The 72,089-nt window shown below is 33.4% G+C and overlaps 3 protein-coding genes and 2 pseudogenes across 3 annotated transcripts; 2 read left to right on the top strand and 3 right to left on the bottom strand.

Annotated features, from left to right (window-relative positions):
• Positions 1 to 8,124, bottom strand: part of LOC120154496 — a 14,263-nt pseudogene extending 6,139 nt beyond the window's left edge.
• Positions 8,125 to 37,041: 28,917 nt separating this feature from the next.
• Positions 37,042 to 59,390, top strand: LOC120154495 (translation initiation factor eIF-2B subunit beta-like). The gene is given in 10 exon segments (XM_039166227.1): positions 37,042 to 37,076; positions 43,739 to 43,743; positions 49,751 to 49,758; positions 56,632 to 56,735; positions 56,864 to 56,940; positions 56,943 to 56,965; positions 57,043 to 57,168; positions 58,514 to 58,707; positions 59,044 to 59,163; positions 59,349 to 59,390. Coding segments are annotated over 9 exon segments (669 nt in total). The 3' UTR covers positions 59,141 to 59,163; positions 59,349 to 59,390.
• On the bottom strand, positions 51,775 to 53,541 carry LOC120154547 (E3 ubiquitin-protein ligase DIS1). The gene is made up of 3 exons (XM_039166254.1): positions 53,334 to 53,541; positions 52,786 to 53,172; positions 51,775 to 52,231 (listed from the first exon to the last, which is right to left on the bottom strand). Exons 1-3 carry the CDS (start codon positions 53,460 to 53,462, stop codon positions 51,911 to 51,913), a joined length of 837 nt encoding a protein of 278 aa, XP_039022185.1. The 5' UTR covers positions 53,463 to 53,541; the 3' UTR covers positions 51,775 to 51,910.
• A 2,430-nt stretch (positions 59,391 to 61,820) lies between the features above and the next one.
• On the top strand, positions 61,821 to 63,656 carry LOC120154494 (probable mediator of RNA polymerase II transcription subunit 26b). Its single transcript, XM_039166226.1, has 4 exons — positions 61,821 to 61,919; positions 62,073 to 62,169; positions 62,275 to 62,436; positions 63,508 to 63,656. The coding sequence occupies exons 1-4, from the start codon at positions 61,821 to 61,823 to the stop codon at positions 63,654 to 63,656; spliced, it is 507 nt and encodes a 168-aa protein (XP_039022157.1).
• An 872-nt stretch (positions 63,657 to 64,528) lies between these two features.
• LOC120154449 lies at positions 64,529 to 69,510 on the bottom strand (annotated as a pseudogene).
• Between the last annotated feature and the right edge of the window lie 2,579 nt (positions 69,511 to 72,089).

Raw genomic sequence — 72,089 nt, 5'->3', positions numbered from 1 at the left:
TCTGCTAAACTGTGTATTCTTTAACACTGTGAAATAGTATTTGTCTTTGTTTTGTCTTTTGGTTGAAAGTAAATTTGTTCGGTTGCTGCCAATTCTGCTAAACTGTGTATTCTTTAACACTGTGAAATATATTTGTCTTTGTTTTGTCTTTTGGTTGAAAGTAAATTTGTTCGGTTGCTGCCAATTCTGCTAAACTGTGTATTCTTTAACACTGTGAAATAGTATTGTCTTTGTTTTGTCTTTTGGTTGAAAGTAAATTTATCCATTCAAGTTTCAATTTGCAGAAGAAGAAATAGTTTACTTTCGCAACACGAAACTTAAAATCGCAACGCGAAACCAAAATCGCAACGCGAAATGAAATCGCAACGACAGAATCGCAACGCGAAACCAAAATCGCAACGACAAGATCGCAACGCGAAACCAAAATCGCATTGCAATTTTCATTTCGCGTTGCGATTCTTTCGTTGCGATTTTCATTTCGCATTGCGATTCTGTCGTTGCGATTTTCATTTCGCGTTGCGATTTTGGTTTCGCGTTGCGATTTTAAGTTTCGTGTTGCGAAAGTAAACTATTTCTTCTTCTGCAAATTGAAACTTGAATGGATTGCATTACTTCAACCAATAGACAAAACAAAGACAAATACTAACTTCAGGGTATTAGTTTGAAACATATTTTTCTTTGTTATCTGATGCATTTTGTGAACTATGATAGAATAATGACTTGGGTGAATACAATGCAAGTTTGAAACATATTTGTCTTTGTTTTCACTGTTTAAATATCATGTCTGTTTATTTACTGATTTTTGTATTTAATTATTTAGCGGCCCGATAGAGTGGATGCTTTACGTCGGGTTATGCTTGCACGACGGAGTTCACGCATCAGACAGCGTGCACGTGCTATAAGTCTCCGTACACCCCAATAGTGCGAAGACACCGCAAGAAGAAGCCCGACTCGCCTGTCATCCCTCAAGAGTCCACTCCTATCGTTGAAGAGGCCCCCCATATCATTCCTCGAGAGTCCCCTCCCACCGTTCAAGAGGCCACTGTCATCATTGAAGAGGTCCCTCCCACCATTCAAGAGCCCGATTCACATGGCGTCATATGTAGGCTTCTTGAGAAACCCTCTGTCGTGCCGGACATGATGGATTCAAGTTGGCTCTCGTATGAGTTACCGGCCAGTACCATACCGGTATCTGAAGAGGAGAGGGAACAACTACCGGACACAATTTTGGATAACACCCTTTGGGCTAAGACCGCAGTTGATTTTTATCTACATGAGCGGAGCAAGGGGTGTTTCACTGACATATGCAAGCTCACCGATGATATCTTTTTGTTGCTTGAACGGCCTTGGTGGGGCGTATTATTAGGGTCGAAGACAATGGCTATTTCGATGGGGGGTAAGTCTTATATTTTTCTTATATTTCAATTTGATTAATTTTTTTTTAAATTTATGTAAGTCACTAATATATGTCTTTTTTTGTAAAACAGCATATCGATGCGTGGGTGACACGTCTTCTAATAATAAGAAAACTTAAGAAAATAAAAATATACGATATACAATAATGCCGACGTCTTTTCACGCCGTTCACTTGAAGAATGCACGAGATGAATCATTTGATTTGGGCAATGGACAAGCTAAACTTTATCCTGCATGGTGGGAGGTCGATAAGGTTAGTATTTATTTTAGATTGAGTTTAAAGGTTTTATGAAATAAGTGCGCAAATGAATGAATTATTACTTATGATTGCAGGTGTTTATCCCTGTTTGGAACGTAAACATTGGATTCTCGTCGAGCTTCAGCTCCCATCCCTTAAGACAATAGTGTATGACAGCATGATAATTACATATCATTGGCTGATTTAAGAGATGTTATTAAGGGATGGAGCTCTCATTTGGCTAAATTCTTGGATGCGATCAATTATTGGACTCGTTCTGGAAACAAGAAGCCAAAGAAGCTCAATATTACAGTTATTAGAGACGAGACCGCGCCACAACAAACGAGCGGAGCCAGAGGAGATTGTGGTCCTCTCGTATGCTTGGCGTTGGAGCGTTTGACGACGGGAAGCATCAAGTATCTACCTCCCACCGATAGAGATAAAGCTGCAGTAGGCTTGTGGTTTCGGCATTATATGGCTAAATCGATATATACGAGACGCTGCCTACCTGCATCCGCGTTATAAAAATGTCCATAAACAATTGGTAAGTTTATATACTTATAAATGAAAATGTTTGGTTAATTAACTAGAATTCAATAATTTGCGTAGAAAGTGTTGTTTGAACAAATGTTTGGTTTCTGCAGGTTAATCTCAGAAGTGAACTGCGTGAAAATGATGTCGAGCTGCAAAAGTTGATTCAATAGTTTAATTGATTGTTTTTTGATTGTTTAATTGATTTGTAAAAGTTGATTCAATAGTAGATGATCGGAAATAAGAATTATTGCTTATTTTTTGATTGTTTAATTGATTTGTAAAAGATGATTTGTAAAAGTTGATTTGTGTAATTGATGCGAACATAATTCTTATTTGTGCTTGTTTAATTGATTGAAATGTAATGGTTGATTTTGTTGATTTCAATCTGCATTATGTTGAAGGCAAAAATGACTATCGCAATGCGAAATGAAAATCGCAATGCGAAATGAAAATCGCAACGAGAGAATCGCAATGCGAAATGAAAATCGCAATGCGGAAATGAAAATCGCAATGCGTTTATAATTTCGCATTGCGATTATCTCGTTGCGATTTTCATTTCGCATTGCGATTTTCATTTCGCATTGCGATTCTTTCGTTGCGATTTTCATTTCGCATTGCGATTTTCATTTCGCATTGCGATTTTCATTTCGCATTGCGATTTTCATTTCGCATTGCGATTTTAATTTCGCATTGCGATTCTGTCGTTGCGATTTTCATTTCGCATTGCGATTTTCATTTCGCATTGCGATTCTCTCGTTGCGATTTTCATTTCCGCATTGCGATTTTCATGTTGGGATTTTCATTTCGCGTTGCGATTGTATTTTCCGTGTTGCGATAGTCAAATGCATGCCTAATAGTGATAACAACTGAATAACAAGAGTTGGTTAAGTCAAAATGGTTGGCCTGAGTCATTAATTCAACTGAAAATGTTAAAAGTTCACACATAAATCCACATAATACAACGTTTGCATTTAAAAATCACCTAAGTTAACAGTCTCAAAAGGTGAAGCCAATCGTGATTGGGATTTTAAAGATGATTGCCTTTTGCTTGACACCATATGAGCTTTGGATTTTGATGAGGATCCATATTTTGGTAGAGGAAAAGATGATTTTGATGGCACTGGTGATCCACATGTCAACCTTGTATGACCACTTTCCTTGCACCGACTACATGTCGATCTCTTCTTCTCTTCACCCTTAGACGGTATACGATCGTGACTTTTTGGTCGGCCAGGTAGCCTTCTGTCCATGGCTGGTGGCAAAACTGTTTGTAAGTCATCTGGTATGTCCCACTCAGAAGGATGTGGAATAGGGTAGACAATCTCGGCATAAGTCTGTCGATAAACTTCTGTAGTGTAGCAATCCATAGCGTATGCGCTTGAATCATCTTGGTTTAAATGAAGAGCAACTTTTATAACATGGCCACACGGATAACCAGATGTTTGCCATTTCATACAACTACACGTCTTTGCATTTAGATCGACTAGCCCATTTAAGTTATTATCCAGTACTTGAAACAAAGTGTTTGAACATGGTTCAACTCTCCATGACGTTGACTTCACAACACGTTTCGTTATCTTTTTTCAGTCCATGGTGTAACACGATGTTCCAATGTTCCTGTAAATTTAAATAAACAATACTTAGTAAATATATAATATGATAAGTTACGAATTCAAAGAAATAATACCTGCATGGTTTCTTTTCTTGTAGTACCACTGTTGAATAGAGGCTCGAAAAACTCCATTAACATAGTAATGGGTAATTTCCGGGAATGACGACTTAGAGCGTTGATTGATTCTGCACTATTAGACGTCATGAAACCATATCTTGCTCCAAGTTGATGTACTCTTGACCATCTTTCAAACCCGACATCTTCTAGTGTTTGAGCACACTGAGGCAAAACACGTCTTAAACAATTTATATGCTTATTGAAATCCACTTCCCGATAAGCTTTTACAGCCTTCCAGTATGTCCATTTGTGCTTTTTTATACCAGCAGACCTTGATTTTAGATTTCTATACAAATGAACACCACAAAGTCCATGAAAAGCATCTGGGAAACACCTTCTAACAGCGTTGTCAATTGAGTTTGCCCTATCGGATATGATTGTCAGATTGCTAATAGGACCTATGCAATCCCTAAGATGCCCCATAAACCATGTCCATGAATCAGAGGTTTCAGATTTGCCAACCCGTAAGCTATTGGCAATATCCCATTGTTAGCATCCATGGCTACTGCTAATAAGTTTACTCCAAGGTATCGACCTTTCAAATGTGCTCCGTCAACTATAATAACTGGGCGCATGCAAGTAATAAACGAACGAATCTACAAAATAATATACACAAGAAATATAATCATTTAAATGTGAAATGCATGTAACTAACAAAAATGAGTCAACAAAATTATATTGATTTACTAACCGTAGCACCAATGGCGATAAACAGCAACTCAAAGCGTCCATCTCTATCTGTTTTGATATGAGTTACCGACCCAGGATTTTTCAGCTTTAAATTGTGACAATAAGCCGGCAGTTGGGCAAACGATGCTTCTGGCGACCCCCTCAACAATTCCAAGGCATAACATTTGGCTCTCCAAGCTTGAGAATATGATATACTAATCTTGAACCGAGCATTCATGTCAGTCATAATTTCATGTCCCCGATATACCCTGCCATTCAAAAACATTAACTCAGCCAGAAAACCACCCAACACCTTTTTGTTTGCCTATCTATGGTGAGGAAAAACTTGGGTTCTTGAACATGTATGTTTATCAATAAAAGTCCTAACTTGAAACATTTTGCAATCTTTTATTCTCTTTGCAATCATACGCCACGTACAGTTTTTGTCAATCATACACCTTGTTTCGAAACGATCTTTGCTTGATTTGTTAACTTTTAGTTGATAGCCATCTTCCACACATTTCGTATATAAAGCTATCTTCAAGTCTTCCTTTGTATCAAAACAATCATCTTTCTTGATACGAATAACTTTTGTGTAACAATCAACTGCTTTCTTTATCAACTCTTCTTCCGGTATCTGAAGTAATTCTGGCATATTCCAGTTATACGCCCGTGGCATTTTCTTTTCTTCGGGGACTTTTTCTTCTTCTTTTCTTCTTCAGGATTATATGAATTACAGAATGGATGTTCAACATGTTCATTCACAGTCGTAACTTCCTCCTCATTATCATCAACATTACATTCTTCGGCAACGGCTGTTTCATCATCAAAATTCGGGTATTGACCAATATCAATATCATTACACGCATGGTCTGTTTCTTCTTCTGAAACATCATCAAAATCCGTGTATTGACCAATATCAAAGTCCGGATATTGACCAAGACCAAATTTCGAATACTGACTAGTACTCACAATTTTTTCTGTTGGCTCATCATCGTCTAACTGGTCAATACGAAAACCGGAATTTGGTGCTGAAAGTTGATTGGGATTTGGATTAGAGAAAGGTTGTGGGTTTTGAGAAAAACTTAGTTGATTACTACCCGCTACTGACCCAACAATACTACTTCTAGGTTCAACAACATACAATGTAACATCATCTTGTGAAACACTAATGTAAGCAATGAATCGTTCAACATCTTCATTGTCGGTTAACAAATAAACTTTACCATTTCTCTGATAAGATAGCCTAAATCCACTTAGGGCTCTAAATTCAATTTATTTGAAACACGTAGCATTAGAGTTTCATAAGTTAACTTTTGTAAAGACAATTTTAGTTGAAGATTCATGGGTAAAGGCATATATTGTAAAACACCATGAACATTATCCCATGACCCTCCAAAACACAAATCTATCCAAACATGATCAACATTAGATGATTTCATGGTTGTAAATTAATTTACTAAACAGACGAGCTGCGAAACTAAAACCTGTTGCCGGATTGGGAAGGATGTCGTTGGATATAGGAACGGATGTCGCCGGAGAGAGTGATAGATGGAGATGGAATGAGTTGCGATTTAGGGATTTAGTTTATGATTTCAGTGTTATATACCCAAATTTAAGTGTTGTGATTTACAGATTCTCGTTGCGATTTACGGATTATCGTTGCGATTTACAGATTCTCGTTGCGATTTACGGATTATCGTTGCGATTTACGGATACGCGTTGCGATTTACGGATTATCGTTGCGATTTACGGATACGCGTTGCGATTTACGGATACGCATTGCGATTTACGGATACGCGTTGCGATTTACGGATACACGTTGCAGTTTACGGATACGCGTTGCGATTTACGGATACGCGTTGCGATATACGGATACGCATTGCGATTTACCCATACGCGTTGCGATTTACGGATACACGTTGCGATTTACGGATACGCGTTGCGATTTATGTGTTCGCGTTGCGATTTTCATATTCGCGTTGCGATTATGGAAAATCGCAATGCGAATTTGTACTATCGCATCGCGATTTTCAAGAATCGCGTTGCGATTTTGGAAACTGATTTGCGATTCTGGGGATCGCGTTGCGATTTTTATTTCGCGTTGCGATTTTGTTGGTCATTTTGACAAATCCAAAAAAAGTTGGTTAAAATCGTATATTATAACTTTTTTTTGGTCACTGAGGCGATTCTCTCTAAAAAAAAAAGGCAATGCTAACTTAACATACTGATGAATAGAGCACCAAAAGAAAGGAAAAACTGTCGAAAACAGGGGAGAATTTTATCCTATACATTAAACAATATCTTCTCCTTTTTTTTCTCTCTTGACATGGAGAAATAGATATATCTCTATGCTATTTGGATTCGAATCAGTATCGGTTATGGATGCATGCATGGAGAAGAAATTTTAAGTGTCATATCGCCGTACACAAGTCAAGCACGAGTGAAAGCAGGCAAAAAATTATTTTCTTTGCATTGAATGAACGGGTTATTTGGACTAAAAAGGACTATATGTTTTCAGGATTTATGCACCTTTTTGAATGAATGGTTTTTTTTTGCATATATATGGGATATGATCCTCAAACGATCATTTAAATGCATGGGAAAATCTATATTTGGCTCTTCTATTTTTCTTGAAGTACTCGTATGCGTACCGGAAACATGATTCTTCAAGGACCTTCCATAGATGAAAAAACTTTAAAAACTTGAACACACCTATGTTAAACACATCTTCAAATCCAAATAACATAACCCAGAAACAAGAAAATTGAAAAAAGAATACATTCTAAGTCAAAAGCATGAGATACTTGCACCCATTTTGGATCTGGGGATCCACAATCTGCACAAACACGATTCCCAGACTCTTCCAACATTCTCTCCAGCCTTGCTCGTGCACCTGTTAATGAATCATGCAATGCAAAAATGAACTTTGGTCAAAGCTTTGATGTCTTATGATATTCGTACTTGACATTTATACTCAAATCCGAATAACATAGTTGTAGCATGTTAGGTGGGATAACGATATTTAGAAACACATCATTTGACTTAAAGGGATAATACCAAAGGATCTCCATTCTTTTCTGACAAACCATGCACTCTCTGAATCACTTGGTCGTTCCCAAGTTGGTGTGTCTGAAAATAAGAGATCGTATAAGCAAGAAGACCCTGATCCTACAAATCCAACATAATCAAATTAACCAAACATATATTCTTATAAAAACATTTCTGTTTTCAGAAACATGCCTGTTTAACACCATGAATAATTATTCTTCATTACAAAAACAGTTTTGTCAAAAATTGCATGCAGCCATTCCATCAAGAGAAAGGGGGAAAACATCATTGCCAACAATCCAGAATGTCAGCAAAATTTTCATTGCTTTCATATCCTTCTTGTGTATGTCATAATCATTTATGGAAGACAATATTAAATAAAAATATATATACAAAAAGACAGCCATTTGATCCATAATTTGTTTCGTATAAATGAAACATTACCAGGAGGAGGTTTGGGGTCAGATGTTTCATACTGCGTAGACATCTGCAACTTCCAAATTCAATAACCTAATCATCAATCACTGTTCATATATACGTCCAATTATCAGTTCCTTAATCTGCATTAAAATTACATAAACACACATTAAACAAATAAAAGAACAAAGCAAACTAATAATTTGAATTCAGGAAACAATTCTTTCATTCTAAATATTTTGGGTTTTCAATTCAAAATGAGATCATCTAAATGAAGAATAAACCTTCGATCAAACATAACCTGCATAGAGATTATATAAACAAACATTCATTAATGAATAAATAAACCCAATGATTAGAATTCTGAAAACAACCTTACATTCTAAATATTTGGGTTTTCAATTAAAAATGAGATAAATTGTATGAAGAATATTGAACCTTAGATCAAATTTTCCTCTGCGTCCAGTATAGTATTGAACAGTGAAAGGATTCTAAAGAAAATCAAATATTCACATTAAAATTGATAAAAAGAATACCACTGGTAGAAACAAGAATTTGAAAGGTTGTTCTACATTGTTGGTGGGGAAATGGAACAAATTATACTGTCAATGAAAATTTGGCACTTCCATTAGAGCAAAGCTGGGGGGAAACAAGAAGAAAACAGTAAGATTATTGTTTTCTATGTAAAATAAAAACAAATCAAAGAATCAGAGTTGTAGGAATTTTTAATTTTTTCGATCTTTTATTAAAAAATATTAAAATTTTAATAATCGATGGTGAAGAATAATAGCCTCCAGACGCCGCCAATTCTGGGAGGTAATTAGCGGTTATCGGCATGGTTTTCACAATCGGACCGGTTAGCGAACCGATCATGCTATCGGTTCACTAGTTCAACCGGTTCAATCGGTCGAAAAAATCGGACGACGTCACAATTATTTAAAAAATTAAATAAAAATACCAAAAATATTTAATAAAAAATAATTTTTTATATCACAAGTCATATTCAAAGGAAGTCATAACATATATAAATTAAAAACTATAAAATCAAGTGAAACAAAATGATTCAAATTAACTACAACATAATATTTAAGGTAAAACATATTAAATAATAAATATAATTATATAACTATAATTAAAAAATAAATTTGGGGCTAAAAAAATCATAACAAAATGATATTGTTTGGTTTAATTTTTTTAAAAACAATCTCACATGGCTAAGAAACATAGAAGAGCATCCCAAAAGTCTAAAGAGTAAAAATATGAGAACAAAACAATCTCACATTGCTAAGAAACATAGAAGAGCATCACAATTAACTTCTATAAATAATAGAGGTAATTTGACATTTTAAATTATGGAGCCTTTTGGTGAGCATTGAGTGAACTATTCTTTCACTTCAATCAAGCTCGAATTTTAGGCTTCAATTGAGCTTCTAATTTTTTTTTAGTTCAAGCCTTTTTGAGTTCAAGTTTCAATATTATATTTCGAGTTCGAGTTGAACTTTATAATTTTTAACTTGTGAGTTTGAGTGGAGTTGAGCTTACTTTTAAAGTTTTCAAGTTCGAGTCGAGCTCAGCAATACTCAAGTTCGACTTGGCTCGTTTAACAAATGACGTTTGGTTTAATTTTTTTTTAAAAAACAAAATTTCTGGTTTTTTTTTATTTTTCCGGTTTTCAGCTGGTCCGGTTCGAACGGTTTAACGGGTTCTGACCGATTCACTAGTAGCGATTCAACCGATTTAGATTGAACCGAATTAAGCAACGATTCCTAATTGAACTGGCCGACCCGATCCGATTTTGAAAACAATGGTTATCGGTTTCTTGCTTGACACCACAAATGCTACAGAACTCATATTTCAACGGGCATCCTTAGCGCGTGAATACACTCTGTCCCTTATATATATATATATATATTTTTAAGTACTTTTGAATTCTGGTAACAGAATTATAGAGTAATTATTTTTTTTATTTTTTTTATTTTTTTATTAATATGGTGTTAGTATAAAATATTATATATTCATAGATAATTTTCCATCATTTGATATTGAACGTTTACACTTTTAATATTTTTATTGTTTAAACTCAAAAATTCAAAAAATAATAACTCTATCACCGAAATTATTTGGTTCATGCGATTATTTTGTATAATTAGCTGCTCATATAGTGCTTTGGGATCTTTAATTTCTGTTGGAGTAGACATTGTGTCTTCATCTCTAGACAATATTTAATTCACCAACTACACTGCTTTAGAATTTCCTGAGGATGTAAAGTAATAAATCATCACAATGATATTTGCAGTTTCATGTTTTAGACGACAACTTATAACGCCGTCAAAAAATTTCCCTTTGTTATTGAATAAAACAACTGATTTGACAATAACAAAGATGAACTAATTTCTCAAGTTTTCTTGATGAATATGTTTGTACCATGTACATGGCATGGATTTTGAGCTTTCGAGCAACAACTCCTGCATGAACCTGCACAAATAGTTCCAGAAAGAAGAGTGATTCGATTGTTTTAAACTCTTCAAATAAATAAATGATCAAACAGCCAGTTCAAGTAATTATGTCAATAAGTTGATTGCATATAATTCAGTGGACGGGTATAAACTATATAGACTCAATTGTGGAGCTTACAAATTTTACCAAGATTTATAAGGTAACAATAAAGTACGCCCAAACGCACGAGTATTGAAACGAAAGCAACACAGCACCGGTACAGTACTAGTTACTTTGAACTTCTTGTTTCAGTTGATGATAATTGTTACTAGAGTTATACGTTCTTTTGGAGGAAATACTAAATTCAAATTACATTAAAATGTAAACCAAAATAATCAAATTTTTGGAGAAAAAGAAAACTTCGTTTACCTGAGCGAGCAACATTGCCACACTGAATACATTTGGGCTTATTAAGACCACGCTGTGTCTTAGGCGGAGTATCCATACGCAAGAACGACGGAGGAGGAAGAGGCATCGTCGCTACCGCTGCAGCATTTGCAGTTGTAATCCTCGACTTGGTATTATGACTCGAAGAAGAAGAAGAGGAGGGTTCAGAAAAGAAGAAATAAAAATTCAGGCATTTTATTTCTTGTTGGCTGATATTGTCACACCCCAATTTAGGGGTCATATTATAAGTTTTAGAAACTTATAGTCAGTTTCTGAAAGTTGCAGAAAATTTTAGGACCTAGCCCTAAATTTGCCCATTTTTCCTAGGCAGTGAAAATTAAACCCCTCCCCTGGTGAAAATTCCTAAATTTCCTCCCAAATATCAAACCTAAATCCCTAACTGCCCGGTCGATTCCCCGAATTCCACCCCACCTAAGATCGGTGATGTCGTACACCGCCACTACCAAATGATCGATGAAATGTCGCGACCCAAACACCTCTAGTCCATTCTTGTGGACCATCATCGTTTGCTACAAATCTCTGATTGATCACTCGTCGGTTAACCTTGCCATCGACGTTGAAATTTTTTTATTTCCGGCCGATTCAAACAATGTTATGTTATGTTTCGCCGCCTCCACAACTTTGTTCTCTGGTCCGTTTCAATCGAAACCTGGGTGGTCACTCGCCTTGACTTACCGTAAAACGTCGTGAAGAGCCCTCGAAAAGCTTCGACGGAGAATCCTAGCCACCATCGTTGTTTTTCCTTTTCACTCTGACCACCGTAGACGCTCGTTTACCACACCGCCATCACCTTTGGACTCCTCACCTAGTCCCGGTCAAAACTTGACCAGTGGCTCACCTCATCATCACCGTTTATGACATCGTCGATGTTGGTAAGCATGCAATTCCTTTTTCAAGTTGTTTCAGTTTGTTTCGGTTTAATTTCTGACCTGATATTGATTGTTTTTAGCGAGTGATCAAACGAGGGGAATTCGAAAGCCGTGGGGATTCACTTCACACGCCGCACACGCCTTCGTCACACGTGGGGTTTCCCCTCCAGCCGTGGCACCTTCTAGAAATGGCTCAGACCGCCCCGAACTGGTCTGAACTGGGTCTGTAGACCCGACCGAGTCAACCTAGTTTGAGTCAACTCGTTCGAGTCAACCAGTTGATTTTGACCCAAAAAGTCAACTTTTTTGAAAAGGTTCTATTTTATGTTTTTCAACGTCCTGAATCCGAATCCGAAGTCCATTTTTCCAAATTCGCACCCGTTAAGCTATTTTTCAGTGATTTATCTTCGGAATCAAAATTTGTTTTCCAATTAAGTTCAGTTTCTGACGTAAAATTGTTTTCTATGTATCCGAGGAATTATTGGACATTGAATTAAAGTTTGAGGACGATTGAATGAAGTTTAAATGGTCGATCAATATGTCACTAAAATCGAGGTAATACTCTACTAACTTTTGTATGCTCTTAAGAACTCATTGATAGATGGTAAATGCATGAATGAAGATGATTGGTCCATTAGATGTATTTAACTATCATTGGACTCAGAAGTATATTGGATTAAAGACAGAACACTATATAAGACTCACACGGCTCGAAAAATGGAAACTGGAAGATCAATCGGAAATAATTATAAGTTCAGTGATTAAATAATAATTGAATTTGTTTCAAAATTCATAAATTTTGATAAATCTCTTTAAAGGTTAAATACCGAGATTAATTGGATAAGAAATTACTAAAAAAAACACTATGGTAAAATTACAAAAATGCCATTGTACTGAAAAAGGACCAAGACTTTCCTAGTGGTGAAAATAACCCCTAGTGACCAATTGAGCAAAGTACCCTGAACTCTAAAGGAACTAGAATAATTTCAAGCCTAAGTTATCAGAAGTAATGCCACTGACAAAATTGAATGAAATGATGATAATACCCTTAAAGAGTAAAAAGGACTATGGATGAATATAATAATAGAGATGACTTGAGTACTTAAATTATAATTCACTTGAATCTTGGAATCACCGATTAAATTTCTAATTTAGTTGGAATGCCCCTAAAGTGTAATATGATTCGAAGCACGTCCAAGCTCTGGAATAACTAAATACACTCAACTCTGAAATGAACAAATAACCTCGTATAACAATATGACTATATATATGACCAAGTTAAACATAATGGAAGTATTATATGTATTCGAATTTCGGAAAGATAGAATTACTCTGGAAACTCCGAAGTGACCGGGATATAGTTGACTCTAAATGAACTAAGTAACCTCAATGACTTAGGATTGAGTAAGTGACTTGGATAAGTCTGGAAACGCTGATGAACTTATATGATGTACTGTCCCTAAGGGTTATGAACCACAAATCAAGCACGCCAACATTTCCTGATATTGTTGCAATGTAGAAATGAAATAAAGATCACTGGAATATTTGTTCATCTCCCTAAGACCCATTCAACGATGATTCTGAAGATGATAAATGGATAAGAGTTGTCTGTATTAAATAGTGAATACCCTTGAAGTGCAACAATTTGACCGGTTGACAGGTATTATTGTTGGAACTTGTACAGCTTGATTTAACTCGATATTATGATAGATCGAAACAAATTGTAAATGCTCTGAATCTTCGTGTCTCCCTTATCAGCTAAAATCACTAAGAATTCTCCAAGAACCTAGTGCCCAAAATGTATTTGATTCTTTGAATAAGGGAAACACTCATGTCATACATGAAAACACAAGTAACTCTGTTGCATAGGATTCTAAATACCTTTATAATTCATAGTGCATCCGAAAAATATCCGAATAGTTTATGATCATGATAATTCACGTTCTGAATAACTGATGAATTTGTCAACTATCAAACCCTATTGTGGGAATCTAATTTATGAATTTAATCAGTTTACAGAAGTTTTATAACTTCCTATCTGATAAATATTAATCACCTCCGAATAATATATGGAACCTCTAGAGTGTTCCCTGATCACACATATATTTTCTTTAATTTCTGTTCTGATCTCTGATCTCTACTCTGATTTCTGATATCTCTGTTTACTGATTGAAATTATGTTTATACGAGGTACTCTGGGACTCTGCTATGACTGAAGACTCTGGCAGGTTCATTCGTTGCTGGTAATTTCTTATATAGGTTCAACACTGACTGATAATTCCTTATGGACCTAAGGCGACCCTTGGGTAGACTCTGGGGACCCGAGATCTTTTTTGGGTAGGCCCTGCGGCCTTGAGATTTTTCTTGGGCAGGCCCCATGGCCCCGAGAACTTTCATGGGTAGGCTTTCAGGCCGAAATGTGCTCCCTTAGGTTATGCAGTTATGGGGAACTGCATACGACATTCAGTTGGAGGGTTTCACTATGGTTTTAAAAGCATATTTTAAATTGATACTGTTTTAAAAAGATTTGTACTTTTCACTGGTTTTGTGGGAACACACTAGACACCCTATTCTGATCTCTTGAACCTAATCCTCTGAACGTTTACTCTGAACGGAAAGCTTCCTGACTTTTACTTGATGAAATACCAGTGGAGCCACGGTTCATTTTGAAAACATGTATACGTCTGAATCGACAAAAAAATGTTATAGCTTTCCATTTATCTGCATGTTCTTCAACATCATTTGGTAGTTTTGTATTACTGAGCTTTCCAAAGCTCACTCTCTGACTCCCATTTCAGGTTAAAAGGATCAAACTAATGCAGCTATCGACTTCAGTAAGGAGCTCCACCGGCATTGCTTGTGGAGTAGGGTGCATGTGATTAGGGGGCATGTAACTTGTATTTTGTTTTTATATCTGAGTCTGGAATCTATTTTATTTTTTAATATTGTTAAATTTTGCTTTTTTGTTTATAAATTGTTTTATGATTTTGCACGTTTTAACAGAAGTTTAATTTTATGAGATTTTTACAGTAGGTCGTTCCAGTGGCCCTAATGTGGCAACTCAAATTGGATCGGGTCTCCCGTATCGATATGTGGGTGTTATAGATATGATACAAGAATAATGCCTCTTTCCATGTTTTCATACAAAGATACTAACCCCTAACCCTTTTACTTGTACAGGTGGCCTCCTAACTGGGTAATAATAAGAGCCATTATTTATGCATGACCAAATAACACTACCCAATAGCCCAACTTCCCAACCAGATGACTCATCCCGTTTAATCTTTTTCTCCAGATGAAGTGACGTCTTTTAGTTTACCCACTTTACACAAATCACTTTGTATCCCCATATATTACCTTTGCTCGATCATTTCCTCAATCGATAAATTCTCAATTCGTTTTTGTTTTCTATAAAACCCTGAAATAGCATCCCAATCATAACATTACCCCCTGCCGCAGATGAACCTTATCCCTATGTTTGAAGTCATGAAATTATGATTTCAATACAGAATAATCCTCCCAAGTGGTATTCTCGACTCCTATATTCGACTACTGTATCAGAAATTGTGTTACTGCCCGGTTATCTCGCTTGACGATTCGCTTATCCAGAACAATGGAAGGGTACACATGCAACTGGCCATTAGTTCCCAAATCAAGAGGATTCATATAGGTAACTGTATTCGAATATATCTTATTTTTTTAAAAGACTAACATGGAATACGAGGTGAAACCTTGAAATATGAGGTAACCCCAAGCAATACACTACTGACCCTACTCTTTCAATGACCTTATAGGGACCATAAAATCGTGCTGATAGTTTCAAATTCTTTCTTAAGGTGACCAACGTTTGACGGTGAGATTGCAGCTTGAGGTAAACATCATCCTCGACTTAAAACTCACTTTCAATTCTTTTTTGTCAACATTTTGTTTCATACAACGTTGTGCTTGTTGAAGACCTTCTTGTAAGACCTTATTTAATTGTTCTCATCCTCGCATTATTTGCCGAACACTGTAAACTTGTGTATCTCCTGTCCCTGAAATAATCAGTGCTGTATAGCCATAAAGCACCTCAGAAGGTGTCATGCCTAGTGGAATGTGGTAATTGGTATTGCACCATCACAATTCCTGGGACAACTATTTAGCCAAATCTGTTATTTTTGGAAACAAAAATTACAAAAATATTGTTCTAAACATTAGTTCAAACACTCGGTTTGACCATCCGTGTAACACCCCCTAAAACTAATCTAGTAATTTCTCGACTTCTGATGATCGAAAATTAATTTTTTTAGTAATTGGAATTAAGCTTTCGAATTGTTAAGTTTAAGTTTAAAATTAATTCTAACTCTATTAGTTTATTCTTGAAGATTTCATGAAAAGAGGACTGAAATATAATATTTATGGAATTTATAATTTTGAATGTAAGTAAAGTTGGACGACTCATTCCAGAGCAAGTTTTATTTAAAGAACCAAGGCCTTAATTTTATTAAATCTAAAAGATGGTGATTCATCTCCTTAAGTGTCATTTGATGCCATTTTTAGCCCATTTATTTTTTAGGTTCACGTCAAAAGGCTTGGAGAGAAAAAAAATCAATCATTTGTCATCTCCTACCTTTATCTTTTCACCATTCTTAAAACTTCTCCAAGCATCCATAGCCTTCCAAGCCTTCCTACTTATAATCTAACCATTAGAATTTAATTCTAATGCTATATTTGAATCGATTGAAGAAACCATCCAACAAAAGGAATATCAAAAGCCTCAAGTAGTGAAATGGCGATTCAAGACACTCTGTGAATTCAGGGTAAATCAATGAGTAGTTCATGTGTATGGGTGATTCAGAGTCACACTAATTGAATTCTGGAACTTAATTTATTATGCAAATACATTTATAAAATCAGCTCACATAAAGCTTTAGTGGCAAAGGTAAGTGATAACATATGTATGGTAAGTTCATATGTTCAATTTCATGTTTTGGTGATACCATATTGTGAGACAAGTGATTTAACCCAAGTGTTAAACATGCACGAATCAATCTTTGTATCAAGCTAAAGTGAAACAATAAGCTCATCCATGACTTGGTAAGTGAATGTATAATCTAATATGTAAAAGTTATGATAAATATTGTCGTTGGATGATAAGTTTAGTTTGGATACAATTGACATGCCATAGAGTCCATCTGAACTAATGTTAGGGTTGGATTATGATCCTTATATGGAGAATGTAGGAGGGATGTTGTGGTTATTGATCATTGGCGACAGTTTGAAGGGATATGCAAATCTCTGATATTTGGTGACAGTTTGGTTGAGGATTCGTGTATCTATAACTACTTAGATTTCAATAGGCTAAATTATTTTTTTGATAGGAATAGAAGGCCTCAATAAAACCCCCTTCGTGATTAACGAAACTTAAAAATAGCTCCTTAATCCGCACAAGGAGGAAATGAGTGCCATAGGATTTCATTAAACTCAAATATAACAAAAGTAATACAAACTAATCTCCCTCAAGAGATACAAAACTAGAAAGAAATAGCCCTTAACAGAACATAATTCAACTAATACCAGCCTTAGCTAGGGACATCTGCCTCTATATTGGTTGTCCTACTAACCCAACTAATAAAACCTTCATAAACACTAAGCTTTTGAATAATGTTTGAACATAAACACCAGGACAAGAGACCACATCCTTAACCCAGCCAACTGTCACCTTACTATCACTCTCAATAATCAATCTATCTTTAAACCTATGACAAATAGATTCATAAAAATCTAAACCCTTTAGGATAGCCTTCAATTCCATTAAAGTTGGGGGCCCCGGACCAGCAGGCTCTTTGAAGGAGCCAAGAATCGAACCAGACATGTCTTTCAAAATACCACCTAAACCGCTCCTCTTCCAATCACTCGAAGTAGCCGCATCCACATTAAGTTTAATAAAACCTTTTGGAGGAGGGGACCAAGGAAACATAGTTGAAATCCGATTAGAATGGGACGAGTATGAATCCACTAAGGAAGGGTCAGCAATAAGATCATCCTTGGAAATAGTAATATGAGTTTCCTTAGCTAGAAACCATGAAGCAAGCCTGCACCTTGCTAGAAAGAAAATCTCTGCTCGATCAAGCTTCCCTCCTTCAAACACTATAAAATTCCTGGTCTTCCAAATTGTCCATAAAACAGCTCCAGGGATAAATGACCAGATAAGAGAGTTGGTCTTCAAGTCATTCCAAGCCAATAGGAATCTTTTAGCATCTGCATGAAAAATAGACTGAAAATTCCAATAGCCCAAGAATTTCATCCAAATTGGCCAAACAACCGAACAGGAAAAAAATAAATGCGATGAAGACTCTTCTTCTAGATTACAAAAATAACACAAAGTATCATTTATGCCCTGAATACCTCTCTTAACCAGAGTTGTCTTCATTGCCAACTTCTTTAAGATAACTTGCCAAAGAAAGGTCTCTACTCTTGGAGGCAACAGACCCCTCCAAACAGTAGACTTCCAAAATTTAGCTTCCTCCGAATTGGGAGAACCCGAATAAGATAGATTGACACATGATTTCACAGTGAAAACCCCTTCTCCATTCCCCTTCCAAAACAGTCCATCAGCGGCATCAGCAGAAATAGAAAAATCAGAGATAACATCCATCAAATTCGCCCATTGCTCAAATTCCCAGTCATTCAACTCTCTCCTCAGCTGAACGTTCCAAATCCAACCCCCTGAACTGAACTCCCCAAACTGAAATAATCTTCCTGCTTTATTCACTGCAATAGAAAATAGTCCAGGGAACAATACCATCAAAGGATGATCCATTGCCCAATTGTCTTGCCAAAACCGAATGTTCCTCCCATTGCCAATTTTATAGCTATATTTACCTCTGATACTACAGCCCAACGAATCAGCTCTATAATGATTACTCACCACATCTCTCCACATCCAAGAAAATTTAGGAGAAACTTTACTGTCGAACTGCATTAAGGAAGGGTCCAATTTATATTTGATGCAGAGCATTTCCCTCTAAACCGCCTCCCTCTCAATAGCAAACCTCCAAGCCTACTTTTCCAAAAGTGCCCTATTCACCACATTTAAATTAGGAACCCCCAAGCCTCCTTCAATTTTTGGTTTACAAACGTCGGACTAGCTTACCCAATGTATCTTCTTTTTCCTTTTCCCATCTCCACCACCCTATAAAAAATTTGACATAATAGAATTTAGAGTCTTGTAAATTGAATATGGAACCTTGAACATTGACAAAAAGTATATAGGGAGTGAGCTTAGAACTGATTTAATTAGAACTAGCATGCCTGCCAGTGACAGAGAGGAGCCTTTCCAGCCCGTTAACCTCTTATTAAAGCTTTGAACCACTGGATCCCATAGAATGTTGGAGTTCCTATGTGGACCTAGAGGGAGTCCCAAATATTCTGAGGGAAAAGAGCCCACTGAACATCCAATCATAGCTGCCCAATCCTTAATTTCCTCTTCCTTTAAGTTCACCCCAAATAATTTACACTTCTTTAAATTCAATTGAAGACCAGAAATAATCTCAAACACCCGAAGCACCCTCTTTACATTCAAGATCTGTTTTTTCGACGCCCCACAGAACATAATAAGGTCTTCAGCAAATTGCAAATGGGTTAAATTAAAATTCCTCTCCTCTTTTCTAATGACCAAACCCGAAAAAAGCCCTCATGAAACAGCCTTCAGTATTAATAGATTCAAGAGTTCCCCAACTATATTGAACAACAATGGAGACAAGGAACAGCCCTGCCGAAGACCCCTCGCCATTGGAATTTCCTCGGTAGGAACCCTGCTCACCAAAACTGAAACAGTTGCTGATGTGATACATTTCGAAATCCAACCTATCCATCTAGAACCAAAGCCCATTTCCTTCATTATTTTGAACAAAATAGGCCAGTCAAGAGTATTATATGCCTTCTTGAAATCAGCCTTAAAAATACAACCTTTTAAACCATTCTTCCTCCAAAAGTCAATCCCTTTATTGGCTATAAGAGAACAGTCCAGGATTTGCCGACCGGGGATAAAAGCGAATTGACTTGGACTGATCAAATCTGAAATGTAGCTCCTAAGTCTTCTTGACAGACATTTAGAGAGTATCTTATACAATCCACCAACTAGGCTTATAGGTCTAAAATCGTCCAGACCACCAATGTTTGAAATCTTAGGAATAAGAGTGATGAATGTGTGATTTACTCCATGTTCCCATTCCTTCCCTAAGTAAAAATTATGAAAGAATTTCATAATATCTACCTTAAGGACCTGCCAAAACCTCTTGAAAAATCCCAGATTAAAGCCATCAGGACCCGGAGCTTTGTTACTACCACAAGAGTTCACAACATCCCAAACTTCCTCCTCAGAAAACTCCTGCTCTAAGAACTGATTCTGCTCCAAATAAATTTTGGGAAAATCCATATTCAAATCATCAATTTCTAACGTAGTTCGTTCATTATAGATCTTAAAAAAATACTCTTTAACTATGGCCTTAATTGCAGTTGGATCTTCAACTGTTTCCCCTTTGAAATTTAAAGCAAGTAGAGCATTCCTTTTATTCCTAATCGTAGTACAAGTATAGAAGTATTTAGTATTGCGATCCCCATCTGCAATCCAATTAGTTCTCGAGTACTGAAACCAGATCTTCTCCTGAATCTTGTGAAGCTTCCACAATTCTGCTCTAAAATTTTTTAACTCTGTTAATACCTCAATGACGACAACTCCTTGCTTCTCTTGAATATCATCCTCTATCAACGAAATTTTCTTCTCTAACTCAGAAATCAAAGCTCCTGGATACTTATCTCTGTTTCCAGACCACTTCTTAATTGCATGTTTGGTGTTCCTCATCAGACTAAAAACGCCTGCCTTCTTCTGATTATCCTTACCACTCTGAATAGAAGAAACAACCAGATCCTCAAAACCCTCCTCATCCATTAAATAATTGAATAATCTAAATGATTTTCTACCCCAATCCACTCCTTTATTCTCCAGAACTATAGCATTATGATATGACAAAGATCTTGGTAGAAGGGACTGCAAAATGCCCGGAAACAACTCTAGAAAGCGACAATCAACCAACAAACGATCCAATATTACAAAAGTGGGATTCTCTTGGTTATTACACCAAGTGAACCTACCCCCATTCATAGGGAGATCAATCAAGCCTGTATGAAGAATGAACTCATTAAAGATCTCCATTGAACTCCTAATTTGACCCCTTCCCATTTTCTCATCTTCTTGTAAATAGACATTGAAATCCCCCCACACAAACGGGATAATTCTGTCCACTAAGAAAACTGCTTAATCTTCAAAAAAACCAGATTTCTCCTCCTCCACTGTTGGACCGTAAACATTGATGAAACCACACCTGGAATTATTACTCTTAAATTTACCGAAAGTAGCTATAAATCTCCTGCTAATAAACTGACTCTCCAGCTCAAAAACATTGTCATCCCAACAACACAACAGGCCCCCCGCTGATCCAACTGAAGGAGATTCCAAAATTCCTTTTAGCTTATTAATCCCACTTCTCCTAAAAAAGACCTTCTAAATTTCTCAGTCTTAGTTTCTTGCAGCCAAAGAAAAGTAGGATTAAAGTTGGTGACTAAATTTTGAACAGCCCTCTTTTTTTCGTTTTTCCCCAAGCCCCTAACATTCCATGAACATATTACTAACTTTGTCATCTTCATAAAAGGAAATAGGTACATACACAACCCTCAATCAACCAAACCTTTATTAACCCCATTCACGCCTTTCTCTAAAGCTATGATTTTTTCCAAAAAGGCTTCTTTCCCTTCCTTAAAAGACACACCCAAAAGCTTGCTAACCTCCCAAGTTTCTACCGCTTCTTTCAATAGAATCGAAAAAGCTGAGGAGGATGTTGTATCAATGCTCACCTGGTCAAGGGCTTCTCGATACAGGATCCTTTTAGTTCTTCTCTTACTTCTGATCAACAAACCAGATTTAGACTTTAAGCAATCACCTTCTGAAAAGTAACCTTCAATCTCCCTCTCTACGCTCCTACCCCCCAGATCCATTATCAAGATAAGGAAAAAGACTCTCATCAGCAATGTTCTCTGCTGATAAACAGAGCTGATTTTTATTACTGGCATCAACATCTAGCTCCCTCTGCTTAACTATGGTACCCCCTGTTTCAGACGAGATGTTCAACAAATCCCCATACCAATATCTTCTTTCCCTTGACCTGTTGTATACCCTTTTGCAACTGCTCATACTTCTAGTTTCCAGCACATTACTCTCTGTTGTGAACTTTCTTCTAGAGCGATGTAACTGCATCCCCCTTGAGTTGTTAGTTGAAACCAGTTCCATCGGTCTTAAATTTTCTTCTTCGGGCTCTATTTCTGCACTAAATGGCTTCTCTACAATTGGGCTCGTCTCCAATACATTGGACAATCCCCTGTTTTTTCCTGATAAATGAAGGTTTTCAACCAATTCCCCAAACTTATTAATTATAAATGCTGGCCCAGAAATGAAACCCGAAAAGTATTTTGACCCAGACTGTCCAGAGTCTTCAGAATGGGCCTGAGATCCATCAGCCGAATAATTTTGACTTCTAATCCCCAAACCTGCATACTCACCAACTTTAAAATTCCCAACAGTCTGACTTTATGACAGACCACATTTAATATCTTTCCTATCTAAGGAAAGTCTTGCTAGTTGTCTGTCCTCACTAGCTCCTCCAGAAACACGAAACACTCCCCGGTCAATCCAATTGTCCACTGACAGACGATTTTTCCCTGCTGCGCAAGTCTCACCTTCCCCATGAACTGACAACAATCTGTCTTCATCCTTCTCAGACATACTCTCTTCAAAAAATATCTTGCCAGAATCCTCCATCGGAAAATTGCTGAAAAACGAACTAGAATACTCACTAGCTGATCCAATCTTGATATTTACTTTGAATGATCTTCCATACGATCCAAGAGTAATCACCTCTGGAACATCAAAGGGACTTTCCACCTTCAATAAAATTCTTGCCATTGTGAGGTCTTCTCTTTTCCTTGTACTATCATGAATATCTACCACACTGCCCCATCTACCAGCCAACTTCTCGAAGAAGGGTTTATTCCAGCATAATAAAGGAACCCCTTTTAATTCTGCCATGCAAAAGGTCATTGGTACCCTGGTTTCATTCAGTAAAGGTTCCACTCGCTCAAACCACTTTTTTAAAACCTCTTCATTTTTGCTCCATAACTCCAGCATCTCCTCATGAGATTTAAGAACTATCACACAAGAATTCCAGACATAGCCCCATCTAGCAATTTGAACATCATAGCCTTCTTTTAATAATGCATTCCGAATGAACTCAACTTGAAAAGAGTATTTGATAATCCCTGTTAACGACCTCTTCACCCAGTTGGCACTTTCTGATGGGATATGCATCTCAAATATATTTTTCTTGACATTCCTCTGGATATCCTCAGACAATAGATCATTGTTCCCCCTTCTATTCCTATTAGACAACAGAGCATCCCTATAAGTTCTATCATCCCTTCTGCTTCTACTAATGTTTTCTCTTTCTCTTGATTTTGAAAATTCTGCATTAATCTGACCAGCAACCTTGTTTAAAGAAGAAAACACCACCCTTGACCTTGAACGTTCATCCTTAAATCTGGCAGGACTAACTGAGATCTTCCTTCCATCAATCACAATCCCGTTAAACTCATCAACAACCCTCTTCAGATCTTCCTCCCTCTTAAAATGAACAAAAGCAAAAGTGGAAAATCTGTATTTTGGATTTCTAGTTTGGCTGGGAATAAAAACTCTCATAACAGGACCATGGACTAAGAATAATTCCCTAAGCGTACGATGGGAGACCCTTCTACTAAGATTGTTGATAAACGCCGACCAACACTCATCAGGAACTGACTTTCCTTTCAAATTATCTCGTTAAGTTACAAGTCTTTTTTATAATTGAATATGATATGAATATGTTAATATATGACTTTGTCATTCAATTAAGTTGATACAAACACTCTAATATGTGGATTTTTAAATTATGGTTACTACGTCATTATGCTAAATAAGCTTTCACATCTTCGGTTTAACATTTTAGGAAATCAATCTCACTAGTTCGTTATTGTATCTAGGGGTTACAAATCACTCTGTGCTAAACCAATGTAAATGATATTTTGATTAATCTTCTAGATGGCGGCATATGCATTTTGATGTCTAGATGACTTGTAAATATATACATATGTCATCCTAGTATAATTATGCATGTTTTGAGTAGTATATATGCATATTATAGTTCAGTATGTTAAGTGGAAAATTTCTCTGGATGTTTATGATCATGATAATATGTTTGAAGTGTTAATTGGTTTAAATAAGCTTTTATGATAGATACAATAATGTTGTTGGTGGTTATGAAATGATCATGTTTTATGATGATTGATATGTAAAATATAAGGTAGTTGGTATAATCATGTTGGCATGAAATTGTTATTATGATGGAGCATGTATTTGATTGTATGTTAGTTGATAAATGTAAGTTTTTGAGTAATTTAAGTTTTGATTTAACCGGTGTAAGTCTAATGAAAAGCAGTTCAGGAAAAACGTTTTTATGTTGCAACCTGATATTTCATATAGAAATCAAATTTTTAGGTTGCAAACTGAGTTTTCATATAGAAACCAGATTTTTAGGTTGCAACCTGATATTTCACATAGAAACCAGATTTTTGGTTTCAACCTGATTTTTCATATAAAAACCAGATTTCTAGGTTACAACCTGCTTTTTCATGTAGAAACTAGATTTTAGTTTGAAAACCTTATTTTTGTATAATAACCAGAATTCTGGTTGGAACATATTTTTTTAGATAATTTTCAAGTAAGTCCATAATGTTTTAATAATTGATATTATATGGTATGCAAGTAGTAAATTACATACTTTAAGTTATTCTTGTCTAATTATAAACTGGAAATATTTTTTGAAGTTCTTAAAATAGAAATTTGATAATTTATAATTGTTTACACTTAGACCCTTAAATTTTGGAAGTTTTAATGTGGTCCTTAAGTAAGATAACACTTTCGAAATTATTAAGAATATTGATAATCAACATGTATGAAATAAATGGAATTTTATTTCTAGTTTATACTCAATAAATGATCATATGGTTCCAAATTGTGTAGTTGGATTCCTTTAAATTTTAGATAAATTCAATATGGTTCACGTTGTAAAGTTAAGTTTGAATTCAAGCTATGGTGAGACATTGATTAACTAACAAATGATAAATCTGATAAAATGATTTAAATTTTGATACTTGATTTTGTTTTAATGATAGAATTTTGATATTACATATATTTTCTGAGTATTTCATTTTGGTTTAAATTTTCAATAACATCTTAGACCCAGTTTTCGTCTAGACCAGGAGTGGATGCTACAATTTGGTATCAGAGCCTAGGTTTAGTCAAATCTAAGACTAAACTAAGGTCTGTTACATGTTCATGTTTTGCATATGCCACCTAGGAGTTAAATTTTGTTTAATATATGTGACTTGTAACAAATACAATCCCTAATTTTTGTTGTTGTAGTTATCAAAATGTCTAATGACTTTTCAAGATCTAAAGATCTCAAAATATTTACCGACTCCTCTAATGCATAGGAGCAAACCATGCATAACACCCAGATTCTGCAAAATAACCCAAATGTTCCTCCTATTCATCCTACTTAGGCAACGTGTTTTGAAAACATGACTAAAATGTTTCAAAAATTTATGAATATCATTAAAATATCTCAATCTACTCTAAATCCTTCTTCTTCTCATGTGTATAGCTCTTGAGCTCCTATTAATAAATTAACTCAATTCCAAGCCCATACTTTTACTGGTATTGATGATGCACAACCTAAGTTCACTAAATATTGGCTAGACAACACCCTAAAGATTCTGAATAAGCAACTCCAATGTTTTGATGAAAAGAAACTCGAATGTTCCACCTCCATTATTTCTGATTAAGCTCAAAATTGGTAGGAAGCTACAATTCTAACTGTTCTGAAAGAGAAGGTAACATGGGATTTCGATTCAAAAAAAATACATTAGTGACAACTACCTAGCTGAGAGAATGAGGAAGTTTCTGCACTTGAAACAAGAAAATTGATCTATGGTTCAATATGTTCCAGAATTTTACAAACTTAGTAGATACAATACTGACTATCTTAAGACTGAAGAAGACAAATGTCGATTTTTTGTATGGTTGAAATGATGAATTATGCCCATTGTTCACTACCTTGGGAATATCTAGATTTCCAAGAGCATGTGAATCGAGTTATTTCCACTAAAGCTTCTCAAAAATCCCGTGAAAGAAGAAGTGTTAATTCTCGAAAAGTGGATAAATGATCAAGGGAGTTTTTTTTAGCTTACTAGGACGAATTATGTTCTGAAATCGCAATCAATGGTGAGATCATTCCCTAAACTTGTTTTTATTGAAAGTATTGATGGTTCGGGTCTAGGTTCTCAGGCCCCTTTGTGTAATTTCTGTCAGGAACGATATTCAAACGAGTTTCGACATTGATCTGGTTCATATTTTCTTTGTGGCAAGAAAGGTCACTTCACTAGGATTTTCCAAAACAGTCCAATAAGCTTTTAAGCTCAACACCTATGACTCCAATATCAATTCAATCTAAGAGGGGTAAATGATCCAATAACCCAATAAAACTCATTCTAGTGCCTCTGGACGACCTCATGGTTAATCTTCTGCAACTACTCAATAAGAATATAAAACCCCAGTTCGTGTGTATAATGTTTGAGGCAAGAAGATGAATATGCTACGGATGTGATTGCAGGTACTTTTGAATTATATTATTGTCATATTTTTGCATTAGTGGATCCTAGATCTACCAATTCATTATATGTTCTACATTAATCTAAGAATTCAACTTAGTTCTCGAACCAACTAAATCTGAGATCCTATCCACAAATCCTTTAGGAGATAATGTTCTAGTCAATCGAGTTTGTAAGAGATGTCCTTTAATGATTCTAGGGACTCAATTTTTTGTTGATCTCATGGAATTATCTTTCCATGAATTCAACATCATTTTAGGGCTTGATTGGTTAGGAGAACATCAAGCATGGGTTGATTGTGGGAAGAAAATGTTACTTATGCTTGGTTTGGGGAAAAATACATTGTGAAGAGTTAGAAGAATAATGGTCCAACCTCCTTAATTTTAGTTATTGAGGTTGACAAGATGATTCGTAAGGGATGTGAAGCATTCTTGTCTTACATTATTGATGAGACAAAATTCGAGCCTAATTTGAAATCGATTCCAAATATATGTGAATACCCGAATGTGTTCCCAAAAGAATTACCTAGGTTTCCTCTTGTTCATGAAGCAGAATTTGGGATAGAGGTGAAACCAGGGACTACACCATTCTCTATTGCTCTCTATCGAATGGTTTCGGTTGAACTTAGTTGAACTTAAGGAGTTAAAGGCTCAACTTCAAGAACTTTTGGATCGAGGCTTTATACGACCTAGAATATCACCTTGGGGTGCTCCAATTTTCTTTGTAAAGAAAAAATATGGATCAATGAGACTTTTTATCAATTATCGTCAACTTAATAAGCCCATGATCAAGAATAAGTATCCCCTATCAAGAGACGATGATCTTTTGGACCAACTTAAAGCTGCTTCAGTATTTTCAAAGATAGATCTTCGATCAAGCTACTATCAGATAAAAGTAAAATACTCTGATGTTCCAAAATAGCCTTTAGAATTTAGTATGGCCACTATGAATTCCTATTGGTGCATTTTGGGCATAAAAATGCTCCGACAACCTTTATGTACTTAATGAATTGATTATGTCAAACCTACCTTGAAAATTTTGTCGTATGTTTCATCGATGACATTCTAATATATTCTAAGACTTAATAGGATTATGATTAGCACCTATGAGTTGTAATTCAGACACTCTAAGACAAGAAATTATTTGCTAAATTCAGAAAATATGAATTATGGCTTCCTGAAGTCTCTTTCCTTAGACATATTATATCCTCAGCTGGAATTCAAGTTGATCCAAAAAGATTTAAACAAACACCAATAGGAATCCCCCGAAGAATGTGGGAGAGGTTAGACGTTTTCTAGGGTTAGTCTACTATTATATGAGATTCATTAAGGGATTCTCAATGATAGCTTTTCCTCTAACCATGTTACTTAGAAAGGATGTTCAATTCGAGTGGTCAGAGCGTCAGCAATAGAGCTTCGACCAACTCAAATATATCCTGAATAATGCCCTAATTTTAATTCAACCTGAGTTAGGCAATGACTTCACAGTTTTCAGTGATGAATCTCATCATGGTCTGGGATGGATTCTAATGCAATAAGGTAAAGTTGTAGCCTACGCTTCTCATCAACTTAAACTGTATGAACTTAATTATCCAACACATGATATATATCTTGCAACCGTTGTGTTTGCTCTAAAGATCTAGAGACATTATCTCTACGGAGAGAAATGTTTTCTCTTTACTTATCATAAAAGCTTGAAGTACTTGTTAACTTTAGAATGATATAAATCTTCATCAAATACATTGGATGAAGCTCTTGAAAGATTATGATTTGGTTATTGATTACTATCCCGACAAGGTAAATGTTGTGGCTGATGTGCTCAGTCATAAATTTTCAAATACCTCAAAGGTTGTTAATGCTCATTATAGGCTCCGAAAGAATATATTTCTTTTGGCTAAAATTCAAGCTAAATCCACCATTGTTTCAAGGATCTAAAAATTGTAATAATCAAATGGTAAACTTCAAACTATTCTTGAAAGAATTTAAAATAACCCCAACTATAATTACTCTATTAAAGTTGATGGACTACTTTGTCTTCAAGATCGAGTTTGTGTGCCTTATAATGGTAGACTTAAGTCATACATTCTTCGAGAAGCTCATAGTAGCTCATTTTCTGTTCATCCTGGATCTATTAAAATGTTTAAAGATTTTAAAGATCTCTGAGAACTCTATTGTTGGCCAGGTATGAAAAAGGCTATTGTAGAATTCATTTCAAGATTGCAAAAAGTGAAAGTTGATCATCAAGTTCCCTTAGGACTCCTTCAACCAATCAAAACTACCTCAGTGGAAATGGGAACGAATCACCATGGATTTCATGAATGGTATTCCTCTATCTCCAAAAAAAGAATGATTCAATTTGGGAGATAGTTGACAGACTTATCAAATCTACTCATTTTCACCCAGTTTGTATGGATTTTAGTCTCTCTAAGTTAGCTGACTTGTACACCAAGGAAGTAATTAGAATTTACGGGATACCTAAGTCCATTATTTTTTTATCGAGATCCACTATTTATGTCCCTTTTTTGAAGTCCTTGCAAGAAGCTTTGGGCACTCAAGTACTTCTTAATATGACATTTCATATGCAAACTGATGGTCAGTCTGAAAGAGTTATTCAGACTTTAGAATATATGCTTAGAGCGTGTGTAATCGATTTTGAAGTCAGTTGGGAAAAATCTTTACATTTGATTGGTTTTTCTTAGAATAATAGCTATCAAGTTTTGATTCAAATGGCTCTATTTGAAGCATTGTATGGGCGAAGGTGTTGAAAACCTTTATGTTGGTCTGAATTAAGAGAGAACAAGTATTTAGGCCCTGATTTGCTTTGAGATATTGAAGAAAAAGTTATCTTGATCCATGAAAAACTTAAAGATACTTTTGACAGACTAAAAACTTATGTTGATTTGAAATGAAAGGATATACAATATTCTGTGGGGAAAACATTCTTGAAGGTATCTCCATGGAAGAAAATCCTCCGATTTAGACGAAAAGGGAAGCTTAGTGCCCGATTCATTAAACATTTTGAAATAATAAAAATGGTAGGACATGTAGCTTATCGATTGACTCTTCCTCAATAACCCGATAGAATACATAATGTATTCCACATATCCATGGAGTACCACTCGGATCTGTCTCATGTGATTCAACCTAATTTTATTAAAATTCATTCTGATCTAACCTATTAAGAGAAACTTATTCAAATCTTAGCTTAAGAAACCAAGGAACTTCATAACAAAAAGGTTCCTTTAGTCAAAGTTCTCTAGAGATCATAAGATCGAAGAGGATACTTGGGAACCAGAAGATAAGATGCAAAAACAATATCCTCAACTCTTCTCATCAGGTAAAATTCGAGCACAAATATTTTGTAGGGGAGAATTGTAACACCTCTAAAACCAGTCTAGCAATTTCTTGACTTCTGATAATCAAAAATTATTTTTCCAGTAATTGGAATTAAGCTTTTGAATCTTTAAGTTTATGTTTAGAATGAATTCTAACTCGATTAGTTTATTCTTGAAGAATTCATGAAAGGGTGATCGAAACGTAAGATTTATAGAATTTATAGTTTTGAATGTAAGCGAAATTGGATGGCTCATTCTTGAGCTTTTTTATTTAAAGGAAAAAGGCCTTAATTTTCCCAAATCTAAAAGATGATGATTCATTTCCTTAAGAGTCATTTGATTCCATTTTTTAGCCTATTTATTTTTTAGCTACTAAAATTTTAAAATTGGTGCTTTGGAAGATGAGTTCAAGTCAAAAGGCTTGGAGAGAAAGAGAAAACAAATCATCATTTGTCATCTCCTACCTTTATCTTTTCATCATTCTTGAAACTTCTCTAAGCATTTATAGCCTTCTAAGTATTCTTATAATCTAACCATTAGAATTTAATTCTAATTTTATATTTAACCAATTGAATAAACCATCAACGAAAAGGAAAATCAAAAGTCTTAAGTAGTAGAATGGTGATTCAAGACACTACGTGAATTCAGGGTAAATCGGTAAGTGTAGTACATGTGAGTCACTCTAATTGAATTCTGATACTTAATTTGTTATGCAAATGCATTTATAAAATCAGCTCACATAGAGCTTGAATGGAAAAGGTAAGTGATAAAATATGTATGGTAAGTTCATATGTTCAATTTCATGTTCTGAGATACCATATTGTGATATGACAAATGATAAACCTAAGTGTTAAACATCATGAATCAATCTTTGTATCAAGCTAAAATGGAGCTATACGCTCATCCATGACTTGGTAAGCCAATGTATGATATAATATGCAAAGGATATGATAAATATTCTCATTGGATGATAAGTTTAGTTTAGGTACAATAGACATGCCATAGAGTCCATCTAAGCTCATGTTAGGGTTGGATTACGATCCTATATGGAAACAGTATGAGGGATGTTGTAGTTATTGGTTATTGGTGATAGTTTGGTTGAGGATTTGCTTATCCATAGCTACTCAGACTCTAATAGGTTAAATTATGATTTTCGTTAAGTTACAATTCTTTGTTATAATTGAATATGATAAATATGTTAATACATGACTTTGCCATTCAATTAAGTTGATGCAAGTACTCTGATATGTTGATTTTTAAATTATGGCTACTACCTCACTAAGCTAAATGAGCTTACACATCTTTGGTTTAACATTTTAGGAAATCAATCTCGTTAGTTCGTGATCGTATCTAGGTGTTGCAAGTCACTGCGTGCTAAACCAATGTAAATGATATTTTGATTAATCTTCTAGATGGTGGCATATGCATTTTTATGTGTAGATGATTTGTAAATATATTCATATGTCATCTTAAAATAACTATGCATGTTTTGAGTAGTAGATATGCATATTATGGTTCGGTATGTTAAGTGGAAAATTGATCTAGATGATTATGATCATAATAATATGTTTGATGTGTTAATTGGTTTAGATAAGCTTTTACTATAGATAAGATAATGTTGTTGGTGGTTATGAAATGATCATGTTTTATGATGATTAGTATGTAAAATATAAGGTAGTTGGCATAATCCTGTTGGCATGAAATTGTTATTATGATGGAGCATGCATTTGATTGTATGTTGGTTGATAAATGTAAGTTGTTGAGTAATTTAAGTTTTGATTTAACTAGTGTAAATCTAATTGAAAACTTGAAAATCAGTACAGTTTCTATGTTGTAACCTGATCTTTAATATAGAAACCAGATTTTTAGGTTGCAACATAATTTTTTACATAGAAACCAAATTTTTGGTTTCAACATGATTTTTCATATAGAAACCAAAATTTTAGGTTGCAACTTGTTATAGAATCCATATTTTTTGTTTCAACCAAATTTTTCATATGGAAACCAGAATTCCGATCGAAACATATTTTTTCACATAAATTTCAAGCAAGTCCTTAATGTTTTAATATTTGATATTTTGTGTTATGCAAGTAGTAAATTATATATTTTAAGCTATTCTTGTCTAATTATAATTTGGAAATATTTTTTAAGTCCTTAAAATAGAAATTTGTTAATTATAGTTATTTACACTTAAACCCTTAAATTTGAAAGTTTCAATGTGGTCCTTAAGTAAGATAACACTTTCGAAATTATTAAGAATAGTGATAATCAACATGTGTGAAATGAAGAGAATTTTATTTCTATTTTATACTCAATAAATGATCATATGGTTCCAAATTGTGTGGTTGGATCCTTTTAAATTTTAGATGAATTCAACATGGTTCATGTTGTAAAGTTAAGTTTGAATTCAAGCTGTGGTGAGATATTGATTAGCTAACATACGATAAATCCAATGAAATTATTTGAATTATGATGCTTGATTTTGTTTCGATGATAGAAATTTTATATTACCTATGTTTTCTGATTATTTCATTTTAGTTTAAATTTTCGTTAACATCTTTGACCCAGTTTTCGTCTTGATCGGGTAGAGGATGTTACAATCCATCTCTGGGTGATAAACAGTGCTGAATATTTTAGTTGTACCTAACTTCCTCATAAGCTCCTTCCAAAACAGACTTGTAAATGTACGATCTTGATCCGAAATAGTTATCCTTGGTCGAACATGCAATTTATATACTTGACTTAGGTAAGACTTAGATACCTTAACTACTGTGTAAGGGTGGGTCAACCCTATAAAGTGTCCATACTTGGTATACTTATCGATCACTACAAAAATGCAGTTAAACTTCATAGAACTAGGGAGTCCTTCTATAAAATCCATTGTGAAAATTTCCCATGTTTGCTTTGAAATTTGTGAAGGTTGTAATAACCCTAGTTTATGGACTCATTCATCTTTGACTCTTTGACACACATCGCACTGTCGAATGCATTCATGAACATTATATTTCATTCTAGGTCAATAAAAGTAGGAATGTAATCGTTGATATATCACTTGAATATTAGAATATCTTCTCTGTGGAGAATCATGTAGAGTTTGAAGTACTTGTTGTTATTGAGTCAATCGATCAAGGAAAAATGACCAATAGGGGGTGAATTGGAAATTTAAAAAATTATTGGAAGCTTTTGAAAGAAGTGAGAAATTGGTACTAGGATTTTAGAGTGGCTCAACTTCCTTAATGAAATCTACATCTACTACCTTAGCTTCCTAACTAAGGATTTCAGCAAATTCACTAATTTGTTCTAAACTTTTAGGACAAAGTGTAACCTTACACAAGATTAAGACTTATACTGCAAAGTCATAAGTGTTTAACCATTCCCAAGAAGTAAATAAAAATGACCAAACTTTGAATATCCTCACAAAGATAGAATGTTTACAAATTGAAGCTCTTACACATACCCAAGAAAATTATAATAAAAAATACAATAAATGGAATAGTGTTCTATGCAAGAAAGGCACAATGGAATACAAATTTGGCTTTACTTGCTCTTTGATTATTGAATATCTTTCTTGTCATTGCTTGGTCGTTTGAAGACCCCTTTTATATTCTAGCCATTTGAGGTTGTTAGAGGGGAGTTTGAAGCCATTTAAAGCATTAAATTTATGCATTAATCCACCTGCACAGGAAGTTTCAAAACTATAAAGAAAGTTTCAAAACTCTTTGAAATATGAATTAATTAATATGATCGTTGGAGGTTAAAGTATCAAAAGTTTAAGGAAAGTTTCAAAACTCTTGTGAAGTTTCAAAACTCCAAAGCCTACTGTTTTGGAAAGTTTCAAAACTTCTGGTAAAAGCTTGTTTTGAAAGATAATTTTTGACATTTTGAGAAAGATATGACTTTGAAAATTTGTTCTAAAATAGTTGAATGATATTTTTAACATAATATGAACTTTAAAGACTTATTTTGAAGGTTGGACAAAAGGACTTAAAAATAATTTTACAAAAAATAATATATATAAAAATATATATTATGTTATACCAAAATCATTTATGTTTATCAGCTGCCTTAGGTGACCCGAACTCCCTATATAAATCTTCTCACGAAATCTTAAAATACTTTTCTTATAAGTCCAATCTTTAACAAAGTCTGACTATATTGCAATAGATGGTATTAGTTTTGTAGCCAAATCATCTTGGTCATAAGTTGCTTCAATCTTAATTACCCATTGAGAAACTACAAGTATTGGTGACATTGGAAGAAGTTCTGCTTGCTCTTCATAATTATGTGAAAGTGCATTTGCCACTAAATTGTGTTTTCCTTTTCAGTAGTGAATTTCATAGTCAAGACCCAAAAGCTTAGTTAATCCTTTCTTTTTTATCTCTTTGGTTAATTTTTGTTTCAAAATGTGCTTAACATTTCATGATCTATTTTGATAACAAAAGGCATGTCATCAAAATAGTGTCTATTTAAAGACTGTCATTAGAATTGTTAGGTATTTTTTTCTCATAGATTGATAGATCAGTGTGTTTTGGTCCCAATGTCTTACTAAGGTAAGCAATAGGTCTTCCTTCTTGAGATAACATTACTCCAATTCCTCTGGGAATTGCTTCATTTTTTAGGTGAAATTTCTTTGTAAAATTAGGTAAGGCTAGAATAGATGCCTTGCATATAGCATCCTTCAGGTGATGAAAAACTTCTTTAGCCTCCTCAAAACATTTAAATTCCTCTTTCTTCAACATATTTGTAAGCGGTTTACTAATTTCTCCATGGCACTTTATAAACTTCCTATATTACCATGTTAATCCCAAAAATACTCTCAATGATTTGATAGTTTTTGTAGTTGACAATTATGCATTGCTTCAACTTTAGAAGGGTTTGTAGCTACTCCTTTCAATGATATAATATAGCCCAAATACTTCACTTTTGTAAATTTCTTCCTTCGAGAAAATAACTTGTGTTACTTTAACAATTCCAAGATCACCTGCAAGTATTGTAAATGCTCTTCCAAGCTAGAGTTGTACACTAAAATATCATCAAAAAAATTAATAAGAATTTTCTTAAGTAAGGACCAACTACCTGATTCATTAGTGATTGAAATGTGGTTGATGCATTTGTTAATCCAAATGGCATTACCTTAAATTCATGATGTCCTTGGTGGGTTATAAAAGTTGTCTGCGGGACATTTTCTTCTTTAAATCTAATCTGCCAATAACCCGATCAAATATCAATTTTAGAATTGTATGTAGCTCTAGTTAACTCATCCAATAAATCTTCCACAATAGGAATGGGGAACTTGTCCTTGACAGTTAGCTTGTTTAACTATTTGTAATCCACACAAAGTCACCATCTGTCATCTTTCTTTTTAACAAAGAGGCATAGGGATGCGAATGGGCTCTTAATGTGTTGAATAATAGAGGATTTCAATATTTTTTGTTAACTACCTTTCTACTTTTGTTTCCTTATGATAAGGAAATATGTAAGGTCATAGATTGATAGGTTGTACACTGGGTTCTAGTTGTATGGTGTGATCATGACTTCGAGAGGGGTAAATGGAGTTCTGCAAATATTGTTGCATATGTTGTTAATAATGGTTGGATAACTGTAGGAGTTTCTTCTTGTTTTATTCCCTAGCATCATTAGAAAAAAAATCTCCCATAATATTTGCATCCTTAGCTGTCATTTTTTGCAATTTAGCCCCATAAATCATTTTAATTAAAGAGCTTGTGTTTCTAACATGTAGTGTAATTTTTTATTGTCCTTTGTGAATTTCAAAGCCATATTATTAAAATCCATCAAGATATGACTATACATTTTTATCCAGTAGAGCCGCACCACCATGTTGTTACCCCTCATGTGCAGGACTCTAAAATCGTGTTGAAAGGTATATTTCTGCATTTTCCATTCTAGGTCTTTATTTTTTACCGTACTTTTTAATTTTTGACCCCCTGCTTGTAATACCCCAAATTTTGGGCTAATAGTTTATGGTTTATCGGTGAGGTAAGTGGACATCGTGGAATAAATAATTAAAATTGTTGGGCTGAGTGTGAGCTTAATTGTGTTGTAATTGAGCCCAGTTAACCATAAAAGAAGGCTTTTGAATTTTATAAAGATGAAAAAGAACCAATTGTACAATTTTACCTTTTTTAAAAAAAAAAAGATGAAAGCTTTTTAACTATTTCATCTCTTTCTTCTCTTCATTTGTTCATTCTTCCTCATTTTCCTTCTCTGATTTTTCTTTCCAAGTTCTATAGCACCAAGCTAAGTTCTTGAGCCCTTTTCATGCTTCAATTTATTTCTTTTCCCTCCAGCAACATGATTTTAGTGAATCAAATTCTTGGGTTCTTTCTAGTTAAAGAACAATAGGGGTTTTCATCCAAATCATAAAGGAAATGAGTGTGGCTAAGCAATAACTTTCATTTTGGGATTCAAACATCAAGGTATTGTATTTCTAATTCTTTAGAGTGTTAAGCTTTCATAAGCATGATGATTTGTTAAGATTTTAGTTTTATATTTGATTCATGACATATATAATGAATTTGTTGTAAAACATGTGTTTTTATGACACTTTAAGACCCTAGGTAACTTCCTAAAACTTTAGCACATGATTAGGAATCAAAATAAGACATCCAAGATGATTTTGGGTGTTTATCAAGCTTAAATAAGATATTTCTAGGTTCAAGTATCGATAATGGATTAACAATATCAATGTTGGATGATTTGAGACGAAAATTAGGGATTTCCAGTTGAGAGTATTGATAATGCCCCTACAGTATCAATACTGAGGGTACTTAGTATCGCTATTAGGCTACTTTTTAGCAAACAGAAGCTCTTTTGGTACGATACTTATAGGGGTATCGATATTGCAAGTAGAGTATCGATACTACTCACTTTGGATGGTTAGATTTGACCTATTTAAGGCCCGTAAGAGCTAATGATGGTCCATAATGGTAGAACTTAGTCCGTGGGGACATAAATGGCCAAAAGGGCCTAGAAACACTCGTAAGAGTGGGTTACAACTAGAGTAACCATAATAGACGTAATGCGTCTAAGTATTTTCAGTTGAACACGCAACAAATACCTAAGAATGAAGGATCGTTACAAAGGAGGTACTAATAAGAGGTATGATGAAATAATCAGATCATAAAATAGTGAAGTTGTGTACTGCAAAAATTAGCAAATGGTGAACGTACAATTGTCCTTCCAATTCAAGTGTGAATTGTGGGAAAGCATAGTAAGAGCAATTAAAGTGTCGTGACCCAATAATGAAACTGATTCAGATATCGGGATAGCTAATGTTACAGACAACGAAACAAGCACAACAATCATCGTAAAATCATGAAATGCGTAGAGACTTCTCTATAGATAGAAATGACTAAAATGCCCTTAAGCAACGAATGACCAGAATATAACAACTTAATAAATTAATAACAGTAACAAACTAATAAACCTTCGTATAACATTCTAGAAGAGAGAACGAGCGAGATGGTAACTAGTGAGGGGTTAAACTTACTTTATTGTGTCGAGCTACACTTGTGTGTAGTTAGGTTACCTTAGTTACCCTATTGGGGCATTGCTAGTGTGCGAGGAACTTTAAAGGTTAACTAGGGCATGAGGCTCGAATAGTCACGGTGGGTGGGTTAGCGATGTTAGTTTTTGTGGCCTTTGGGCCCTTAGATATACATGTATAGTTGCATCAGTCTAGTACAACATGTATCCTTAAAGCTTAGCTTGATGGTTGTGTGAGTTCATGCCAATGCTTTAGATAAGCAAGAATTGTAACGATGTTATGTGACATCGGGTTCCCATTCCATGATCTACCTGGTGGCTAAGTGAGGACTTAGAGATCATTCAGTAGTTTAGTGGGAATTTTACCGATGCTATGTGACACTAGGTTTCCTTAGTTAACTAGTGTTTGATGGCTATGTGAGACCGGATACTAGTTAGTGTGGCATGTAGATAATGTACAACAAAGTTAGTGTTGCATTCAAATAATACATAGGAGTGTCAGTGTCGCATTTAGATAATGAATAGCAATTATAGTCGTTAGGGTTAGAGACCCTTTAGAGGTGTTGTAATATCCCGAAATTCAGGGTCAGTGACTAAATTGCAAATTTTGAAAACTATGTGCTTGATTTCGAAATAAGTTAAAAGTTCATGGATTTAGTAGTAAAGCTAGAAAGTAACAAGGGTATTATGGTCTTTTCTAAGAGAAGATTTTTATTTTCCCTTTTTAAGGAAACCACGTGGGAAAGGAGAGAATTATCCAGAGTCTTCTTCTCCAGCTTCTTCTTCTCCCCGTAAGCCTCATTTAAAGGTGAGTTTAATTTCAGCTGTTTAATTCTTGGATTTATAAGTTGATTTTGATTCTTGGAGTATTATATAAGCTTAAGGAAAGCTTATATAAGCTTTAAACATCAAGAATAGAGAATTAGAAAGGAAATGATATGAAGGGTGTAGAAATGAAATTTTGTTATAGAAAGGTTTTTGAAGTTCTAAAGATGGATTTGACTTGTCAAGGGTATAATTAAGAAGCTAGAAGCAATAGAATTGAATTTGGAACATGTTGAAAATTTAGTGTAATTCTTGAATTACATATGGAGAATAGGATTTTGATGTTAAAGAGGTGATTAATGAATATGAATGAGTTTGAATATGAGTATGTAAGTTAAAAATAGAAAGGGGATGATATATGACGTATTAAGCTGAAAAGAGAGGATTTTTGGGCATAAAAGAGGATTCTGGGCAGAGTGCATCGATGCACATTCATAGTGCATCGATGCATCAAGGTTAAAACCCAGAAATTGTTTGAGGTGTATCGATGCATTGGTAATGCATCGATGCACTCTTTTAAAATAGAAACATCGAATGCAATTAGTGCATCGATGCATAAGTCATGCATCGATGCATCCCTATAATAAACATCGAATGCATTTTATGCACCGATGCATCAGTAGTGCATCGATGCATACCTTCATTAAAAGATGAAATTGGCTTTTCTTGAGCCTAAGGAGTGATAGTTTCGAATATATCAATCAGTATACTGATAAGTATTAATGTATTAATGTAGATATAGAATGAAAGCTTGTTCCGGAACAAACTAAGGATTAGGATTGATTCAAAACAACGAGGCCCAGGTGAGTGCATCTTATTGTATAAGATTATATGGAAATTGGACTTGTGATAAGTCTATTCTTATAGTAATAGCTCATTAAGTCTTGATTATAAGTATGTTAACGATATGAAGTGTATGTATGTTTGATTATATGAATTGATATGTTTGTTTTGTATGTGCTATGTGATTATGTAAAAATACGGTTAAGTGTTAATGAGAGAATATAAAATAAGTTATGAAATCATATGAATATAGAAGATAAGTCAAGAGATGTAGGGAAATGAAAATAGATGTTTATAAAGAGTCATAGGAGAACAAATATAAGTATATGATAATGAAATATAAGGCTATGTGAATACATGGTTATGAGATAAAATATGTAAGAATAGGAAAGATGATGAGAGTGAGTTCATGAGAAGTGATATGAACTAGGTAAACATGAGTTGGACAAGTACATAGTGGTATGATCCATTATGGGAATTACTGTAATAGAGCTTTTTGATTAAAGAGAGTTAAGGGAACTAAATAAGATTGAATTATAGAATGAAATGGAATAGTATATCAATTAGGAAACTTGAATATAAAGGGACGATACGAATATACAAGATAAGTTATATGCTAAATATCTATGGAGCTATATGAAAAGATTATAATGAAATTATGAAATTGAATTAAGTAAATAGATTAAATTATTACCTAAATAAAAATACTATTAAATGATTATATTTAGAAATACGATATAAGCTATGTGAAAGTGTTCTAGGTGTTTCTATATGTTATATGAAGTATATGATCATATGTGAACAAGATATGATAAGTATGTTTACATGAATAAATGTGATTGGGTGAGAAATGATAGAAATTATATGAAAATATGTATATGTGAATTAGCTTTGTAATTAGGTAAATATATGAAATCATAACTATGAATTATGTGATGTGAAAGTAATCTATGTGATTATATGTTATATGAATACAAGAACATGAGATATGTGACATGTGAATTATATGGAAATGATCTACGTGTAAGTGAACTATGTGACTATGTGATAATATGAAAAGAAGTTATGTGATACGTGATATGTGAAAGTGAATTACATGTTTATGTGAATATTTGAAATGAAATAAATGATAATGCCCATGTTATGTGTCATGAGAGCTAGGGGTATAGTTGGCATGCCAAGAGTCGAGGGTCTACGCGGTCCTTCGGGACATATGTATATTCTTTGGAACATTTATGAGGTCTTTGAGGCACATACTTGGTCCTTAGTATATGTATATGATTCTTAAGGAATGATATGTGGTCCTTATGGACATTATATGGCACTACGGTGCAATTCTACGCGGTCCTTCGGGATATATATATATTCTGTGGAACATGTGTGAAGTCTTGTAAGACACATACTTGATCCCTAGTATATGTATATGATTCTTAAGGAATAATATGTGGTCCTTATGGACATTATTATAGGGCACTACGGTGCAATTCTACGTGCACTTCAGTGCAATGATACGAGCTGAGGTGACAGTATTAGTGCACAACCTCTATAGACTCACATATCGATAGTTCTCACAAGTGTACCATGGGCTAATCAAAGAGATAACATAAATACAATATATATAATGTATATGCTTTTGGTGAAATGATATACAAAAATGATAAGTACAAGATCATGTGATAAATAATTCGATGATAATGATAGAGATAATGATAATAATATATATGATAATGCTAAGAAAGTAGATGATGATATATGTACATGAGTGTCTTTGTTATATAAAAAGGTATATGATTTTGTATGATAAGTTAGTATTAAATGTTCATGTGTTTTGTTATATGGAATGTTTTATTATTTCTATTATATGTTTTATTTGCCTCACTAAGTCATCGACTTAGCGTGTGATTGTTTCACACGTAGGTTCAAGAAGAATATAGAGAGCAATGTGGAGAAAGACAGGTTAGTTACTTCTTACCGAAGATCATATCAGAAAAGATGTTTTGAATTAGATGTATTATGTACATTGAAAATGGTTGGCATGTAAATAAATGTCTGAATTGTATATGCACTAAACGGTTTTGCAAAAACATTTAAGCTCTGAATAGTTCTGGAAATCTTTTGAATAAGCTACATGTATAAAAGTTTTAAATTACTCACTATTTTATACAAGTAAATGTTTTGAAAAAGTCGATGTGACATCTCGGACTCGAATCTAGGTCGGGTACGGGTTGGGGGTGTACATTTAATGGTATCAGAGCTAAGGTTTAGCCGATTTTAGGCTTAAACCGAAGTCAAAGGAGGTTTAAAATGTGTACATGCCAACTAAAGGTGACAATTTCTGATCTGATAGTGTAAGGAGTATACTGTCTTGCTAATAGAATAAGATTTGTATGAGATAGTAAGAATTGATTATAGAAATTGTCAAAGTAAAGTAAATCAATAACTGACAAATCTGATGGTGATAGCAATTCACCTGCCCTGGCCAGGCAGGATGAAGAGCAGAAACCTCAGAAAGTGTCTTATAAGATTAAAGGTTGATTTCAGAAAGTTGAAATCATATTAGAATAGTGATAAAAGATCTTTATTGTGTTGAATCGGAAAAGTTATATGAATTAGTTTTGTTAGTATGTGGATAAGATAGAATATGGTGAACAAATGTCACCATAAGAGCGTTAAAAAGATCAACTGATGTAGTAAGATTTGGTAGAAGAATTCAAGAATAAGTATGTTAGTGACAAGCGTATAAGATGTATAAGTCAGAGCTTATGATTTCGAAATGAAGGGATAACATTGTGTATAAGCCAGAGTGTTTATATGATAAGGGTTTGCAGTTAAGACGGAAAAAGTTAGCGTTGGCTAACAAGAATATGTGATGGGAATGTACGGGAAGTATAAGAATGTAAGATATTGTCGGGATATGATAATCAAATATGGAATGGATCTGGATACAGTTGTATATTTAAGTAAAGCTGAGAATTGATAAGAAGAGTTTGAGAATGTGTATATCGATAATTAGTTTATAAGACAAAGAAAGTCATAATGTTGAGTTTGAACAACGGAAATTTCGGGATGTATATGATTGGATGATTAGGACTTGTGCCCTAGATTGAACAGATGTTATTGAATAGCTGTCATAGTAAAGGTGATAGAGTTATAAGATTGAAGGAAAAGATAAAGTTGAGTTAATTGATTATGATGTGAATTTGAATATAGTTGTATATTCTGAGCAAATAGCTATGATGTAGAAACAGAGATAAGTATTTACATGGAACCTTCAGGAAGGAAAATACAAGTATAAGAAATGATAAAGAATGAAGTTATGTATAAGAAATGGGTTATCAGAGTAATGAGGATGCAATGAAGATTGGTACATAAAGATGAGTATAAGTGATAAGACAAGAGTATGTGAACATGAAAGGAAATATATGATTTATGTATAAGGAAAAAGGAATAAAAAAATGAAAGGGATTGATTTAAAGGATCAGATACGATAAATATGGAAGTACATATGACAATTTTGATATACAAATAAGACAAGTGTGCAAGGTGATGTGAAAATATTCTTTAAAGTGTATGTTGAATCGTATTTAAGAAGATTTAAGGTCGTATTCTTGGTTAAATGATGATGGAAAATGAATTTGGTTATTATAAAGTATTTAGAGATGAATTTATGATGTTAAGTGATGAAAATTGATGTTACCGTCTATGTGATTAGTGACATTATATGAAATTTCAGAAATGGTCAAAGGAAAATGCATAAAGGAAGGAGAGAGAAGACATAAATGGATTAAAGTTACTAGTTACTGTTTATATGATAAGTGTCAGTACATGAATGTATAAAGGAAAAAAGCAACTGAAGAAATAAAGGAATGAAAGATTAAGTGAAAGAGATAGTATGAGAACATTAGAAGATATGTTCTTATTGATATGTTCAGTGAAAATTCGAGGACAAATTTTCTTTAAAGGAGAGGAGATTTGTAACATCCCGAAATTCAGGGTCAGTGACTAAATTGCAAATTTTGAAAACTATGTGCTTGATTTCGAAATAAGTTAAAAGTTCATGGATTTAGTAGTAAAGCTGGAAAGTAACAAGGGTATTATGGTCTTTTCTAAGAGAAGATTTTTATTTTCCCTTTTTAAGGAAACCACGTGGGAAATGAGAGAATTATCTAGAGTCTTCTTCTCCAGCTTCTTCTTCTCCCCGTAAGCCTCATTTAAAGGTGAGTTTAATTTCAGCTGTTTAATTCTTGGATTTATAAGTTGATTTTGATTCTTGGAGTATTATATAAGCTTAAGGAAAGCTTATATAAGCTTTAAACATCAAGAATAGAGAATTAGAAAGGAAATGATATGAAGGGTGTAGAAATGAAATTTTGTTATAGAAAGGTTTTTGAAGTTCTAAAGATGGATTTGACTTGTCAAGGGTATAATTAAGAAGCTAGAAGCAATAGAATTGAATTTGGAACATGTTGAAAATTTAGTGTAATTCTTGAATTACATATGGAGAATAGGATTTTGATGTTAAAGAGGTGATTAATGAATAGGAATTAGTTTGAATATGAGTATGTAAGTTAAAAATAAGAAAGGGGATGATATATGAAGTATTAAGCTGAAAAGAGTGGATTTTCGGGCATAAAAGAGGATTCTGGGCAGAGTGCATCGATGCACATTCATAGTGCATCGATGCATCAAGGTTAAAACCCAGAAATTGTTTGAAGGTGTATCGATGCATTGGTAATGCATTGATGCACTCTTTTAAAATAGAAACATCGAATGCAATTAGTGCATCGATGCATAAGTCATGCATCGATGCATCCCTATAATAATACAACATTGAATGCATTTTATGCACCGATGCATCAGTAGTGCATCGATGCATACCTTCATTAAAAGATGAAATTGGCTTTTCTCTGAGCCTAAGGAGTGATAGTTTCGAATATATCAATCAGTATACTGATAAGTATTAATGTATTATTATGTAGATATAGAATGAAAGCTTGTTCCGGAACAAACTAAGGATTAGGATTGATTCAAAACAATGAGGCCCAGGTGAGTTCATCTTATTGTATAAGATTATATGGAAATTGGACTTGTGATAAGTCTATTCTTATAGTAATAGCTCATTAAGTCTTGATTATAAGTATGTTAACGATATGAAGTGTATGTATGTTTGATTATATGAATTGATATGTTTTGTTTTGTATGTGCTATGTGATTTATGTAAAAATACGGTTAAGTGTTAATGAGAGAATATAAAATAAGTTATGAAATCATATGAATATAGAAGATAAGTCAAGAGATGTAGGGAAATGAAAATAGATGTTTATAAAGAGTCATAGGAGAACAAATATAAGTAATATGATAATGAAATATAAGGCTATGTGAATACATGGTTATGAGATAAAATATGTAAGAATAGGAAAAGATGATAAGAGTGAGTTCATGAGAAGTGATATGAACTAGGTAAACATGAGTTGGACAAGTACATAGTGGTATGATCCATTATGGGAATTAGTGTAATAGAGCTTTTTGATTTAAAGAGAGTTAAGGGAACTAAATAAGATTAAATTATAGAATGAAATGGGAATAGTATATCAATTAGGAAACTTGAATATAAAGGGACGATACGAATATACAAGATAAGTTATATGCTAAATATCTATGGAGCTATATGAAAAGATTATAATGAAATTATGAAATTGAATTAAGTAAATAGATTAAATTATTACCTAAATAAAAATACTATTAAATGATATATATTTAGAAATACGATATAAGCTATGTGAAAGTGTTCTAGGTGTTTCTATATGTTATATGAAGTATATGATCATATGTGAACAAGATATGATAAGTATGTTTACATGAATAAATGTGATTGGGTGAGAAATGATAGAAATTATATGAAAACATGTATATGTGAAATAGCTTTGTAATTAGGTAAATATGAAATCATAACTATGAATTATGTGATGTGAAAGTAATCTATGTGATTATATGTTATATGAATACAAGAACATGAGATATGTGACATGTGAATTATATAGAAATGATCTACATGTAAGTGAACTATGTGACTATGTGATAATATGAAAAGAAGCTATGTGATACGTGATATGTGAAAGTGAATTACATGTTTATGTGAATATTTGAAATGAAATAAATGATAATGCCCATGTTATGTGTCATGAGAGCTAGGGTATAGTTGGCATGCCAAGAGTCGAGGGTCTACGCGGTCCTTCGGGACATATGTATATTCTTTGGAACATTTATGAGGTCTTTGAGGCACATACTTGGTCCTTAGTATATGTATATGATTCTTAAGGAATGATATGTGGTCCTTATGGACATTATTATATGGCACTACGGTGCAATTCTACGCGGTCCTTCGGGATATATATATATTCTGTGGAACATGTGTGAAGTCTTGTAAGACACATACTTGATACCTAGTATATGTATATGATTCTTAAGGAATAATATGTGGTCCTTATGGACATTATTATAGGGCACTACGGTGCAATTCTACGTGCACTTCGGTGCAATGATACGAGCTGAGGTGACAGTATTAGTGCACAACCTCTATAGACTCACATATCGATAGTTCTCACAAGTGTACCATGGGCTAATCAAAGAGATAACATAAATACAATATATATAATGTATATGCTTTTGGTGAAATGATATACAAAAATGATAAGTACAAGATCATGTGATAAATAATTCAATGATAATGATAGAGATAATGATAATAATATATATGATAATGTTAAGAAAGTAGATGATGATATATGTACATGAGTGTCTTTGTTATATAAAAAGGTATATGATTTTGTATGATAAGTTAGTATTAAATGTTCATGTGTTTTGTTATATGGAATGTTTTATGATTTCTATTATATGTTTTATTTGCCTCACTAAGTCATCGACTTAGCGTGTGATTGTTTCACACGTAGGTTCGAGAAGAATATAGAGAGCAATGTGGAGCAAGACAGGTCAGTTACTTCTTACCGAAGATCAGATCAGAAAAGATGTTTTGAATTAGATGTATTATGTACATTGAAAATGGTTGGCATGTAAATAAATGTATGAATTGTGTATGCACTGAACGGTTTTGCAGAAACATTTAAGCTCTGAATAGTTCTGGAAATCTTTTGAATAAGCTACATGTATAAAAGTTTTAAATTACTCACTATTTTATACAAGTAAATGTTTTGAAAAAGTCGATGTGACACCTCGGACTCGAATCCAGGTCGGGTACGGGTTTGGGGGTGTTACAAGTGTGATCATGGCGAGGCCCTTAGTAGAGAATTAAGGGAAGTGTGAGACTTCTACTTCCGTGATAGAATAGTTGAGCCCTCTAAGTAGGTAGCACTCGATTAGGACTATGCATGTACATACTGCTTAGTACCATGTTGATGCTTTGAATAATGTAACGGCTATCAATGCAAGCATACACTATCATATCAAGTAATAAAGTGGATGCAAATTAATGCATCGAGTATCATATCCATAGATACTATTATTACTCAAAGAATTGTTATAGCACTAAGTAAATAAAATAACAAAATTGTGTAGGTGATGTTGGGAACAAAACAATAAAAAAATATAATAGATAAAATAAATATGCGAGTAAAGATATGAAAGGATGAAGGGAATCACAACAGTGGAAATGAAAGCAATGGATCAGTTTAAGCTAAAGATTAGGGTTTTGTTAAACTCAATCATGCGATTAAAGATGCACATCAATAAGATCAATGCATCTAGCATTAGCTTAGCAAGTTTTCCTCTCTCGGTGGCTCTACCAAGAAACTCATAGGAATGTTATATCTCTATACCCACTAACACAAATTTACCAAGTATGTTATGACAATTAGTCAGTTAGATCTCTCTATACTAAAATGTTTCTCTCATAATCACTGATGCTCTAAAAATGTCACTCACCTCTCGATGCAATAGACTAGGCAATTATATATCTATATATTAAAAGCCTTAATAAAATTGAGCAAACACCAATCGAATCAATGGACAAAATTAATTAAACATGAAATTCATAAAATATAGTTAAAATCATAAACATCTAAGGTTTAACCAATCCCACATAAATTTAAGTGTATTTCAACTAAACAAAAATAAAAACTCCCTCTCGTATTCTTTTTATCGTTGTTGTTGTTGTTGAAGTTGTCGCCGATCACCAATCATCACCTCTCAGTGCTATGACTTTTGCCTTCACATCCAACTATTTCCCTTCCCCCAAAATTACCTAAGTGGCATGACTAACGATGGAGGAAAAAACAAAATAAAACCCTAAAAATCTCTCCCTTTAATTAGTTACAATCGCCTCCTTTATATAATGATTAAAAACCCTAAAAATAGAGTTTAAGCTCACATTAAATTGAGAATACTTTTCCGTTAAGACTCCTTTCCATATTAGGATTTTTTTCCAACTATCAACAACTTTATACCCGCGTATCAGTTGCTACAGCAACGGCCCAGTAGTCCTGCCTCGCATCAGTGCACAACAACAGCTGTAGCATCAAACAACATCGCAACATCATGGTAACAATATCATAACAAAATATCATAATTAGTCCAATAATTATCAAATCACTCCCAGCAATGCACGTAATGCAAAATTAACTAAAAACATTTTAAATGTGATTTTAATATACTAAAGTGAAAACATAAACCTAAGTAAAAATGCTCTAAATAATAACTCTTTTGGAGAGTTATCACATTTCTTTAGCATGCTTATGTTTATGGGACTCATAATTCTGCTCTAGATTAGCGACTATACTGTTGGGTTTTGTAAGCTCGACATTCGAATGTTTTTCGTTCACATGTCAATAGTTAGAGTCGTTCGTGGAGCACCGTCGCAACAGGACTTCCGGCATCTCCTTCAGAGAACTGTATTGTAGCTTTAGTGGCATATGTATTTATATGACCTTATTTACGTATTTGGTTTATCAACTCTGAGTTTGTACTATTTTTATTTTAAATTATGTGTCATAGAGCTCTAGTTTATAAAATGGTTTATAGCTGTTATCAATGTCTTTTGTGATACCATTCAGTATGTTTGAAATGAAAATAAATAGGTTTTGAAAATTAGGTTTGCCTCGACGGCCCAATGTGATACTTTAGGCCCATTTGGGTTTAGGGTGTTACACTACTACACTGATTACCAATGGATTAGTATGCACTAACTTTATCCCTTCCTTAGCCTAGCTTGGGTTAATAAAACTATGTGTACTCTCAATGTCCACTAAGATTGATAAAGGTTTCCCTTTTATGGTGCCACAAATTCAAGCATTGATATATATCTCAAGGTTTTCTTCATCTTTTCCACATCCTGAGAACTAACTTGTTCTTCCTCTGACATTTTATTTCATTCTACTTTTGTCATCATATTAAGTTGCTTGAATCTGTACTGGTGTGCGTGTCCAAATTTTTCCCCACAATGAAAACACATGTTGTTTGATCTTCTATAGTCTAGTAGGGCTTGTCTGTAGTTGTTTGGAGTGAAAGGGATTTTCTCAGTAGATGTAGTTGGAAAGTTAATTGTTCTTAGTGCCAAAGGATAATATGTAGTTGGATTTCCCTTCAGAATTGTTCTATTCTTTATGTTGTCCACCTCTAATGCTAATTCATAAAGCATTGTTTTTCTATAAGCCTCATCTAGCCTCTATGATTCATGTATTTTAACTTTGTGTTTTAATTCCTCCTTCAGTCCACTAATAAAACTGGAGATAAAGTAATTTGCTTCTAAATGTGGGTTCTGTTATAGCATGAAAGGCTTCAGTTCTTCGAATCTTGCTTGGTAATTTGCCACTGTTGACTTCTGAATTAGTTTGTTGAATTTGTCTATGACATCATGTATTTCATATCACAAAATTGATGACACAAATCAGCCACAAACTCATGTCATGTAACTCTATTCTTTTGCATTATATACCTATCGAATCATACCTCGACTTGCCTAATTAAGTGCATGGTAGTATACTCTAGCTTCCGGTGTTCAGGTACAACAAAAATTGAGAAGTATTTTTGGCACTTCTTGAGCCAACTCCTAGGATTAGTCCCATCAAACATATAGAGTTCAATCTTGGGTTTGGGAACATGTTGGTTATGTTCTCCTGGAAATAATTCTTCCTTCTCATACTGGTACCTTCGATGGTGGATTGTTTTGGTTTACAGTGTGTGATGGGTGGGTTCCAAGTAGGTTCTTGAGGAATTGAGTTTACTGTTTTTTATGGTCTATATGCTAATATTCATGGCTCATCAGTTTTGAAAGAATGTCTTTCTTTATTATTGATGATTGTACTTGTATTGGTTTCTTACCATCCAATTTGATGTGGCACTTTTGAGTTGTTTGTTCGTTGCTCATAGGGAAAGGTTCCCCTTCTTCTGCTACCTTGTTCACCAAGGCCAAGAATTTTTTAACGTATCAATGAGTTTCCTCCGTGCGTGATTCTAGTGCCATCAATATGTTTTTTAAGATTTCTATTTTGTCCATCATTCAGGGGGTTATTCTTGTTTCTTTGGTATATGTTCTTCTGTAATATCAAGTTGTGTGGTTGTAGACTCCTAGTTATTGGAGTTCTTGGTATGCATTTTCTTAGTCTTTTCCAGTTTGTTTTGGATCTTGAATTGGATGTGATACCATTTGTTATGACTCGAATAAGAAGAGAATGAGGTTTCAAAAAAATAAAGATTCGTGTATTTTATTTCTTGTTAGCTGAAATGATACAGGAATAATGCCTCTTTACATGTTTTTATACAAAGATACTAACTAACCCCTTTACTTGTACATGTGGCCTTCTAATTGGGTAATAATAAGACCCATTATTTATACACAGCCTAATAACACTACCTAATAGCCCAACTACCCGATCAGATGACACAACCCATTTAAACTCTATCCAGATGAAGTGGAGTCGTTTAATTTGCCCCCGTTACACAAATCACTCTATATCCCCTCAGATTGTCTCTGCTTGATCATTTCCTCAATCCCTAAATCCTCAATTCGCGTGTCTCATCTACAAAACCCTAAAATATCATCCCCAGTCGTAACATTTGGTAGCACTGACGGTAGTTTCACCCACATTTTTTTTTTGAAACGGTTGGCGAGGAGGCTACCATTTTTTTAGGCACTTGACTTTCGTTCTCAACTCTCTCTTTGGTTCTTATTTGATGAAATTGGATGTTATAGCATGTGCCCTCTCTAGAATTAAAATCTTCGTAGAGTTTGGGATTCCTATGAGGAAATTAAATTAGGATTTTAAAAGGTAAATCATACAAATGGTTATTAATGTTTGAGTATTTTTTTCCTACTGAAATTTCAATACTAACGAATTGATCATAAATGTTATTAACTTTCATTAACATGAGTGATGAGATGTTTACATGATTCAATGCTTATTTGGTAGCTTCTTTATTAGTTTTTTATTACTCTCTTTTTTTATATTTTCATCTCAAATATTTTTCTCCCACTACTTTGTTACGTCTCATTTCATTTTTCTACAACCCTCATCTTTATTGTAAATAATATAATTTTAACAATCAAAATTTAATATTTTTAATGAATTTTAAAAGCTAATTTTTCTTAAAGATTAAACTATATATAGATTAATATGATGAACAATGATAATATAAAGATTATATACATAGATGTAAAGGTGATGGCCAATCAATTGGCCAAAACCAATTGTTAGTTAAAATTTGTGATTTATTATTTAAAATAATATTTTTTATTATCGTTAAATCATCTTGAATCATTTAATTGTTTGTTAAAATCAGTAAAAAAAAATTACTAATCTCATGAAAATTGTTAAAGCAATATTATTTAGTGATGTATAATCTTTAAAATAAAAAAACGAAAATTAAAATAAATTTATCAGTTAACAATAATTTCATTTTTAATAAAATCATTTATTAGAGAATAAATGAATATGATTTAGAGAAAACAAAAATTTCAACGAAAAACCGACAATAATATTCATTTCAATTTTTAAATAAAAATATTTATTTTATACATTGAAAAAGATGTAATTTTAAAAAATAATAAGATTTAATTTCATTATATGTCCCAAAGCTATAATCATCATTTTAAATTTGTCTTTAAACTTTTGAATATTTCAATTTCATCCTTAAACTATGACTCTCATTCTAAATTAGTCCTTAAGCTTTTGGACATTCTAATTCCATCCCTAAATTATGACTTCTTTCTAAATTGATCCCCAAACTTTTGAAATTCTAAATTCATCCCCAAATTCATGCAAATATGTAATTAGTTTAAACCATTATTTAACCTAATTTTTGTTTTTTTCCAAATATAAAATAATATAACTTAGCCTAACAATTTTATTAGCAAGGGATGTGATTAGTATATACGTATAATTTGGGATGAAATTGGAATATTCAAAAAATTTAGGGACTAATATAGAATGAATACCATAGTTTGATGATGAAATTGAAATGTTCAAAAGTTTGAGGACTAATTAAGAAAGATAGTCATAGTTTAGGGATAAAATTGAAACATTAAAAATTTAAGGGCAAATTTAAAATGAGGGTCGTCCTTTAAAGATATATGATGCAATTAACTCAAATAATAATTATTAAAGATTCGGAGTAAAGTCCAACAATAACCTAAAATTACCATAGCTAGAGAACATTACAAAATACGAATAAATGGTATAATTGTAGGCATATAAAAGCTGAAAAAGCTGCATCTTCCCATTAACGTATCTCATACATGCACAAGCAAAGAGTGTTTGACTCCTACAACCCCAAACTAATACATTAGCAGATCATGTAAAACTACCCAAATCAACCAAAAATAGATCCCATCACTGCTCTTTCCAAATCCTTCCCGTCACTCTAAGCTTCAATTCTTTCCGGTCTCCCCCGGAGAAGAACAAAGCCATGTTGCGTTGGATCATGAGACCGTCGAAACTGTCACGGACCTTTCTATGACTGTCCCTTATGCTTCTCGGCACCCCTTGCCAAATGATCTTCCTTCCATTCCCACCCACCTCTAGGCTGTAGCTAAAATTCTTTGCTTCATTATCGTCACCCATAAACCGCAAGAATGCTATGTAAACGGGAGACATCCCGAGCTGGAAGGCTTCAAAATGCAGGCAAAAGTAACGACCAAAGCAACTGAAAACCTAAAATTTGAGGAAAATTCCAACTATCAGTAACATTCTTCTAACAAACCTTTAACTAAAATCTAAAACAACACAACCTTAACTTTATTGAATCTCATTGGCAAAAAGAAGATAAATTTCTTAGTCATAAATAGAAATCAACTTAGTAAGAGTCTTCGGTTCTCTACAGAAACACTTTCTTTTACTTACAGTCAAGTGTGAGTGTCAAATACAGCTATATTTTTTACACGAGTATATTCAACTTTTTCCAAGTTTTTCCATATATTTGGAAGGTGCTTAGAGGAATCTATCCCCGTAAACATGTCCAGATGTGTTGAATATAGGTGTGGGACACAATGACTCCAAGGTAAAATAAAGTGTCATTGTAACAAAGCAGCAAAGCCACTTCGATAATTTCAGATCCCCATTATGATTATTTTCAATGGTATAATACAAGGGTAACCCATATCTACAAGCACACAACAAATTTCCGGTTCTCGAATTTGCATAAATAGTTTATTAAGTCCTCTTCTAGAGGCTAAGAGAAATACGAGTCAAGGATAAAGCAATTATACCGTCAGCATCCATGTAGCATTTTCAACCTCATGCGGATTTGATTTGACATAACGATGGTTGAAAGTGCAACCGTTGTGCATGTCAACTTTGTGATCATCTTTCAAGTGGGCCACAAGATAAGGAATATCACCAATGACTGAGCATTCTGAACCAGCATAAGGGCAGCTATAAGGTCTATAAGAACATTGGGACTCGTGTTTTAGCTTGCTGTAATACGGATAGATGCCTATGCACCCAAAACTCTGGTATTTACAGGGAAGGTCAAGAGATGCAGCAACCTTCTCCAATGCAAGACACCTAATATTACCAAGTTCATGCCTGCATGTAGGGCACCGGTTATGCACCCTTGTCTTGCAACCTGAACACAATGTGTGTCCATTTGAACACTGCATATAAAGAAAGAATATGAGCAGTTAGTTAAAGTTTATAATGTAAACTGCTTCAAAAGATATTCAAAAAATAAAATATTGAACCTTTACGATGATTTCATACATGTAAGCAATTTCATTAAAGTGATCACCGATTATAAGGTTTCATATGAACAAACCTGGTGAATTGGCGGGTACATTGCCTTTAAGCAAACAGGGCACTCCAACAGCTCCCAAACATTGCTAGACACAGTCACATTAGGTTTAATAGCAGCCTGAGTAAGATCATTAACGGATTCACAATCCATAATGTCTTCATTTTACGGAGGATCAATAACCTCTGGCTTGCTTCACATGCCGTCAAAAATTGGACTCCCAGATGCCATGATATTATCAATGCGTAGTCTAGACTGAAAATACAAACAAAAATGAGTAAACATTATGCTTACTATGAAATGTTCTATATGAACTGAAATCAAGATCAGTTAATTGTTCCAGTTATCATCACTAAGCCTCATGAAACAATATTCCACTATTACTATAATCCTTTCTCCTAAAAGGCCATGCAGAATAACCAAACACAAAGATCAGCTGACATGAACCATCTTAACAATTCATTAAAGAATCAACAACATGAATATAATTAATCAACATTTGATTATTTGAATCAAACATAAACATCAACATTTAACAAGTCAATTAAGAATCAACGACATGAATATAATAGTTCAACATTTGATTATTTGAATCAAATCAACTTGTTTAACATTCAATAAGAATGACGAAGGTTCATCCATGCACATCGTCCAAAACTAGTTTACACTAACAAAAAGGATAAAAAATCCAATAACAAAAACAAAATATTCTTACCACCCACCTTTTGAAGCTCTCAGCTTTTCCCTTGTTCTCTTAAATTTCACCAACCTGACTGCATTCCACCTTAATTTACCACCAAAAAATAAAGGAATAAGAAATCCCATTTTTAAAAAAACGAAACAAAAACTTCATAATTGTGAAGGCAAGTAAGAGCAATGCAGGTGAAATAATAGACAATCTTGCGATTTACTGAACCAAAATAAACGTTAAAAACTTGAAGAATCAAACAGATCTACGTTGTTCCCAGAGAACATTTTACTACCAATGAAGGAAAAGAAATCCAGATACCAAAACACAAACAAAATGAAGGGAAAAACTCACCTTCGGTTCAAACTCGGAAACCCATTTGACGAAAAGAACGGAAACAGAGAGAGACGCCCAAAATGAAAACGAATAAGAAGAAAAAAGTTATGATTTTTGAAGGAGCTGGGCGGATATTTTAATTATTTTTTGGATAGGTGCGTGGAATGGAGAATTTCAAATTAAAGAGACAGAGAGGGTGGGAGCTTGGAAAACGAATCAAGAGAGAGAAATTTCTCGAGAAATACACAAAAGAAAGAGGAAACAGGAGAACTGTGCCTGGCCTTTCGTTTTTGAAACTATTTTTAAATGTGGACAACAAAAGTTTCTACGTGGATTCCACGCGCACAAACGTGCGACTGTGTGTTAAATAACTCGGTTTGCATTTAATTCAGCATTAAACAAAACTCCATTTTAAATTATTGTTGATTTTTTTTTTAAATTCAAAACCACCTCCCTCGTTTAATATGTTTCTTTTTATTTATTTGTTACGTTGGTTTTATAGTTGGAATTCTGATTATTCTTCTAAATGATGTGCCTTTAATATTATTATTTTTTAAGAATCAAATTACTTCAATAATTAAACGAATCATCGTTATTTTTAGATGTTATAAATTTGACCATCAATGATTATAAGAGTAATTAGACGTTAATTATTAAATGATTAAAAATATTTAAAATAAATATTACTTTATAATTAACTTAGTTTAATAAAAATATTTTATATTACTTTTTACATTATAATGTGTTTTATCATTAGATAAATGGTCAAATTATTCATCCAATTACGATATTTCGTCCAGAGTTGAGAGACTTTGAGAAACTATATATTAGGTCCAAAAACTAGGATTAGATAAATATGAGTACGTTTAAAATATAAGTTGGGCTTATGTTTTAATATCGAAATTTTGAACGAAAAATATTTTAAATAGTTAAATTAAATAAAAATAATAATTTAAATATTTAACTTTTTTTAATTAAAATTTTAGAATATATAAAAGGTTATTTATATAAATAAAAGTTAAAAAATTATAAAATTTAAATTATTTAAAAAAATTATTTTGAACGATTGTCTCTTTAGACGGTATGTTGTCAATAGTTTAAAAAATATTTTTTTAGAAAAATTAAAAATCACAATTTCTCTAAAATTATAAAAAATAAACTCAAATCCTTAAAAATCTTTCATCCATAAATTCCTAACTAATCTTGTTATCTCCCTTGTTAGTCGATGTACTTGTCATCGGAATCGTCGGATTGTTCAAGTGTTATTATTTTTGGATTGATATTCATGAGGTGATTTTTTTCCAAAATAGAAGTTCGATTAATGACAGAAACAACGAAAAACGATAGACAATATAAAGATAAGGATCATAAGGAGGACACTTGAATAAGATTATATAAATGCGAAAATGTCATTTAATAGACTTTTTTAACATTAATTACGATTAAAACACTTGAATAAGGCTTATAACTTCGAATGTTTGAATTAACTGGAAAAATATTTAAACACTTAAATGGAAAACTGTAATTAATTTGAACAATTTTTTATAGGGTAAACTACACAAAAGGTCATTAATGTTTGAGTAAATATTGGATTTCGTCATTGATGTTTCAAAACTCACAAATCGGTCACTAACATTATCGTTTGTTAGAAACTGGTCCCCAGCCGTTAATTGTGGTTAACAAGAGTGACAAATTGTTGAATGCCACATGAAGAAGGGCTAGTCCCTAAAGATGATGAAGAAGAAGCTTTACTTGGATTGGGTTGACTGCCACATGAAGTGTCAAATGTCTGGAAATGAAGATGGAGAAGCTTTATTGTTGACTAGATCTAGATTTGATCCTGTTAGAATGGTTTCAATTACTAAAAAGATCTGAGAAACTCCAGCTCCTAAAGATGAACACGAAGAAGACGAAGAAGCAAAAGACGTTGAAAATGAAAGCAAAGAGAAATTAAAAGAACAAGAAGGGCTAGTCCGATACTTTTGAAGCTGAAATGGAACATGAAGAAGTGGGTGAAGCAGTGAAATGCATGTTTTCTTGTGAAGCAAATGAAGAACAAAAAATTCTAGAAGCTGAAGTGGGGTCGAATCTATTTTGGTGAAAGATGAAAATACTAAACTTATAGAAAAAACAAATGTAGAACGTCAAAATAAAGACATAAAAATGTAGTGAAGAGATCCAACAAGAATCAACATCAAAAGAGCAAATTTTGACTGAAGTTTATGTTTTCTGCCCATGATTATTTCACACGCTGACTTACCCTGTTACTGAAAATATTTACAACATATTGTCAGCGAGGTGATATTAACTTCAGGCAGTTCAAGAACTGTGCTGGAATTTCTTTGTGCTGCAAAAGAGAAGAAAAGATCATTTCCGGTATTTGTTTCAGAGGGCGCTCCAAGGTTTGTACTAGTCACTAGAGTTTTTTACAAGGCAAAGACATTTCCTTTAAGTCGATACTCAATACACTTTTGACATCCTCCCTGTAACATTTTTCCCCATTTTTCCTTGATACTCGGTGTTAACTTAGGTATCAGGGGCATCTTCTAGAAAAAGAATTGGTTAAGAGAGGTTTACAGACTACACTAATTACTGACTCTGCAGTTTTCCCATGATTTCCCGAGTAAACATGGTATGTGAAGTTTGTCCTAGCTGTTGACGTTTTCTTGCACAGTTGGAGCTTCATCTTGAGATTTTGTAAACATGAAGGTTATTGTTGGAGCTCATGCTGTCATGGCTAATGGTGGGGTCATAGCACCTGTTGGGCTTAACATGGTCGCACTTGCTGCTCAGAAGCATGCTGTCCCATTTGTTGTTCTTGCTGGTAGTCACAAGGTACTTAGGCATAATAGCTTCCTGACCTCCAACATTCTAAACTTTTTTGTACAATAACAAGTAAAACCACTTTAATTCTTTACTTCAACTTAGATTAACATTTCGTGCACTTATTTATGCCTCTATGATGGTATGAAACTATGAATTTTTTGTTTTTACGTGGTTCCATTATTTTTATTTGGACGAGTTAATTTTTATAGCATGAGGTGTCATTGCATGTGATTAATAGGATAGAATTTGAGAGGGCTATAATAGGAATTAGCACCGCATGGGATTCAAATTTTTTTTATTTGCTCTATCAGATTGAAGTTTTATTGAATCAAAGATAAACAACTAACATGTTGGTTTGATACAGTTTTAAAACAGTATAGGGAAACACTATGTACCATCGCACCATAAGCATTGAAGATCTTTCGGTACCTACTCTAGCCAATGCATCAATTAGCTTCTGTACATACATAAATTAAATACCTTGATTCATGGATCAATAAATTTCCCCATACCTCCATGGTCTCAGCTTTGGCTTAGAACACCTGGGAAAAGCCACCATCAGATTTGATTCACTAAACTGAGTTGGGCACCAAGTGTGTGATGCAGAAGCATTATTATAACTAGCAAAGGGAGGTAAAGAGGGAATAGCATATGTTGGGTGATTTTTTTATTTATTTTTTTGGTGGGGGTTCCTTATATTTGACACAGAAGTTGAAGCCTAGCCATTGGACATTCTCTTTGTTTTAAAAAATAGAGAAGGTAGTACATGGGTACGTTCAGTTATCTGTTAGTTTCTTTTATATTAGTGAGTCATGCATACCTTGTAAGTAGTCGAATACTCGTTTTGGGGGGAGGGGTTCCAGCTATCATTACCTCTCATTATCTTCATAAGCCAGACAGGTCTGCCCAAAGTGATTTGGGGTGGTGCTTGTTTTGTTGCATGTTAACAATGGAATGGTCTAATTGTTGCTGCATATTACTATCTGGATTTGCATGTCAGTCAATGCATTAGTTTGTCAGATTCTCATGACATTTGTGTGCTTGCTTTCTAGCTTCTCATCGGACATTTATTTTCTCCTTAACACGTCTGACGTTGTTACTCCCCTACTTTAAATCTAGACATCTAATTTGAGAGTAAACTTTTAAATTAAGTTTACAAGCTTGAAGAATGAGAATAATAGGGTATATTCTTGAGACCGAGCTTCATTCGAAAGAAATCAACTGAAACTACATAAAATGCCGCTCAGTGGATGTGAGGATGATCAGAGAAATGGTTTCTGTTGTCCCTATATTCTTGAAATTTACTTAAGATCCTACTTGTCGCTTGTTAATTGATTTGTGATCTACATGACAGTTATGCCCCTTGTATCCACACCACCCTGAAGTGTTGCTGAATGAATTGCGGTCTCCATCTGAGTTGCTAGATTTTGGAGAATTCTCGGATTGCTTGGATTTTGGAAGTGGCATTGGTGCCCCTCTTCTTCATGTTGTCAATCCAACATTTGATTATGTTCCGCCAAAGCTTGTTAGTCTCTTCATAACTGATACGTAAGTTAAACTGGACTGCATGGAGTGTAAAAGATTCAGAATTTCTATCCTCTCCATTCATATTTGATATTTGGTAACTGTTTGATGTTATTACCATTTCATATCAAGTTTCCAAATGAATTACTTCACCGCATTTGTAATATTATTGACCAGTTGATACGATGTGGGGATGCAATGCATTACATGGTCTTTTCTAATCCACGTCGATCTTGGGCAAAGGAGAAAAAAGTTGCATGTATTTAGCTTTTCTGTTTCAGGCATTTCTAGACCATCTGTTTTTCGTGGTCCTCTAGTTTTTTATGTCCAAGCTATCACTGATTGCTTTGTGTCTTACAGTGGAGGGCATAATCCATCATACATGTACCGCCTGATTGCAGAGTATTACTCTGCTGATGATCTTGTACTGCACCGAAGAGCTACTTCGGGGAATTAAGTTTACAGTGCTGAGATATACCAGTAAATGCTTTTTCATCCTATGGAGAAAATGTTTGATTGTTGTTAACTGATTGCGGCTAATGTGGTCAATTATTAGTTGCGTGCTATTATGCTTGTTTCATACCAATATTTTTTTAAAAAAAAATGTAAAAAGGTAATTGCATTGCTTTAAATTTGGTGAAATATTTCTGCAACTCAACTTTCAGATTACTTGTGATGTCTGTACGTGGAGAAGATGTGAAATTCAAAACTAACTGTTTTGCTGAAGGGAACTTTGTTAAATTATCCATATGAATGCGTGGAATCAAATTCTTCGGCAAAGTCGACGATAGATGTCACTTTTTTTGTGATTGCGGAGAGATGTAGGACCTAGGAAATAGAATGCAGTGGGAGAAAAAGAGAAGTGAAAGGCAATATCTTGATCTTTGTATGGCCAAGAAAAATTCCTCAGAAATTTATGCATGGAACTCTTGTTGTATTACTGTTGGCTGTGGATGGTGGTACTGGAGATATAGCTCTTTTGGATTTTACTTGTAAATTTCAGAAATCCCCAGTAATCTTTTTATAGATGGATAAAGCAGACATGTCCACGTGCTATAGGAATGAGATTATTGTGAACTCATTCATTAACCTGATTTTTAATATGAATCAAGTTGGCAGCTTGATCAAACTTTTGCATTCATAAGGTTGTGTTTGGGTTGCGTTAACTTAAATGATAGAAGCAGCCCGCCCCCAAATTACTGAAGAAAACGGTGGGAAGCTGTTGTTATCATCTCTGTCCAACCCCTCTTTCATTGATAGTTTGCTTTTGTTTGTTTTTCTACCATGTCTAGGCTTTTAATTACTGAAAGCTTGAGTAAGAAGAAGAGAGAGCTTATTATTAATCAAACTTATTATTAATCAAACAAGTGATGAGGAGTTGAAATAAAGAATATAAACATATACTGTGTTGTTTGGGTCCATCAATCTGCACCATGTGGTGTTGAAAAATGGTGAAACCCAATGATGAATGGAAAGATGTGTTTTTTTTTTTTTTGAAAGTCTATTTACTATTCATTAACCACGCCTGAGCAAGCAAAAATTAAAACTCTATTGCAACAGCCGGGAATCAAACCTGGATCTGTACTGTGGCAGGATACTATTCTACCACTAGACCTCTAGTGCTAACTGATGTTGAGATTACATATTCTAAGTTATTACAATTATCATAACATTTCAATGTCTTTGGTATATAAATAATTATGCTAAATAAGTTGAGGCCATATGATCTTTCTCTTGATAATGTTGATTTTACTTCAATTCTTTGTTTTTCTCGAAGAATTCGTATTTAATACTCATATTTGATAAATGAATATGACGATATGACATCTGGCACCATACAAGTATACGAATGCTCGTATTGGACAAATATCTGTATCTGTATTAAAACATTCGAATCTTGATTAATCAGGCTTTCTTTTTAATGCTTTTTCGGATGGCAATTGACAGCTGAGAGTTCTGCTTCAGACAAAAATAATTCAGAACCTGAAAAGAAGGGGATTTGACATAATTAACACCCTATAAATCTAATATACCCGATATAACATCCTTTCACCAATATTTTCCTAACTAACACTCTTTCGACTGAGGTGACACAAAAGAACATCTCTGGGGATGCGCTTTACTGAGTTTTACTTATGTGGACGTAAGGCGCGTTTCCAGTGATGCGCTTTCCAGCCACGTGTAAAAATCAGGTGCTAATATTATAAATATTTTCAACATAGTATCTAATATATAATTAAATTCTATTAAGATGATATTTATGTAAAAATATCAACTTTATTTTTTTTTTGAAAAAAAAATTCTACGTTAAAATCTTTAAATATTCTATCATAAATTATTTTATAACTCGAATATTCTTTCTAATATTAATTTTAAAAAATATAAAATAAATATTAAATTCTAATGAAAAAGAATGTAAAACTAAAAATTATCACCTCTTTATTTAAACTATTCTTTCTAATATTAATTTTAAAAAATATAAAATAAATATTAATAATTAATGAATATTAATTCATTTAATCCCTTAATTGTAATTAAAAGTTTATTTTAATATTTTTTATATTTTTAAACAATTAATTTTAAAAGTCAATAAATTTTTAAAAAATATATAAAATTTATAATTTTTTAAATTATAAAATATTTCTCATCATCATCATCATTTTATAAAAAAAATATTAATTATAAAACTTTTATAAAATTATTCATATTTTAAATTACTTATCCTCAAAGTTTTCATATACTAGATTATATGTATTGTGTTATTTCATACAAAAATCAAAATTTGTCGAGTTATAAAATAATTTGCAATAGAATATAGAATATTTAAAGATTTTAACGTAGAAAGTTTTTCCATAGCAAAAAATAAATAAATAAAGTTGACGTTTTTACATAAATATCACCCTAATAGAATTTAATTACATATTAGGCACAATTTTAAAAATATTTACAATATTAACATCCGATTTTTACACGTGGGCTAGAATACGCATCCTTGGAAACGCGTCTTACGGCCACATAAACAAACCCTAGTAAAACGCATCCTCGGGGATACGTTTTTGTGCTAGCTCAGCCGAAAAAATGTTAATTAGGAAAATATTGGTCAAACGATATTATATCGGGAATTATAGGTTTATAGGATGTTAGTTAAGTCAAATCGCCTGAAAAAGAAGTTAAAGGCAGTCTCACATCGTAAAGATCCTCCACTTAGACATTCAACTCCTCCACAAAATGTACTGGTATTAAGGATCCTCTACATACATCAAATATACCCTACTTCATTGTTTGTTGATGGACATGGAAGTTTAATGAAATTAAATAGTTAAAACATTAAAATGCTTAACATTTACATCCGAGTTTGCGTAACATAACCTTTGTGGAGATCATTGTAGAAACATAAAGAACAGAAGAAGGAAAGCAATTTTGACACTGGAAAGCTGGCTTCTGCAAGGAAAAGGTTTCAAGAAAGTTATAAAGAAGCTGAGAATGGTTTGGTTTCATCTCTTCCCCCCCCCCCGAATTTCTATGAAATCTTTGAATCCATCACTTGGGATTCATACTGAATGTGATTATTCCATCGTTTGATTTTTGAAGCCAAAAAACAAAGAACCGTACAAGTGATGGACATTCATGAGCTACCACAAGGTCCAAAACCCAGGAATGGTTTCTTTCCAAAAAGCAAGGGAAGTGGTTCCCAAGGGAGGCACTGGCGATTTGGTTCATTGATTTTTGTTTTCCTTCATGTTTTTGATCATTGTATTTTCACGACTTTTATAGGTTATCTTTCCATATTGATAGTGATTAGGTGAATAATTCAGCTTAAAGGCAACCTGTCTTGGGGGTGTTCATGTTTTTTTTGGGGTTATCCGTCCATGTTCATGGAGATGTACTGAATTATTTATTTATCATCTGAAATTCTTGAGGGCCATGGTCATCCATTACCATCAATTTGGGGATGCACCACCATGATTAATGTAATTTTTGGATATTCATGAATTTTTTGAAACTATTTTTGTAGATTAACTCAATTTACTTAATTCATAATATAAAATAAGTGGCTAACACTTCATCCCACTAAATCAACTCGTAAAATTTTAGAAGTTCGATTTAAAACTCTAAAAATGTGCAGGCTTTCATATGAGTTTGGTTGATGGCTTGAAGTCATTTTTTATGGTATGTCAACTGGTTATAAATCAATTTTCAGGTGGAGTGTGGAATAAATTCCAGGACTGGAACCCAGACTAAATACTACCTATTAAAAATAATTACATTAACCAATTGAGCAAAGCTCAGATTTATTTATTTTCCCACTCTTTTTTCATCACTTACCAATACAACATTCAAAAGGGGTAGCTTAGAATGCGTCCATTCCCCATATGCATGTAAATGAACTGAACGTTCAGCGAACCGTTCATGAACCGTGCGATGGGAAGTTCGTTTATGTGCGTTTATTTATTAAATGAACGAACATGAACAAGATTTTGTGTTCGTTTAATTAAATGAACGAACATGAACATAAATCTCGTTTGTTCATTTACGTTCGTGAACGTTCGGTTATGTTCGTTTGGTTATGTTCGTTTATGTTCATTCATTTATGTTTAATACGTTCGTGAACGTTCGGTTATGTTCGTTTGTTTATGTTCGTTTATGTTCATTCATTTATGTTTAACCCAATCTTCTTAAATCAATTTTGGTGACCAATTTGTAAGTATCTTAAAAATATTAATTAATCTGATATTCTAATAACCAACTCCATAATAAACCCAATTTTATTTGGAAAACCCAACAATATTAATATGGTTTAGTTCTTTTTGAACGATCCATAAGTTGCATACCCAACACCGTCAACATCCACTGCGCCGGAACCCTATGTGACTGCACCACCAGCTAGTTATCCGATGAGCAAAGAGGAGTCCCAGAAACCGGTTGATTTCGAAACCAAGTCCAAAGGTGATAAATTCCGGAAGGGATGTTAAGTATTAAGCACCGTTTCTTCTACTCAAATAATCTTCTTTTCTTTCATATATAATGGAGTATTCAAATTTACAAGTAAATAATGATCAACCAACAACTCAAGTCAGCTTACTTTGAACTCAAGAACTCAATAATGGTGAGGCCTAATTCCATAGGTTGAGAAGTTCTTTAACGCGTTTCATCAAACAAATTTTGTGCGCCATCCGGATATAGAAGTTTAGCCAACCGAGAAAGAATGGTTTTTGATGTATGAGTTGGTGTGAACAATAAACCAACTTACTCTCATCTCCCAATTTTCAACTTCTACATAGCACGAAGCTAAAGACATGATTGTTTGATCCCCAAAGATTAAGGTCGGCAATCACATGAAACACAATATGTGTTCATCTCGACTGTTGTTGAAGGAGAGAGGAAGAAAGAAAGTGGAGGAACATTTTGCAATCCCACATCAGTAGCAAACAAGCAGCTCGGTGTTGGTAACTTATATAAAAGAAGATGGGTGAGAATAGGTTTAAGCATCTTTGCGCTTAGGGCAATGTCGTGCTCAAAATCAAGCTTGAGTCTCGAGTTTTAATCGAGCTCTTAATTTTTTTTGAGTTCGAACCTTTTCGAGTTCAAGTCGAGTTTCAATATTATATTTCGAGAGTTTTCGGTTCGAGTCGAGCTGACTTTGAAAGTTTTCGAGTTCGAGTAGAGTTCAGCAATACTCGAGTTCGAGCCTGTATCCAACGTTTATGTTCGTGTTCATTTATATTCGTGTTCGTTTATGTTCATTTATTTATTAAATGAATGAACATGAACAAGTATTCCTTAATAAAAGAACATGAACAAAAAAAATTGTTCGTTTATTTATTAAATGAATTAACATGAACATACCTCCGTTCGTGTGCGTTCGGTTCGTTTACAGGCCTATTCCCCATTCATGATAAGATGCATCCCACATAGAGTTCTAGGATCTATATTTATCATTACAACTACCATGACTTGTTCTTCCTAACAGAAGCTACAAAAACGAAAACATTGACCCGATTCAGTCGATTAACGTATCCTATAGTGCAGATTGGAAAATCATCTCTGCAAGTTCCTGCAACAACACAAACAAATTTCTCATTCCCACATTTTACTGTCAATATAATGGATACAGGACAGATTGGGGAAAGCTCGAGACACAACATCTAACAAAACTGTTTTTCTAGGTTCCTTAATGTGCAATGGTGCCATATAAAAGGTTCTACGAAAAGCATTGCCTTCTGTCATGTTTTGTAGTTCGTTTTCCGATTAGAATTAACATTTGTTCATACTACAATCTAATATAAATCTCTATTTGCTCAGGTTATATCATTAAGTTCGAAAAACTTATAAACGTTTTTAAATTTAATATATCTAACCTGCTTGGCTGAAGCCACCTTGGGCTCTCCCCATTCCATGGCTTTCTTTTCAAGCATTTCAAAATCAGTATTACCGGCCTGTTTGATGATGGATTACTTCCATTAGCGGTTTTGCCAAGGATATGTAGACTTTAAGCCAAAAAAAACAAGTTATCATGAAAATAAATAAATAAATAAACGCATCACCTCAATCTGGCTACCAAGTTCTGTGTCGAAGCTGGAATACCGTTTACGAACAAGCTCAGCTAAAGAACCATCCTATAATGATGATATCCATATTATCAATATATGAAAGGGGGAAAGTATGAGGCATTTGGTTAAATTTCATCTCAAGCAGAAAATATAGAGCAAACTTCCATATTTTATTACCTCAATCAGCTTAGCAGCATTTCGGAGCCCACGGGCCAATGTGTCCATTCCGCTAATATGAGCAATGAACAAATCCTCTACATCTGTACTCTCTCTCCGCCTATAAAACAACAGAAAGTAAAAATTCATCTCAAGCAGGTAAAGATGATGAGAGTCTAAGTAAACACAACACATGAAGAAATAATGAGGGAAAATTTACTCACAATTTTGCATCGAAGTTGAAACCTCCTGGTGCTAATCCTCCCTGTCACAAAAATGCAAAAAATGTAAAATCATTGAAAGTAAAATACTCTTTGAAGTATAGAAAAGTAACTAAAGAATCGTTCCCGTACATTTTTTATCACACTGAGCATAACCATGGTTGCCTCTCCAATATCAGTCATGAACTGATCAGTGTCCCAACCTGTATCACAAACAAATCAATATCTTTAACACTTACAGGATTTTATTGCTGTGTTTGAAAACATAAAATAAGATTACTTCGTAAAAATAGAATGTTTTAAGTTACTGGATCGTACCAACTTGAGGATCTCCGGTGTTTGCATCGATATTTCCTAACAATCCATTGATTCTTGCAGTCTCGAGATCGTGATGACAGCTGCCAATTACAGAAGCACGATAGGTTAGTAGAGGAATTTACATGCACACAATTGTTGGGAAATTTTACTCGGAAATAATGTGCAAGTATAAAAAAATTGAAGGCACGGAATATGACAAACCTGTGACCAGAGAGTGTGGCATGGTTGCACTCAATGTTAAGTTTGAATTCCCTACAAAGGAAATAGTTAACACTGAGTTAAAATAAAACCACCAAATGGCATAGATAATACCTAGGCCTAGATAGAAACTCGCTGGAAGAAAGTCTCATTTTCTTCTAGATATAAATTAGAACCATGATTTACGAAAACAACAGAGTTATCAACTATCATTTGGAACGCAATGTTAGGGATCAGACAAGAATCCATTGGAACTCACCAAGCAGCCCATATTTTCTCAAGAAGTTAAGTGTTGTAGCAGCATCCCAGTCATACCTGTAAAAAACAATCAAATATAATTCATATACAAAACAATGAACTTGACAGATATTACTAACTAAGAATGGAAGGGATTGTTGAAACGTACTGGTGTTTGGTAGGTTCTTGAGGCTTAGGTTCAATTAGCAGAGTTCCTGAATCAAAGAATATTCCATCAGAACTACAGAAAACAAAGAAAAAGATGAAAAATAATTACAAGAAAACAATCATGTGGTCCAGAATGGCATCATTATTTTGTTCCCCTCCTCCACACCACCTATATTTGCAGGAAAGGAAGCTAACATGTAGTCTTTCAGATTATTGATGGAAAATTACCATTGAATCCAATCTTCTTCTTGTAGGCAACAGCCGCTTCAAGAAACCTTGCCTGTCAAAATAAATAATAAAAAAATTGAAGAAACCTTGCTTCAAGAAACCACATTGGAAACTTAGAAAAACACTCGATTGGGAAAATGCTTAAGATAAAGTAAACCTTTTAACATTTTAAACAATAAGGCTGACATTGAAAAACATTATTCAGCAGATTTCTAAGTACGAAATGAGAAAAAAAATATATACCAAATGATCAAGCTCTCTTTCCATGTCTGTGTTTAAGAGGGTTTGGTATCCTTCACGACCACCCCAGAAGACATAATTTTCTCCCCCAAGATAATGTGTCACCTATAGGAAGGGAAGGCAAAGCACCATATAAAGAACTTATCATAAATAAGACCAATGTAACTTTAATCCAAACACAAAATATACACAGAGTTCCCTCTGAATGTTACATAGAATTAGACACCCACCTCCATAGCTTTCTTGACTTGAGCAGCAGCGAAGGCATAAACACCCAATTCAGAGCTGAAAAGCAAACCCAGAAGTAATAAGTTCATCAAGGGACAAATAGATCAATTTCTATGCAAGATATATATGGAGTGTATACACAGAACACTCAATTAAGAATACCTTGTAGCAGCGCCATGCATATAACGCGGATGCAAAAATAGTTGAGCTGTACCCCACAGAGGACGGATCTTGTCCCCCTACATAGTCAAGGAACATATATTTGGAAAACATATAAGTCAGTCTTGTATCAAACAAGAGTGTCAAATTATTTCAAGCAATGTGAGTCTTCGAGCACAAGATTCTTTATGCACAACTATTTATATTCAGTTACAGAAGAACGATTAGCCAAAAAAATGGAAGTCACAGACCTCAACGACATCCCTTCTCATATTTCAAATAAAAAACATGTAATACAAGTTTTCTATTCTTTCCCATCCAATCAAGCACCCAACAAAAATAGAAAAGTAGATTTGGCAGTCTTTGTTCCTCATGTTAGAGAAGTAGAAAATCACATAGTAGTTTAATACATTGTTCAAGTTCTATAAATGATAGCTGAGAATCCATCAAAAAGTAACTTATATTTTTAACTCAACCTGCTTAGGTGAAGTGCATATGCCCAAAGTTTAAAAATCTAGTTTAAAAATAAATAATGGATAAATAAGCTATAATAAGGAGATCTAAACTAAGAAAGGGGAAACAAAAGGAGGTTAAGTACTTGAGTAAACATCAGCCATTTAAAACGTTTTGCAAATTCAACCAATTACCTGAAGTTCTTTAGCAAGAGCAACCACTTCATCCAAGTTTGAATTAGTTTCCTACAACAAACACGATAAAGAAATGATTGATAGACAATTGTTAAAGAATAATAAGAGGGGTTTTAAGGTAGCTTAGTCAAAACCAGTTCATTTCCAAGCATTCATACATAAAAAGCAACTTTAACAATCAACAGGAAAAATATCTAACCTGTAGGGTTTTGCCATCGGGAGCAATGTCCCTGTCATGGAAACACCACCTATCAACTCCAAGCTTGTTGAGGAATTCAAAGTTGGCTCTCACTGCAATTGTTTCAAAAAGGAGAAAAAAATTACTAGATGCTGTGAACTTGTATTAATTAATCAATAACCAGAGGTAGGTGGGCATAACTAATTATCATCTTACTTCTTCTTTTGGCCATAGCAATGGAATTTGTACCATCTTCCCATGGCCAATACTTCGTGGGAGCACCAAAAGGATCAGCACCGGTACCACGGAATGTATGCCAAAATGCAACACTAAATCTCAACCAGTCCTAAACCATAAACAATAAGTCAGCAACCTTCAACATCTTGATAAATCTTACATAAGTTAAGAGCAGATATTTGAAACCAACCTTCATTTTCTTCCCAAAAATCACTTCTTCTGCATTGTACCATTTGTATGCAAGTGGAATTTGCTTGAAGGACCCTACAGTAAAAAAAATTCCTATTTTATAACAAATGTTTGTACAATTAAATCTACTACTTTGAATTGAGAACCATATTCCTGATTGCAAATAATTACAAAAAGAAAAAGTTGTAAGGTTTCAGAGCACAGAATACTTTAACCCTTTAATTTTTTATTCACTGGCACATTCAGATTATTTTGGATATATGCATGGAATCATGGGGATCCAAGGAGTTAAATAGTGGATGTAACAAGATGCTATTGCCAAAATTTTGTGGTTTCGGCTCTTGAAGCAGCTTTCATTTGCTGCAATTAACTACAATAACATTCATTTCCTCTGCAACTGCAGTATTTGCAACCATAGTTTTCTACTAGGGGAGTAACTCTTTCTAAGCTATTTTGTGATTCCGGATCTCTAGAGCCGGTATTCTCCACAATGACTCTGATAACATTCAATATCCTCTGAAACTGCGAGGAATACGACCTAATGTAAATTCTTCAGGGGGCGTAACTCTCTTTTACCTCATACTTAATTGTGGGAATTCCAGGGAAGAATTCCCCTTCCCATTCACCATCTTCACCACATTTTTCACCAAGATCAGCTGGGCATGTTTCTGGGACAGCATTCTACATGCAAAATCAATTCCAATTAAAAATAAATAGAAGCAACATAATATATACACAATAAATTTAACATTACAAGGTTAGGCTCTTTCAGACTTTTACCACTATAAAAAGACCACATTCATAGAAAGAACCAGTAACAAAATCCTCCCAGCCATACTTTTATTCCCTAACACCATGCAAATTAAACCATGCAAAAACATAATCAAGCAATAAATACAAGTAATCGTATAAAAAAACAAAATAATTTGAAGAATTATCCATATCATCATAGATCCCGTAAAACATCCAATAAAAATCAAGCTTTTAATCAGCAGAAGCAATAGCAGAAAAAATGGCATGAAGAGTTGAGCAAAATTAAAAGAGCCTACAGATTTGATGAAGAATAAGAACAGAGATGAAGCAAGCACTGAGGACGAGGAATCTCATTTTATAGCTAAACTTATTTTATTTTTAAAAAAACTTATAATTTTTGGATGAGGAGGATTACGTGTCACCGTAGGTCTTTAGGTTTTCTTTGGATAAAATGGTCTTTTAGCTAACGTATAGGAATACTCCACCGTATAAGTTTTTTAATTTTATTAATATAGATAAATAAAATATTATTTATTTAAATATAACTCTTAAGTAAACAATATATGTTTAAAGATAACTCTTTATTTTTTGATATTAAAGGATCACACATCTGATATCTATAGTGTTCAAACTGAGTTTTTTTTATCACGGAGACTATTTAAATTTAATAAGTGTACTCTTTTTTACTATATTTAAAAAATACCCTTCTCAAGAATTTTTATTTTTTAATAATTTTTATTTAGTTCTAAGGATTTTTTTTATTAATTCAAATCAACTTATGTCGTACTCATATATTAATGAATCTTAAACTTAAATGAATCATAAAATTATGAATCTTATTGGATAAAGATAATATTATTTTATTAAAATAGAGTAAACTGCCTTGATAATTTTAAATTTTTAGGGGGCGTTTGGATAAAGGAAAATATCATTATCAAGGGGATAATATTTTTCCGAATCATATACTCACGTTTAGTTCAAAAGCATTTACATCAGGAGGTCATGAAACATTGCCAATAATGTTTTTTTATACTTTGAATTTCCGGAAATCTTATTCCATCCATTTCTTAGGTATTAGATAATTTTCTCCCCTTCATACAATAATACCTATGAATAATATAATTATTTCAAAACGATCTTTCCTTTTTTGTATATAATTACATAGGTATAAATCTATTTTATTTATTTATTTGATGATTTATGATCTTTTAATACTTATTATAAAATAACATGATGCATATAAAATAAAAATATATCAAAATTTTATTTTATTTCGATTATTTTTAAGTATGTGTTCGATTCAAATTTTATTTTTCGTATATATTTTATTACATGTATTATTTAGAATTAATTTTCGTAAAAGGTTTTTAATATTTTCTATTAATTTTTTCATATAATTTTATATGGCATTTTATTTTCCAACTTATATGTGTAGCATAAATAAAAAAGTATAGCAATTAACATATACTTACACCGGTTTAAGTTTGTACATCTCCCAACCTAAATATAAACATACACTTTACACCTGTGTAAGTATGTACATCTCCAAACCTAAAAATAAACACATACTTACATCTATGTAAGTATGTATATCTCTTAATATTTTAGTCCCTAAAACTAAACACATAATTATATTGATGTAAATATGTTCTAATATTTTCAAAGAAATAAAAAATAAATATAATAAAAAAATATATTAAGTTATTTGTGTACAAATTTTATTAAAAATATATAAATTATAAATAATAAAAAATAAGTTCACGGTGAACTTTCATTTGTTAAAAAAGAAAATCTATCTCAAGGATTATTTGGTAAAACATATATTTTTCTTATTCTATATTCCTTCGTCCAAATATTATAATTTTATATTCTTGTCAAACAAACCAAACAATATAATACAATATTTCTAGTAATGTGTTAAGTAATATAACATTATGATAATCTTATTTCCAATAGTAATTTTACATTTCGTGAACCAAACGACTCCCTAGATGCTTGCAAAGTTGTAAAATTATTAAAATGTATATTGAAATAAATAGTTTTCTAATTCATTTTAATGACATGAGAATATTGAGAAAAATATATATATGAATTACGCTTGGTGAGAATCAAACCACAAACTTTAGGGGATAAATACAACATCTATCCACGGAACCAAACTAAATTTTATTATCATATTGATTAAGAATTTATTATTTTATTGATAAATAATATTTAGATTAAATTACAATTAATTAATATTGTGACTCAATCTAGATTTGAGTTAAATTGATTTCTTTTCTTTTCTTTTTATATTTATCAGATTCATTTTATAATTTGACTCCATAAATTAAAAAAAATTGATGATATAGTGGAAGTCTCACTACCAGCATTAAAAAAATAAAAAATTTATATAAATTAATTAAAATAATATAATCACGAGGGTTGATTAAGAAAATAGAGATTTTATTTTGTTTTTATCCAATCTAAGAAAAAAATCATTAAATTGATTGAAATACATATTTATTTTGAAGTTTATGATCAGATCTCCTTCTGAATTAACTTATTGAATGATTTTAGTTAAATAATTATATAATTTTTTTATTATTTCAAAAATTTCATGTGGGCATATCACATCAACTGATGTTAATGATAGCCTAACAATAATGATTAAGATAAAAATAATTAATAGTTCGATGATTATAATATAAAATTTAAA

This window comes from Hibiscus syriacus, unplaced genomic scaffold (genome assembly GCF_006381635.1).
Source record: "Hibiscus syriacus cultivar Baekdansim isolate YM2019G1 unplaced genomic scaffold, ASM638163v2 tig00111131_pilon, whole genome shotgun sequence".
Classification (NCBI taxonomy): domain Eukaryota; kingdom Viridiplantae; phylum Streptophyta; class Magnoliopsida; order Malvales; family Malvaceae; genus Hibiscus; species Hibiscus syriacus.
The sequence above is the reverse complement of the archived record's forward strand: the minus strand, read 5'-3'. Positions and strand labels throughout refer to the sequence as shown.

Bases quoted from the DNA above. Each gene is read 5' to 3' on its own strand.
- LOC120154547 (XM_039166254.1), bottom strand. From the start codon at position 53,462: ATGGATTGTGAATCCGTTAATGATCTTACTCAGGCTGCTATTAAACCT. The intron at 53,173-53,333 runs GTTTGTTCATAT...CTTTATATGCAG, and splicing joins TGTACCCGCCAATTCACCAG to TGTTCAAATGGACACACATT. The intron at 52,232-52,785 runs GTATAATTGCTT...CTCAAATTTTAG, and splicing joins ATGCTACATGGATGCTGACG to GTTTTCAGTTGCTTTGGTCG.
- LOC120154494 (XM_039166226.1), top strand. From the start codon at position 61,821: ATGTTAGTTAAGTCAAATCGCCTGAAAAAGAAGTTAAAGGCAGTCTCA. The intron at 61,920-62,072 runs GTATTAAGGATC...AGATCATTGTAG, and splicing joins CTCCTCCACAAAATGTACTG to AAACATAAAGAACAGAAGAA. The intron at 62,437-63,507 runs GTATTTTCACGA...ACGATCCATAAG, and splicing joins CCTTCATGTTTTTGATCATT to TTGCATACCCAACACCGTCA.